The 72,089-nt window shown below is 42.8% G+C and overlaps 1 pseudogene across 1 annotated transcript; it reads right to left on the reverse strand.

Annotated features, from left to right (window-relative positions):
* Positions 1-334: 334 nt before the first annotated feature.
* Positions 335-39,125, reverse strand: LOC147894397 (uncharacterized; annotated as a pseudogene). The gene is made up of 5 exons (XR_015542144.1): positions 38,844-39,125; positions 36,712-36,859; positions 1,862-2,040; positions 1,656-1,820; positions 335-1,577 (listed from the first exon to the last, which is right to left on the reverse strand). The product of XR_015542144.1 is annotated as an uncharacterized LOC147894397 (transcript).
* Positions 39,126-72,089: the final 32,964 nt, after the last annotated feature.

Consider the following 72,089-nt stretch of genomic DNA (forward strand, 5'->3'; position numbering starts at 1 on the left):
CAAAACATAAAGCACATCATTCATCTTGAATTGATATACGTGCTTTTTTCAATCAATGGCTGGATTCTTCGTAGAATGCCACGCCATTCCCAGGGCTATATCTGCATGAGCAAGCTTGGTCATTTCAAAATCAAGCTTCTCAGCATAGTCCTGAATCCGAAGCTCCAACTGGGTAACCCGTTGGTCCCATACTTCAGTTGAACTTCCATCGGCCATCCTGACTGTATACGCATAACACAGTAACAAAAAATCTTGTACCCTCCAAGGAAAAAGTGATAATGAACTGAAACACAGAATTCAGTCTTCATGTAAAGTACCATTGCTGAACGTCCAAACTGGTCAAGGCTATTCAAAGAAGCCAAACCATTGATGACCTCCTTTGCCATCTCCAGGTCCTCTTGTAGGATAGAATCACACAACAGACACAGTAGCTTTTCTTGAGAGAGTCGTTTCAGATTGTGTTCATGGTGTGCATGTTCAAAGATGTAATTGAGAATACAAGATGACACATAGTATATACCAAACATTATGTTTTGTTTGTGTGTGTGTGTGAGAGAGAGAGAGAGAGAGAGAGAGAGATTGGTGACTTTACTCTGCAGTTGTAGGGAAGTGTTTTCCTACTGCTAGCTGGCCCCCAATTTGGGTGGCAGCCACTGTATCGTACATTGACTCAAATCAGTGGTTTCACTTTTAAAAAACAGAGAGAGAGAGAGAGAGAGAGAGAGAACCTGAAAATACATATTCGTTCCATATGATAGGTACACTCGGAACAAGGGTATCACATCGCCAAGGTCGATAAACCTTGGGCTAAAGCAGCGATCCACTGTTATGAGCGTGCCACTCCTACGAAATATAAGCACCTCACCATCGTCAGCTCGGTCACACAATGCCACCGCCACTAAAGCCTAGCCAGTCTTCTGCACTTGGACTCTGCACTTCCTTATCAGGGCATCTTTGTTGTCGGTGAATGATAAAGTCTCGAAGTTAATATAGACTTTGAGGTTTTTCGGTACGACCCTCTTGAGGGCATGCACCTCCAAAGTTTTTTGATGAAGCTCCTGTTCATCGACTATCAAGCCATCTCCACAAAGCCGTATGGGGGCTCCGTCACAGTCCATCCAGCCACTAGAGCCTGACATGATGAGGTTTGGCTGATTGGGAAACCTGTGTGCAATCCTAGACTTATAATTGTGGAGCTGCAGAATGACCAGCTGCCCAGCTAAGTCTGAAGCTATGCCACTAGGCATGGCTACATAGAGCTTGTCATCGGCAATGTCAAACTTCAAGCTCTGGTTGGACAAGGACGAATGAGGATCGGTGTACATGGACCTAAGCTTTTGCAAAAGACCTAATGGATCTCTACTACTCTCTCCTGTCAAGTGAAATTCCAGAAGATCTCCATAGCTAGTATCACAACTAGCAGCCAGCTGGACATCTGTGGGAACTGTGAACTTGTTTCCCCTAAAGTTGACCCTAAATCCATCTCGAGTAAGCCAGACATGTTGGCGAGGGGGTGCTCTCTCGCTCCCACTGCAGACTATCCTTTTCCATTCACCACGCTTCTGTGGAATGGGACCCTGCTCGTTGCACACCAATAGATACATCAGAGGATTCAATTGTTGTCACGCGAAGGTCGGGGTTTGCGAGGAACTTACCACATTCTCCCGTTTGCTGCAGTTGCCGTTTTTGACATAATTGTGTTCGCCCTTGCCATTGCTCCTGCTGTCCTGTGAAGCTTGGGGTTTGGGGCAGCTTACCGCATACTCCCTACCAATGGGGACGTGCTCGTTGTAAATAGATGTATCAGAGGTGCATTTCACCTGGCTGTCATGGAAAGTTTGGCATTTGGGGGGGGACTTACCCGCTCGCTGCCGTTTTCGTTTTCCACGTGCTTGTGATCGCGCTTGCAGTCGCCATTCTGTAATGCACCTCTACTGTCATGTGAAGTTTGGGGACTAAGCGCATGCTGCCGTTCGATGCCGTTGCCGTTTTCCGCATACGTATGTTTACCCGTATGCAGCGGAGAAACTCCATCATGATCTGCACAATTCCTCAACACATATGACCCATAAAATTCTAAACTCAAGATTGTTAAATAAAAGCGCACGTACATAAAACACACACAGAGCAAGGTGACATTGAGAAAGATTGCAAACGGTGCACGGATAGCATCACACCTTGCATCCTCAGCCCGCGTCTATCTAAGAGCATGTTCATAAGGGCATTTGTAATTGGAAGGATATATGGGAAGTCAGTACAAGTCAATGGGCTCATGTTTAGCGCATTGAATAGGAACTCTCCCTAAGCAATAGGGAAGTAGACTTACTAACCACACTTCTAAATAAGGTCTACGAGGGATGGCCCTCTTGCTACAAGATGATGTCCAGGGATGGATTCAATATTTGGGTCTCTGAGAAGGGCAAACAACTTCATAAACTTGCAATTAAGGACTTCCTACAGCACTCGACATTTGATATGGCTAAGATAAAGGTGCGTTGGGTTACTTTTGCACCTTTTGATGATATGTAATTATGGCTAAAAAGGCTTAGTAAAGTTTGGAAATCCACCCCCTCGCATAAGGTTAAGTTTCTCCTATGGAGGCTTGCTCTTGGATCCCTCTCGGTCAGATCTTGAATTGGCAAGTGGCTAAACACGTCCTTACATTGCACCTTATGCAGGATGCAAAAAGAAATAGTCTTCCATCTATTATGGGATTGTCACATGGCACAAAGAGTTTGGAAAACAATCTACGGTTGGCTTGAGGATGCCCAAATCATTGTTAGATACACATGGAAAAGTGCTCTACTTGGAGACAAAAGATGTCTATGAAGTGTGGCAAATCACCCACGGCATTGCCATTACTAACATCTAGAATACCAGAAACAAATTTCCTTTCGGCACCCACTCGCAAGACCGATTGAATGTAATGTGTTAAAAGATGATATATTGTCCTCCCTTTTTTGGTTTGGAAAGAAACCTATTGTATTGAAACAAGCAACTCTCTCATTGAGGCGCACTTAGCTCCCTAGATGGACAGATTTTGTGGCCTCTCATTCTAACAAGGTTTGTAATTATCCCCTTTGATTACCTTTCTAATATAATGCTGTTTCTGCAAAAAAATAAAAGCACTAATTCGTAGCTAAAACCATAATGATTGAAGTCGAACTTACATAGATGAGCCCTTTTCAAACCAATAAATGTACACTCATACACAATTGGAACTATAGTTTACGTACACAATAGAACTTCTTATTAAAAGCCACTCTCTTGTCTATGTTTCAAGAATCAACACATATCGTCACTTCACTTTTCCTCATCTTCTTCATCTAAACAAAAACCAAGGTACTATTTCTAGGCATTTGGCTCACTTTTTGTATTTTTTAGCATAAATAGGCTACCTCTAACCATTTTTCAAAATCTTGAACACTACATCCTATATCTCTATACAATCTCTATGAGATCCCCTCTTTCCTTGTCATGTCCTTCACTCAATATGTATGAGACCTTTTCTAGCTTGTTCTAATCACTTGGCACATTTGTGTATTCCTAACCCTAAAGCCAAATCCATGCTACCTTGAGCATTCTAATCTCTACAATTATAGTATGACGCTATGGTCTTGCCCAATAATAGGGTGGAAGCATGCATAGGTGGTACCACTTTTCTACTTTTTTGAAGGCCTACATGGGTGGGTTTTACAAGTGCTTTTTTGAAGAGTAGTGACAGTGATGGTAAATGAAAAAAACGGCTCTAATCATGGGAATTTTGTGAAATTTGATAACTATAGGTGCGTAAGTGCCACTTCACTCAAGCACCCCACTCCCCAAGCAAAATCATAGTCTCTCTCTCTCTCTCTCTCTCTCTCTCTCTCTCTCTCCACTCGTTCTCTTTGCCGCTTTCTCTCCCATTCCTTTCTTAGCAGCTCTCACTCTTCTGCAAACTACTTTCTCTCTCTATGAAGGTCAAATGATACTCCAAGAATGAGAGCCCGTCGTCCCAGAAAGTGCAGGGATGTGTGCGCAGAGGATCACAATACAACAGCTTCGTTATTGAAGGTTGTTCCAATAGCTACTTCATCATCGAAGGTTGTTCCAACAGTTGCTTCATCAAAGGTTGCTCCAGTAACTTCCTCATCAAAGGTTGTTCCATCATTGTTGTCATCAAAAGCTAATCCTGAAGGCAAGCTATTACTTTTAAGAAGCCAATGCCTTGTTCTTCAGGATTGTAATATCTAAGGAAGCGCTCATTCTTATTCATCTATTGTCCATTTCTCTATGCATGAAGTATTTTCTCACGAATGAAATGATTGTGAGCCTCTATGTATTCCGTCCTGGCATGAAACTTTAGATTACTAGCAAGCATGATGCTACTAATATTATCACAATAAAGAGGCACTGGATTCACAACATCATAGCCAATTTGCACAATCAAGTTGCATAACCATATAGCTTCACACATTGCAATTGCTACCCCTCTATATTTAGCTTCTATCGATGATAAAGCAAGTGTAAGCTACTTCTTAGACATCCAAGAAATTGTTGCTTCTGGTAGAAAAAATATGTAACAAAAAATTGACCTTCTATCATTTGCACTACCTGCCCAATCAGCATCTGTGTAGGCATGTAATTTAGGTTCTACATCTACCTTATAATGCAAACCATAACCCAATGTATGCTTAACATAGCGCATAATCTTTGAATTGCATCTAAGTGTGGTTTCTTGGGTGACTGCATAAATTGGCTTACAACTCCAACTGCATAACTCAAATCTGAGCGAGTGATGGTAAGATAGATCAAGCTCGCTACCATACGTTGATACATATTTGAATTCTCAATCTCATCACCCTCATGAGCTAAAGTTTTGCATTTGGATCCAATGGTGTACTCATAGGCTTGCATGCTATCATGCCATACTTTGCAAGCATATCGAATGCATAATGTCTCTCCAACATCCATGTATCATAACCTTCTTTGATCACTTCTATGCGAAGAAACTTTGATCACTTCTATGCGAAGAAAATATATGAGTATCCCAATATCCTTCATCTCAATTTTCCTTTGTAATTGTTCTTTTACTTGAGCAATCAATGTCTCATTGTTTTCGGTAATTATGAGATCATCAAGATAAAGAATAATCAGTACTTTATCACTCCCCCTAAGCAATGCAAAGAAGATGGACAAGCAATAAAACCCAATTGCTATTGCATTTAGAACTCCTCGGTCAAGTGTCCATTTGAAAATGCATTCTTTACATCCTTCTGGTGCATTTGCCACTTATTAGATGTAGCTGATGCAATCATTGTTCGAATAGTAACCATCCTTGCAACAAGACTGAATGTCTTCTCATAATGTATGCCATATTGTTGAGCATATCCCTTTTCTACCAATCTATACTTGTATCGGCTTATGCTTCCATTTGAATTATGTTTGATCTTATAAACCCATTTGCATCCAATTACATTCTTGCCCTCAGGCTTGTATACAAGGTGACCATGTCCTTTGCTGGTCCAATGCATCCATCTCCTCATTTATGGCTTGTGTCCATTGTGGGTTGTCAATTGCATCTTCAAACTTCTCAGGCGCTTTATCTTGTAAGACATTGCACATATATGCATGATGTATGGCTGCAAATTCATCATAAGTAAGTCTTTGTACTGGATATCAAACTCGGTTAGACCTCCAAGGTAAAGAACTGTGTTGTGCATCTTCTCCATAAGAGTTTACACCCATTTGCTGCTCAAAATCTGCAACTCCTGAAGTTACATTAGTGCTGCACCCTCCATTTGTAAGTGGCTATAAACTTGCAACTCCTTTGCTACGTAAATTTGGACTATTTGGGGCTGATTTGGATCCCGTAAAATCAAATGATGTGGATTGATTTATTGCTGTAATACCAGCCATAGAGTTGGCATTTCTAACCATCTTTGAGTCACCTACACGTGCTCTTAATCTTCCAGACCATGGATTGCTTGAATCAATAGTAGTAACACCACTACTTGAGCTTCCTACATCTTGACTTTGTGCTTCTGCTTGCACCTCATTTCCTGATACATCTGGAAATATGTCATGTGTTGTGGCAACATGGTAATACTAACTACTCAACTCATCAAACACAACATCCTGATAATGTTTAGCTTACAAGTCAGAGGAATATAGCATCTATAGCCTTTTTGGTCTTCTGCATAGCCTAATAAAATGCATTTCTCTGCCTTTGGGTCAAGCTTCTCCCTGTTCTCATCAGGAATGTGTACATAACATATGCATCCAAAAACTTTGAACTGAGATACATCTGTCTTGTAACCTGAGTACATTTCCTCTAGAGTCTTGTTATGAACTGTTGCAGTAGGCATTCTATTCATGATGTATACAACACATGATGTATGCAACACATTGTACTGCTTCATATAGAGAAACGATAGGGTTTGCAGTGGAGCGATCAAAAAGTAGACAATACTCAGACACAACTGAAGAATGGAACTCAGAAAACATAGTGTCTGTCGGTAATATGAAAAACTGAATACAAGAACCTCAAGCCGTCGTGTCTGAAGGACCGTGGCTGAGGTGAATCAGAAAGATGATTCCATATAGAGAGACAGTAGAAAAGATAGCAGCAGAGGGAGCGTAACGCAGTCCTCCGTGTAGCTCAATGAAGACTAGGATGATGAAGGGTTGGAGCTGCCCTAGGAAATGGCTGAAAACCAGTATGCTCTGAGGAAGGAACCTTCAGGCTATCTGGAATAGCAACATGATGAAGAAAAGGAGCTGATCTGGGGCAGAAGGAGCTGATCTGGAGCAGAGGAGCAGAAGGGGACAGATCCGGAGTAGGATGGGACAGATTTGGAGCAGAAGGAGCTGATCTGGAGCAGAGGAGTAGAAGGGGGCAGATCTTGGAGTAGGATGGGACAGATCTGGAGCAGAAGGGACAGAGCTGAAGTAGAGGAGCATATCTGAGCAGAGGAGCAGAAGTTGGGACAGATCTGGGGATGGAGCAGCCAGGAGGCAGGAAGTAGAGGCAGAAGAGGAGGCAGCAGAGGAGGCAGAAGTGGAGGCAGCAGTGAAGGCAGATCTGAAGAGGAGAGGTAGATGGAGCAGGCGGGCCTGCAGCAAAAGATGGAGGAGATGAGGAGCAGCTGCAGGTCTTGTCCTGTCAGAGAAAGTGTGGGGGCAGATGCCTTTTATAGGCCAGACCTAGCTGGTCGGCCAGCTGGTCGGTAGGTCTGCCAGCTGGTCGGCCAGCTGGTCGGCCAACTGGTCGGCCAGTTCTGGTTGGCTAGACCAGCTGGTCTTTCTGGCTACTTGGTTGGCTGAGATGGCTGGCCTTTTGGCTGGCCTGTGAGCTGTTAAATTGCCCCATAAATTGGGGATTATTTAGTTGCTGAATACCCCCTCTCAATTGCCAATTTTGAGGGGCAAACATTGTGTGCTTGGAGCTTCGTGTAGGAATGTCGATGGTGGTGCTGGCTATCCCTGTGAAATGCCCAAGAGAAGATCACAAGAGGAGTGCCCTTGCAAGGGAATTGTTCACTTCCTCAAGTGTCGCAGTTACACGTATGATACCATATAGAAATAAGAACACTGTGAAGCTTGAGAGAATAAGTCACCTCCTCTCACCGCCGAAAGGTGGAGGAAAGAGCAAAGGTAAAGAACAAATTTGTCGTAGCAGTACTGATAATCTAGAGAGGTCGGAGCTGAACAGTGAGCCAGTGTGTGTCCGATCTTGGACCTCGGGAGAGAGGAGTCTATTACCGCCTCCATGCAGGTAGAAGATTCGAAACAACAGTCATTTAGACACAATTGAACAGAAAGGGTCCCCCCTAGGGAGAACTTGTAGATCCTGGAAGTCGATGCCGATTGTGGTAGCGGTGAAGAATCATGACCCCCTCTTTCGAAGGATGGGGAGTGTCAAGCCGGAAACCGAACAGGGAGGTAGGGATGGGAGTAGAAGATGGAGTTCTAAAAGGGAGGGAGGGATGGGAGTAGAAGATGGAGTTCTCTCCCTTAGTGCGCAGTGGAATGAAGAGGAAACTGATATGTTCATAGCCTCTGCTGCTATCTTTTCTACTGTCTCTCTATATGGAATCATCTTTCTGATTCACCTCAGCCACGGTCCTTCAGACACGACGGCTTGAGGTTCTTGTATTCAGTTTTTCATATTACTGACAGGCACTATGTTTTCTGAGTTCCATTCTTCAGTTGTGTCTGAGTATTGTCTACTTTTTGATCGCTCCACTGCAAACCCTATCGTTTCTCTATATGGTATCAGAGCCATGGTGATCTAAAGACCCCAGATCTCTGATCTAAAGATCTTGCTTCTTCATGGAGGCCATAGGTACAGGGTAACGCAGTCCTCCGTGTAGCTCAATGAAGACGAGGATGATGAAGGGCTGGAGCTGCCCTAGGAAATGGCTGAAAACCAGCATGCTCTGAGGAAGGAACCTTCAGACTATCTGGAATAGCAACATGATGAAGAAAAGGAGCTGATCTGGGGCAGAAGGAGCTGATCTGGAGCAGAGGAGCAGAAGGGGACAGATCTGGAGTAGGATGGGACATATCTGGAGCAGAAGGAGCTGATCTGGAGCAGAGGAGCAAAAGGGGACAGATCTTGGAGTAGGATGGGACAGATCTGGAGCAGAAGGGACAGAGCTGAAGTAGAAGAGCATATTTGAGCAGAGGAGCAGAAGTTGGGACAGATTTGGAGGAGAGGATGGAGCAGCCAGGAGGCAGGAAGGAGAGGCAGAAGAGGAGGCAGCAGAGGAGGCAGAAGTGGAGGCAGCAGTGAAGGCATATCTGAAGAGGAGAGGTAGATGGAGCAGGCGGGCCTGCAGCAAAAGATGGAGGAGATGAGGAGCAGCTGCAGGTCCTGTCCTGTCAGAGGAAGTGTGGGGGCAGATGCCTTTTATAGGCCAGACCTAGCTGGTCGGCCAGCTGGTCGGTAGGTCTGCCAGCTGGTCGGCCAGCTGGTCGGTGGGCCTGCCAGCTGGTCGGCCAACTGGTCGGCCAGACCAGCTGGTCTTTCTGGCCACTTGGTTGGCTGAGATGGCTGGCCTTTTGGCTGGCCTGTGAGCTGTTAAATTGCGCCATAAATTGGGGATTGTTTAGTTGCTGAATACTTCAATCCAAAAATGTCTAGGCATGTGTTTCTCATTTAGAAGTGCTCTTCCAGCTTCTGCAATGCTGCGATTTTTTCTTTCTGCTACCCCTTTTTGCTGTGGTATATGTGGACAAGACTTTTGCCGTCTAATCCTATGCATTCTCAAATATTTGTTGAATTCATATGAGACATATTCTCCCCCTCCATCTGAACGGATGGTAATAATCTGGTTGCTAGTCTCTCTCTCTACCATGCTCTTGAACATCTTAAACTTGTTGAATGCTTCAGATTTTTCATGCATAAAATAGACCCATGTCTTTCTAGTATAATCATCCACAAAAGAGATGTAATATTTCAGCCCACTGAATGTAGGTGAAGTAGCCGTCCACACATCTGTATGCACCACTTCTAGCACTCTACATGCTCTCTTTCTTTCCTTTGGAAATGGCTTCCGAAATTGTTTGGCAAACTGACATGCTTTTCAAACACATGGTGGGGTTCTTGTCTTGAATCTTGGAATTCCTATGACTACTCCTAATTGAGGAAGATTCTTTACCCTTTGAAAATTCATATGACCAATGCATTTATGCCGCATTTCCAAATCTGAAATTTCAACAAACATGACTAAATTATTTTGTTGCTCTATAGGCATATTGACATTCAACTTAAACATCCTGCCAACCTTCTTCCCACTGGTAATAACACACATACTTTGCTGTGTATCCAACACCTTACAACCATACTTATTGAAATGCACTTCAATCCTCTCTCTGTCATCTGACCAACTGAAACAAGATTCTTAGTAATGCTAGGAACATACATCACATCTCCCAAGATTTGAGAATGACCATTCTTACTCTCAATAGGAATATTTTCTGTATGAGTAATTTGATGTTTGGTGTCATCTCCTGTATACACATAAGTTTTATGTGTTAATGGCTTCATTACATCAAACCATTCAGCATGAGAAGTCATGTGATTGGATGCTCCAGAATCTACATACTACTCCTCTTATGTATGGTGCATAGCTCCAGAAGCTATTGCCATAGCCAATAGATCTCCACCACTCGTGTGACCATTTGAGGCAAAATTGTTTTGTGAAATTTTTCCTGATTGAATATCTGCTTGCTTTCTTAGGCATTCATATGCATAATGTCCTACAATACCACAATAGTTGCAAGATCATGGTTTCCTATCTTGTACTTGGCCTCTATTACTCCCCTTACCTCTAGCATATCCTCCACAATAATGATTGTTTTGTTGCTGATTTTGTGGCTGATTTTGATTACCTTGGTATCCTCCTCGTCCTTGGTCTTGACCATGGCTACGTCCATATCCACCTCGGCCTCTACCGCGATTTCTTGCAACTAGTGCATGCTCTTCATTCCTATTTACTGCTAGAGTTACCACTTGTGCTACCAATCTTTCCTTCTTTTCTGAGCCTTTGCTCTTCATTGACAACCAAGTTTTCATGTACAAAAACACTTGTCACAAATGATTCATATTCGGGTCCTAGCCCATGCAAGCATGCCTGAACCAAATCATCATCTTCAACAACAACTCTAATACTTCCAAGTTTATTAGAAATATTTTTGATTTTCAATATATAATCTTGAACACTAGATGACTCCTTTTTCACATCATTTAAGCTTCTCTTCAATCATAGCTTGTGAGCTTTAGTATTGGTTTCATTCAGCTTTGCAATAGCATCCCAAATATCTTTCGCATTCTCCTTATTTTGCACATGTCCAAGGATAGTATCCTCAATGGTGACAAACATATAATGAATGGCTTGGTGATTCTTCTTCACCCATGTTTGAATAGTTGCATTATCACGCATGATAATTGTTATTGCCAAGCTTCTCACCTGTAATAGCATTCACATTTGCATTTTTTGATGCCATAATTTCTAAGCAAACAACCAGGTATGAATTTTTGAATTTGAGCAACCTTTGAACCTCTCACAACATGTGAGGAATAGGCATCAACACACAACTCATGTAGGCATCAACACTTTCAACTTTCTCTAATAAGATATTCCCAAAGCTGTAACTGTTGATTTGTACCTGCAAACAAACTCCTACTCCATGGCACACTTCAACCACCTCTAATGAATGTGGGCTATGCCTTTCAATAGCAAACATGAAGTAGAATGAAATGAGGAGTTGAGAGTGTGAATCTCTTACAAATATGATGTGCAAACACTGCTCAACTACAAGTGCAAGTTTCTATCCAACAACAGAACCGTGCCGTTTTGGTCTCTAGATGAGTCTATAAAACTTCGAAGATGATGACTATGATCCACTAGAGTTGTAGATCTCGTTTTCCTCTTCACTTTGATCACAAAATCTCTCAAATTGGATATCGTATGCAAAAGTTATGGCCAAAATGGTGAACTATTGTCCGAAAGTCCCGTGACGTCTCTCTGTAGCTCCAAGGGTGAGCAACCTCCGTTCTAGGGTTGTGGATACTCTATTACTTTCTCTTGAAGTGAGAAATGAAAGAAAAATGTAGAGCTGAATTTCCTTTCTAGGGTTGTTGCCTCCTTCTTCTTTGTGAAACTCCTATTTTGGATAATCTTGCTTCACACAAGCAATGAGCTCCTCTTGCTCCAACAACTGGATCTAGTCTCCAAGAAGCTGCTCAATGACTAAGCATAGATACAAGAATGTGTGCTACTTGATTGCACACTCCCACGAACCTCTAATCAGTGGAAGAATCTGCCAACAAGGCATGCTTATTTTATATTACACCACTAAACTTGGATCATTCAAGACTGATCTTTGAAAAAATTTCGATTGGACCTTACAACTTAAACGAGGTTTATGAAAATGTCACAGTGGAACTTGAAGATTTACAAGGCTAGGTGCTACCTAGAATCATAAATTGTATCTAAATTAGGTTTTATCATAGTTCAATCAACTGAGTGAAGGTAACTAAATTGGAGGAGGTACACGAGAGGCCCACACTCTAGTTTGCATGCAAAAACAATGGGTGTCATGTAAGCAAAGAATTTTTGCGCAAAAAAAAAAAATGTAGGCAAAGAATACTCATGGAAATTTGAGAATGTTCAAAAGGATGCATTATTTGTAGATGTGAGTGAGATAATTATTCCCTCTACGATGGCCAATGCATGTATGAGAGTTGTAACTGCACCTTTTCAACTCATCATACTGATTCTTATAATTGATACATACTTTATTCTTATGTATGCAACCACTATCAACACTTACACTCATTTCCATTTGTCTTCTATATTCTTTCATCTTCATCCACTTCAAGCCTTTCACGATTCAGCTTTGCTTCCTCTGTAGCCTCTATGGCCTCATTATCTCTGGATTGGGACTGAAGAGAGACCAGCTGTAGAGAGAAAGGAGGGCTCACTAAGGGGTAAGGGTGACGAGAGATGTGCGTTGTGGGGAGGGATAGGTAGGTGTGCGGTGTATCGGGCTGGGGGGCGTTCCAAAGAGGCTTCCGAAGCTCGTGTGTTGATGGTGGTTTCTGCAGTTTCAGGGGTTTCTCATCTTTCCCCTTGTTATCATTCCCCATCTTATATGCACCAGCTCTGTGGATGCCTGCCTTAATCAAGAGAGGAAAGGCACATTGCCTTCCTGATTCATAGCTGGAAAAAAATATGCCCCAAAGGAGCAGGTGTGAGGCAGCAAACAGGGCTGTACAAAACTGCACACGATGCACAAAGGTCCAGGCAAAACAGGGTGGGCATGGGTGAGCTGAAGGTGGGGTACAAGGGCAGCAACACGTCAAGCTGAAGGGCAGCACCAAGGATGACTGCTGCAAACAGAGGCAGCAAAGGGGCAGCAGCTGTAGGCAAACAGGGGTACATGGGAGAGCTGAATGCGGGGCACAAAGGCAGTAACATATCAAGCTGAAAGGCAGCAGCAAGGATGACGGCAGTATGAAAAAAATAGGTCTCGTAGATTGGTGTGGAGACAGGAGAAACCAGCCAGAGAAGGGCAGCGTGTGCACAGCAAGGGGGAAGGGCGTTTGACAGAGGGCTGGAAGAGGCAGCTAATAGGGGCCGTATATGAACTGGAAGATGGATGGCGAGCAACAATACGGCAAGGGGATGCCGAAGGAGGAGTGTGAAGAGAGAAGCAGAAAGGGATTAGAGGCACAGCATGGGAAGACCACACACACACACACACATAGAGAAAGAAAGAAAAAGATATATAAACCTCGTCAAAAACCCTCATGACGCCAGTATGAAAAACATAGGTCTCGTGGATTGGTGTGGAGACGGGAGAAACCAGCCAGAGAAGGGCAGCGTGGACACAGGAAGGGGGGGTGGCGTTTGACAGAGGCTGGAAGAGGCAGCGCAGCACAGCAAGGGGATGCGGAAGGAGGAGCATGAAGAGAGCAGCAGCAAGGGATAGGTGGCACAGCGTGGGAAGCACAGAGAGAGAGAAAGAAAGAAAGAAAGAAAGTATATTAGAGCCTTCGGGAGACCGTGAAGGTCTATGAGACTAAAGATGATTGGTACATGGGCATGATGGTGGTGGTCTCAAAACGGACCAGCCAAACCGTGTCTACCAAAAAAAAGGATGGTGTGTCTAGTCCTGATACAAAAAATATCTGTCTGTCTATCTATCTATCTATCTGTCTGTCTATCTCCAGATGGTACAAAGATACAAAATGGTACAACTGGCGACGCATAAGGAACTCTGATGGTACAAAAATAATAAGATGGCGATCGTCACAGGCCAATCACAGAGGGGCCATTGAGTGGGCCGGGAAAAATCCTGCAATGGATGATTGGTCTCTGATGTCGCGCTATTGGGTAGTGGCCGTATGTCGGGGGCAATGGGTGGCCCTGCGGCGGATGACGGCAACAGTGACCCCGATAGAATGAGCTGATAGCATCGATGAGAGATCGTGAACCCGGATGTGTGGGTCTATCCGTGGTCGTAGTTGTCGTGGCTCGAGCTCTTGGTCGCGTCTACATCGTCTACTAGACGGGGAGAGGCATCCTGTGATTGAAAGAAGCAAGTGATGATTCGTTGCAAGGTATTTGGTGGTGGGGGTTGGGGGTGCTGTCGTGCTCTAAGGGATGTGTCTCGGAGGTGGATCATCTCATAGATGAACGCTGCTAGGCACCGCTGGTCCGGGTACTCCAGAATATGTGGGAGGGGACTGAAGCCATCGTGGAAGAGGCAATGTTACCGGCCTCGTATGGTGTAATAGATAGGACATCTGAGGGCAAAGTGCTCCTCCAACTCTCTCTCTCTTGTAGGTCGCACAATGTGCAGATGCGGCCCTCCCGAGGGATGCCCTCTGCGCATCCGCTCTCAATCCGTAGTCTGTGTGAGGACACCTTGAACTGGCCCAGGGAGATCCGGAGCACGTGTGGTAGATGAACATGTGTGTAGCCCGGTGGAGTAATGAAGCCCTCCTGTGAGATATGGAGGCAGTGTCGGCGGTAGAAATCGAGCTTTACGGTGAGCTCGGGGGGGAGAAGCCAACTCTTGAAGGTATGGAGCTGGAGCAGGTCCTCCCGTATAATCTAGTTGATCTCCTGGTCAGTGGGAGAGGTATAGGATGAGGGGGCGTCCCATAGAGGAGGATAGGGCCAGTCAGGGTAGCCGAAGACGGTCGTCGTGTGAGGAATCAAAGTCCTTGACTCTGTGTAGATATGTGAGAACCTGAAAGGCCGTGTCCAACTGTAGGGGTGCGGCACCAAACTCTACCTGTATGATTTGATGAGGTACCGATGGTTTGCTGCGGATCATTCGAGCAAACATTAGTATCTGAAGGTGCTCGACCCGAGCCCACTCCGTATCTGAGAGCTCTGGCCCCCAACATGGGCTGCCGTACATGCGTGCTGTGCGGACCAAGGAATCAAAGAGAAGAGACTTGGTCAGTGGATCTTGGAAGTGGGAGTGGTAGCACTATCGCTCCAGCCTAGCAAGTGCAGCGTAGCCTCTGCTGATTCGAGCCTGCATGGCCGGGCACATTGTGAAGATCGGTCCAGAGAAAAGAACTCTGAGATAGGTATATGATCCAACTATCTCAATTGGGTCGCCGTGCTCGCGGTGCATGGCGGGTCGGGAGGTATTGAAGATCATAACCTTGGTTTTTCCAAGGTTGACCTTCAAATCGTGTGTACTTCAAAGTAACTACAGGTATGACTCATTTCAAAGGTTTCCCATCTCTCTGACATGCTAAACACTCCTTTGCATATTACTTGCATTATTTTTTTGCCTGTGACCTCTGAGAAATGTCCTCCAGCACTTCAAGCATGTGCCTCTGTCAATACTGTCTGCTGCTCATGAACTCGCACACATCTTCTAATTACTTGATCAATACCTCTTTTATAGAGCTCACCCGTAATAACCAAATAAGGCTTACTTTGTAACACCATTTTGTTTTTCTGATCTCTTATCAAAGAATTAGGCATCAGTCCATTAGTAAGAAAAAACAACCCCTGATCATACCAAGTTTTTCAATCATCAATTTAGATCAAGAACAAGTTTTCATTATCTGGTAGTTGATCTATAATCCCAATAGGATCTTCTCTTGTGACAAGTCTACTCAGGTAATAAGTAATTACATGCTGTCTTCTTGGTGTATGAATTATCTGATAATCAAATTCCTACAACAATAGCATCCATCTCGCAAGTCTTCCTGTTAGTTGTGGTTTAGTCACCAAATATATCAAAGCCTGGTGATCTACATGAATTACAACCTTATTACGAAGCAGGTAATGTCTGAACTTATGTAAAGCATATACAATTTTCAAAGCTTCTCTTTTAGTGAATGCATAATTCTTTTTAGCCTTTTTCAACACTCTGTTGGCATAATAAATAGGTTCGAATCATTTTTTATGCTTGTTTTGCATGAATATTGCCCCAACTGTCACATCAAAGGCATCTTCAAATACATGAAAGGGTAACTCCCAATCTGGAGGTTGTAGGATAGGAGCTACTACTAACATCTTTAAAGCATGATACATCTAATTCTTGCTACTACTCCAATCCCCATACATATTTTACTCCCTCTCTTGTCAATTTGGTGAGTGGCATACATACATGTGAGAGACCGTGAGAGATACCTCAAAAATTTGCTATGCCGTTTGATTTGGTCAATAAATCTAGACAATGCTTTGACATTCTTAGGAAACAAAGCTTTTTGTATGACAGATACCTTACTTAGATCAATAGCCATTCCATCCTCATATATAATGTGCCCTAATAACACACCTCTTTCCACAACAAAAGCACATCTACTTGGATTTAAGCTCAAACAAGCCATCTGACATTTTTTAAAACATAATCTGAAACGTTCCAAATGATTTGATCTTTTACCAAAAATTGTAAAATCATCTAGGAATACTCGCATGAAAGAAGTAAGCTAATCTACAAACCCCTCTTGAATCCACTTCTGAAAAGTTGGTGGAGCATTCTTCAAACAAAAGTCATTACATTGCTTGCAAACACTCCCCATTCCATGACAAATGCAATTTTGTCTTTATCCTCCTCAGCCATTCTTATTTGATTATAACCACTAAATCCATCCAAAAAGCTATAAAACTCATGGCCTGCCACATCATCTAACATGGTATCACAAAAAGATAAAGGGAATGGATCAGTAATAGTTGTTGCATTCAGCTTCCTATAATCCACATATTTTCTTAGCTTGCTAGTCTTTTTTGGAACTGTAACAATAGGTGTCAACCAAGTAACTCCATCCAAAGGATATATAAACCCAAATTTCTAAAGTTTATCCAACTCTTCTTTAACTTGCTTAGCATAATTAGGGTTCATTCTATATCTTTGCTGGATAATTGGGATTGCATCTTTTTTAAGGTTTATCTTATGCTGACAAAAAGAAGGATAAACTCCGTTCATATCTATATAATGCCATGCAAAGACGTTTTTGAACTCCAATAGAAGCTCCCTCAATTGCCCTTTGAAAGGTTCTTTCAATCCAGTGTTGACACACATCATCTTTGGGTCATCCTTGTCACCAAGATTCATATCTTCAAGGTCATGCTCTTTTACTCTAGCACCCTTGCTCATATGCTCTTCAAATGCATTCTCTGCCTGAATCACTGCTTGAATATGTGTTTTCAGGCCTACTTCCACTATTTCGTCATTAGCATTAGAGTCATTTGACTTCTTTTAGTCAACATCCGCCTTCTGTTCGACGCTGCCTGACTTGCTGCTCTGCACAGTCGGATCTGCATCTGAGTTAGTCTTCTTAAGATTTGTATACTTCTCTGTAATGCCTACCACATCCACTTCAAACAATGGTACTAATGAAGGGTTTTTCCTTAGAAAATAGTTCTCTTCATCCTCTTCTAATTCTGCTACCATATCAACTCCTTCCGCCTCAATGGGTTGCATGTGTCTAGGAAGAGTTCTCTTTGGAGTCAGACTTATTTTATACTTTTTCTTCCCTTCTTGACAATAATCCTTTTAACTCCTCAATCCTTCTTAGCTCTTGCAGCATGGAGCCACGGCCTACCCAATAGCATAGAGTATGAACTTTCTTTTTCCTCCATTCTTAGTACCACAAAGCTTATTGTAAATGTCAGTCCCCATATAGTGATTTGTTGACCTCTCACTATACCCAATGGTTGGATTCTCCTCTGATCAACCATCCTCACCTGAAAAGGTACTAGGACCGATTCATTGTCACAAAAGCATTTATACAACTCTTCTGACAGTATATTAACACCAGATCCCCATCAATGAGTACTTCTATAATTATTTGTCTTTTTTATTCCACATCTACTGTAGGTACTTTATAATCAACATCTTCCACCATGGATGTATATGTTTCCACATCTTCATATTCCATTCTTACTCCCACTTCAGCTATAGAACTTGTTCCTTATGGAAATTTTGGCACAACCATTCTTTAAAAGTAGGTACCAGGTTGAGCAATTGGTCAAGTGCTATGTGAATCTTTGAGTGTAGCAATTCTTTGAGAAATTCCTCTTGACATTCATAATTTTTTGGCTTTACTTTAGATTCTTGTACTTCCTCCATACTCAAAAAATTTTGCTCCCTTTTAGATGCTTCCTTTTCTTCTTTCTTACCTTGAGTTTTCTCCTTACTGCTTTTGACTGTGTTCCGATCACAGTTCGAACCAGCCATGCTAGGTGTTAAATTTTCCTTCTTTGTTGTGTCACTCTAGGCAGCCTCTTCTTGGAAGTGAACTTATTTTTCTTTATTTGCTTGGTTTTTGCCATTCTAGTGTTACCCTTACCAGTGTCATTATCTTCCTTATCCAATCTACATCTGACTGTTGTTGGACTGTGTTTTGATTGTTCTCCCGTGAGATTGTTGGAACTGTGTCAGATCCTTGTTTCCTTTGTTGGACTCGTATCCTCTTTCTTTATTTGCTTCATTTGCTTTGTATATAGTCCTTAAGGTTGCATCCTTGACTTATTGCTGTCCCCCCCAATCCACCAATTGTTTCGGATCAAATGCCAGTGGATGTTTTGCTTGAACTTGAGCCTTAGCCCCCGCTCTTGTAATTACTAACGCCTCAGCATTCGGTTGAACCACGGACACCTCAACTTCCTTCCAACATTTTGAGCAATCACACTCACATTCAGGATACTGAATATTATGATGACCATGAATCTTTGTGACTATTCTTATAGTATCCTCCTGGAAAATCTCTTTGGACTCCTCCACAGTTGTCTCCAAAATAACCACATTTACCCTCGTTGGTGGTTGTGGTGGTGGGTTTGCATTTAGTCTAGGGGTGAAATTCACAATGGGGATGCCTCTTTCATTTCTATGTTTACACCACAATTCACACTGAGGACCTTAACGATGCCCATCCTCAAGCCTACAATACGTGCATGCTTGACTGTTTTGTCTTTGTTGCGTATTCCAATTCTCGTTCTGTGGTCTTCTAGGTGCTGCATTGTTATATATTGGGTAGCTTGTGCTCCCACTTGATTAACTCCTACTAATTGGATAGCTTGTGCTACTGGCTGCAAATGAGAAGGTAACCTCCCCCTAGAAATTGGATTATACCAACACTTTTATTTTATCATGATTATCTTTCCCACAGTAATCACATGGTACCTTTTCTTTCTTTGATTCTACTCCCATATTTTTAAGCGGTTCCTTAATTATCTTCTCTAGTTTAGAGTATCCTTTAGGACTTTCCTTTATTTTGGGCTTCTTATCTTTTCCTTTTTTCTTCCTATTCTTTCCTTCTCCTTCCTCATCCGAATATTCATCGGAACTATCATCTTCTGAGCTATCACTCTCCTCACTATCGAAGTTAGAGTCATCCTCTTCCTCTGATTCAGAATCAGTGTCATTATGCTTTTTCTTCTTTAGCTTCTTTTCTTTGTTCTTTGATGCTCCAGATCTTCTTTCTTCCCTTTGAGCAACTTCCACTAAGTTATTGAAATAATTTGCTGCATCAAGTTGGTCATGTCTTGCTCCTTCAGTTCGTAACTCCGTGTTGAGTCCTTTACAGAAATAGTATCCCAACTATTCTTCAGAAGGCCTCTATGGTGCTGTCAGCTTTCGATACAAAATTTTGAACTTCTATACGTAGTCTTCCACTAGCAAATCTCTCTGTTTCATGTTGCGAAGTCTTTTAAGCATTGCCTCCGGTGTTTTTTCCTTGTGAAATATTCCTAAGAAAGATAGTTTCAGTTCCTCATTTGTAATAAACTGTGGTAGCCCATATTGCATGAACCAACTCATTGCTTTCCCCTCCATTGGGGCTGCAAACCACTCCTTCTTTACTGCATTTGCTAATCCCTAGACGCCACTTGCAATCCATTTGGTTTTGAACTGCCCTACATGACTGTTAGGTCGTCCTTTTTTCCCTTTGAACTTTGCAACTTTTACTAGTGGATTTGGATTCACCATGATGACAGCTGGTTGAACAGTTTGTCTCCTTTGTTGAGGTGGCAATGGATTGAACAAATTTCTTCGGGCTGCAACACAAACTCATGCTGCTATGTACGATCCATAGGTCGCTCTGATGAAGACTTCTGCTAGTGACTTTGGGGTAGGCTTGGATTTTCTTCCTCTACTTGTAAATACTCTGAGCTCCGAGTCTAATCTATAGAGAATCCTTCCCTACTCAAAACATAGTCGACATCCTTACTGCTTTCACCATCTTGTTGTTGTTGTTGGGTATCATTTTGACTCAAGGCTTTGAAACTGACCCTCACGCTGGTAAAATGTGACCTCTTCTGATAGGAGTCTCCTGTTCTCTTGTGTTCGACATTCTCAACCCGATCCTCCATGAAGGTAATGATCACCCTCGATCGGACTTCAGTCGAAACTTTGTTCTTCTTTACGTGCTATCTTTCTCATCGCTTGCTTGTAGATTGTTCCATGCTTTATGACCATAGGCTTCTTGCTTTCAATCATCTTCTTCCAAAATAGGAAAAACTTCTTCCTTCTTCAATTGCGCCTAGCCATCTTTCTTGCATCATCATTCTCCTTTGACAATTGAATCAAGATCTTCACCAACACTTGATTTGCACTTTCCGCTTGCCCATTCCCTTGTGGGATTTAAGCCTTCATTTGATTTGTCTTAGTCTCTTGCTTCATCCAAATTGCTGTTGCTTTCCTCCATGTCACTCGCACCTTATAACAGGGTGTTAAACTTCCTTGATTCCTTCCATCATCTGATAAGCTCTTCCAAATTCGAATCAAGTGTAGGATCACCAAATGTGTTCAGGGTGGTTTTACTTAGAGCACTTCTACCTTAGACCTTAAGTAAACACTTCCATGAAGAACTCTAACACAGAGTTGGAATACAATATGATAAAGTCAGAACTAATTGCAACTCAAGAATACATTGTAAACAGTAGATACAAAGTAGAAAATGATCCCCATTCACTTGTCATTGTCGGATTACAGCAAAAGGTTATAGTAGAACTGATAGACAAAACATCATTGCAATCCAATTCATCTTCGAGTTCTGTTCCATTCACAAGAATCTCTAGCACGAGTCTAGTAGTTACATGCATATATCCAAATAACTACTTTAGAGTGCTGATCATGACAATCAACTCCTCTAGTTATCATTTAGTACTAGAGCTAACTATAGGTGCCTAGCTAACCCCTAATAGTCAAATCCACCAAAGTAATGCGCTACAAAAGGGTAGAATTGCCGAAATACTAAACGACTAAAAATGTCAATTTTTACTATTGGTCCTCCTCATCATCCCTGCCCTCATTTCCCTTCTCATCCTCCTCACCCTCCTTACCCTCGGTCTCTCTGCATGCACCTGAACGCTCGCCCTCCTCTTCTGTGCGAGCCCAACCACTTCTTTAAACCTAGTCTCTTCGTCCGAATCTCTGGATGGGTCGAACGTGCCTCCCTAATAATGAAATAAGTTGGAAAATCTAAGAGCGTCGAATGTAAGACTACGATGATAGTCAAATGATAACAAGCAAGGGTTGGAGTGAGTGATATTAACTAGAAAAGAAATCAAGGCATGAGGCTAAATGCTAGGCATGGCGACGCTCGAGGGCCATAGAGGGAAAGGGAACGTGAGGGAAGAAGCGTTAACATGGTCATATATTTATGCCTTTTACCTTGGTCAAATTTATCCATAACAGTTCCCCCTCGAAATGCACAGCATTTCCATGCCTGGGACCGTCATGAACAAAGAAGGGCTTGAGATAACGCTTGTTGATCACCTTCTTGCCATATGGCTCATGTAGCTCCTGAAGTTGCGTTCCTTGATGACTTTGTATGGACCGGTCCATAGTGGAAGGAACTTTTTATCCATTTGGTGGTCCAATCTATTATTAAAGCATAGCATAACATCCCCCTCATCAAAGTGTCTTTCCCATCCCTTGCGAATCTTAGCATCCAAGCGGGCCTTTTGTCGATTCTTTTGGATCTTTGTTTGATGTAGTGCAAGGCGTCGGGTTTCATCTAACTTCTCAAGTTGTACCAACCTAGCCTCTACATGTTCATCTTCTATCATCCTCTGTTCTTGTGCCAATCTCAAGGCCGGAATCTCTATCTCTAGTGGTAAAACTGCCTCAGTATTGTACACCAATTCAAAAGGAGTGTGACCTATAGATGTTTTATGGGTGATGTGGTAAGCCCACACGGCTTCAATGACCTTCTAATCCCACTGGCTCCTATACCTTGTGGCCTTTTTTTCCATGGATTTACAAAGGAGGCCATTGGTCCGCTTTGTTTGTCCCATGGATGTTGGATAATAGATGCTAGAAGTGCGATGATCAATATCCATGAGCAACTCCACTGCTTCATTTAAGAATGGACTCCCATGGTTAGATACTACTTTCATGGGTGTCGCAAACCTTGTGCAGATACGTTCAAATATGAAATTCGAAACTGCCTTATCATTTGCAGTGGGGAGGGCGATAGCTTCAGCCCACTTAGTGAAATACTGAGTGGCTACCAAAAGATACTTTTTTTTGTGAGCAGTCATGGGCAGAGGCTCGACAAAATCTATTCCCCACTTCTGAAACGGATGGATGGACATCACTGGATAATGTTGTCCAGGATGCAAATCCTTCCTACCAAAGAATTGGCATGGTTCATAAGTTTTGCAATACATAGTGACATCCTTGAACAAGGCATGGGTCGCATCAAAGCAGCATATTGATTAATGAAGCGACGATAGTATCGTGCTAGATTGACAAATGCGCATATCTGATGTTTGGTTATTGGCGGGGAGAGCTTGAGGATGGCTTCTACCTTCTCGGGGTTAGGCTTGATGCCCTCGGATGAGACAATATGTCCCAGTAACCTCCCTTGAGTGGCTCCAATGGTGCATGTATTAGGGTTGAGGCTGCCATTCGCATAATTGATCTTTGGAAGGCCAACCTAACCTTCATGACGTGCTCCTTACGTGTCGAGAATATACAAAAATCATCTAAAAACACCTCCAAGAAAATCCCCGAATAAGGAGCAAACACCATCTGCATAAATCTTTGAAAGGTAGCAAGAGCATTGGTGAGGCCAAATGGCATTACTTTGAATGTAAACATCTCCTAGGGTGTGGCAAATATGGTTTTAAGCACATCCTCCTCAGCAATTCTGATTTGATAAAACCTGGAGTAACCATCGCAGTAAGTATACATCTCATGACCACTTACCTTCTCAAGAATGAGGTCTTGAAAGAGTAGAGGATGATGGTCCCTCTTGGTGGCCGCATTGAGTTTCTTATAATCGATGCAGACTTGCCACTTGTTGTTTTTCTTTGGGATGACTACCACTGGTGAAGCCCATTCAGTATTGTGAATCGGAACAATAAACCTAGCTTCTACAAGCTTCTGTAACTCTGAGCGCAAAGCGTCGATATAAATTTTTATTGGTGGATTCGGCCTGTCCTTTCCCTTGGGGGTAGTAGGGTGTGCTTTTTCTATGGATTACCATGAAGTCCGACAAGAGTCCTCCAGGAGTTCCAATACCACAACTTCAAGTTGAGGTGGATTTGCAATTCGAGTATGAAGTTGAGTATTTAGTGTACTATGTGGAAGGAGAAGAAGATTTAATTACAAGTCTATGCAAATCAAGTTTGGCCCAATACATATCGAGTGCCAATCAAGTGCTACGGTTGCAGAGAGAATCACCGATTGCAAAGTGCCCTCATCATGGTAGCCCGGCTACTTTCCAACCACTTTGCAGAGATTGTGGCATTGGCCATGCTTGTATGGATTGTCCCATGAAAAATAAGGTCCCACAACAAAATGAGGCTAAGTCTGACGTCTCGATTGGCATTATTGGGGTGGACCATCAAAGTCTAGGGTCGGGAAGCATAATATCTCCACCTATGATTGTAGTTACATGCCATCAAAAAGAGGCCACCAAGGGACCTGATATTCCAATTCAATCAAGAAGACATCTTCAAAAGAAAGCACAAGTGCCTATACCTCCACCAAGCAATGAGAAGCCAAGCTCATCCACATTAGCTCTCAAGCCTCAAATTAAAGAAGCTCCATACCCTAATGCAGAAGTGGAGAAGGATCGATTTAAAGCACTTTAACAATGGGTGTAAAAATAACAAGATCAAGAAAGAATAAAATCTTGCTAAGTCCTTACGGAAAATTCATCAAACTCTCTGATTGCATTTCTTTCTAGAGCTTTTGACGGAGAAAGCATGTCTAGAGGCAAGGTTTGATGTGAAACTCTATAAGGTCCTTGACCTAGATATCTGAGTTTGCCCTTGTGGACTTTGGCATTGTATAGCAAAACTAGGTCACCTTCCTTGATGTCTTTGGCTTTAAGGTTTTTGTCAAACCATGCCTTTCTTCTACATATTCCTCTTGTCATGGCATGGTAGGTGACTAATATGGTCTCTGTATGCTTCTCCAATTGATAGAGTCTTTCTTTCAAGGATGCATGATCTCCCATGCATTCCTGTACTACTATGCATAGGCTTGGTATTACAAATTCTAGTGGGACCACATCTTCAGGGCCGTACACCAATTGAAAAGGTGTACTCCCTGTACTGACCTTGAGTTTGGTTTGGTATGCCCATAAGAATGCATTTAGTTTCTCTTCCCTATTAGAATGCTTTGGTTCTACTACCCTTGTGAGAATAATGCATAATATTTTATTGGTGGATTCGGCCTGTCCTTTCCCTTAGGGGTAGTACGGTGTGCTTTTTCTATGGATTACCATGAAGTCAGACAAGAGTCCTCTAGGAGTTCCAATATTGAGGAGGTGGAATTGCAATTCGAGTATAAAGCTGAGTACCCAGTGTACTATGTGGAAGGAGAAGAAGGTTTAATACTGGTCTATGCAAATCAAGTTTGGTCCAATACATATCGAGTACCAATCAAGTGCTACGGTTGTGGATAGAATCACCAATTGCAGAGTGCCCTCATCATGGTAACCCGGCTACTTTCCAACCACTTTGCAGAGATTGTGGCATTGGCCATGCTTGTATGAATTGTCCCATGAAAAATAAGGTCCCACAACAAAATGAGGCTAAGTCTGACATCTCGATCGGCATTATTGGGGTGGACCATCAAAGTCTAGGGCTGGGAAGCATAATATCTCCACCTATGATTGTAGTTACATGCCAGCAAAAAGAGGCCACCAAGGGACCTGATATTCCAATTCAATCAAGAAGACATCTTCAAAAGAAAGCACAAGTGCCTATACCTCCACCAAGCAATGAGAAGCCAAGCTCATCTACATTAGCTCTCAAGCCTCAAATTAAATAAGCTCCATACCCTAATGTAGAAGTGGAGAAGGCTCGATTTCAAGCACTTTAACAATGGGTGCAAAAATAATAAGATCAATTCGAGGTTGAGAAAGAATAAAATCTTGCTAAGCCCTTAGGGAAAATTCATTAAACTCTCTGATTGCATTGCACCTACACCTCAACAAATATTCTCAACCAATTAGTCATGTACTAAGTCGATATCCTCTTTCATCTAGCAATAGATCTTGGTAGCTACTCGAGTGACTTTCTAGAGCTCTTGATAGAGAAAGCATGTCTAAAGGCAAGGTTTGATGTGAAACTCTATAAGGTCCTTGACCTAGATATCTGAGTTTGCCCTTGTGGACTTTGGCATTGTATAGCAAATCCAAGTCACCTTCCTTGATGTCTTTGGCTTTAAGGTTTCTGTCAAACCATGCCTTTCTTCTACGTTTTCCTCTTATCATGGCATGGTAGGTGACTAATATGGTCTCTGTATGCTTCTCCAATTGATAGAGTCTTTTTTTCAAGGATGCATGAGCTCCCATGCATTCCTGTACTACTATGCATAGGCTTGGTATTACGAATTCTAGTGGGACCACATCTTCAAGGCCATACACCAATTGAAAAGGTGTATTCCCTGTACTGACCTTGAGTGTGGTTTGGTATGCCCATAAGGATGCATTTAGTTTCTCTTCCCAACTAGAATGCTTTGGTTCTACTACCCTCGTGAGGATAATGCATAATATTTTATTGGTGGATTTGGTCGTTCCTTTCCCTTGAGGGTAGTAGGGTGTGCTTTTTCTATGGATTACCATAAAGTCAGACAAGAGTCCTCCAAGAATTCCAATACAACAACTTCAAGTTGAGGAGGTGGATTTGCAATTCGAGTATGAAGTTGAGTATCCAGTGTACTATGTGGAAGGAGAAGAAGGTTTAATACCAGTCTATGCAAATGAAATTTGGCACAATACATATCGAGCGCCAATCAAGTGCTACAGTTGTGGAGAGAATCACTGATTGCAGAGTGCCCTCATCATGGTAGCCCCTCTACTTTCCAACCACTCTGTAGAGATTGTGGCATTGGCCATGCTTGTATGGATTGTCCCATGAAAAATAAGGCCCCACGACAAAATGAGGCTAAGTCTAACTTCTCGATCGGCATTAGTGGGGTGGAGAAGGCTCAATTTCAAGCACTTTAACTATGGGTGCAAAAATAATAAGATCAATTCGAGGCTGAGAAATAATAAAATCTTCCCAAGCCCTTAGGGAAAATTCATCAAACTCTCTGATTGCAATTTGCATCTACACCTCAACAAATATTCTCAACCAATCAGTCGTGGACTAAGTCGATATCCTCTTTTATCTAGCAATAGATCTTGGTAGCTACTCGAGTGATTTTCTAGAGCTCCTAATGGAGAAAGCATGTCTAGGGGCAAGGTTTGGTGTGAAACTATCTATTACAATCCAAACACTTCATCCAATCTCCTTTGATTTTTGTGTTATTGGTAATGAAGCAGATATGCTTGGTACATTAGATGAGGAGTGTGAGCGGGATGCCGAGGGGATTGGTTGAATGGTTGCTAGTTTTTATTAACTTTATTTATTTTATTATATTGGATGTGTTTGTATTTGTTGTTATTGAAAACCCACCAAAAATAGGTGTGAAATTATGAAAAACCCCTAAACATTAGTGTAGGATAACACTATTTTCAAGGGTAGTGTTTGGTGCCATGTATAGGTACTTCTTGGGTATGGTTACCACTTGGAATGGATGAGCAAAAATGATGATATCTTGCCAAGCTCTATCAAGTGTACTCTTCCTTTGTCTTATTTTTGTTTTTATATTTGTTCTTCCTCATAAAGGAAAAAGAAAAAGAAAATGTAAGCCAGAGTGGGTTGACAATGTTTAAGTTCGAGTGAAAGATTGAAATGAGTGAATGTATGAATGATTGAGATGTGAGTGAAAGAATGGATATGTGGCTTGAAAAACTTTGTTAGTATGAGTGTAAAATTGAATGAGATTTTGTGTGTGAGAGAGAGAGAATGAGAGAGATAAAAAGTGTGAATTTGTGAGAATAAAAAATGTGTGAATGTGAAGAAAATGAGACTGTGTTTGTACTGAAAAGATGAATGAGTAAATGTGATTATGTGAATGATTGTGGATGTGTGTGTGTGTGTGCTAGACTGAATAAAGATGTGATGAGTTAGTGAAAGTGTGGATGTTTGTTGTGATGAGCATAACCAAATTACATTCAATGTTGGTTACTAGATAGAGGATTGCTAAAGCTTTTCCATTTTGGAAGCTAGGTAGTTTTTGCCATGTTTAAACTCTATTTGAGATATGTCGAGGGAGCATACCGAGTACTTTGGCCATGTTTCCTTGGGGTGGGACCTTGTGTCAAATAAAAAGAAAGAAAGTGCAGATGATGAAGAAATAGCGCGCAAGAGTGAGAAATTAAAAAAGGGATGGAAATTTTAAAAATATGAGGGATTCCTAATGATTTGTGATCTTTCTCTGAGGATGGAATATGTAGTTTTGGGATGGTTTTCATGACTAGATGTGTGCTAGAGACCGAGGTCATAACCGGAGACATGTTTATAGTTTGGTCTATGACATGGAAGAGAGGCTAGATATTACTGCAATACAAGTTCTCGATGCATATAAACACGCTGCACCAAAATCTCTTTTACACATCTTGTGCCTTCTTTGACTCTAAAATCTTTTACTTTGCCTTTCCAAGATTCTAGGAAAGTGCTCGCTGATTGTTACTTTTTGAGAGAGATTCATTGGGACATGTACTAGAGAGAGGTGGGATAAGTATTCACACAAAAAAAGAGATAGAGGTAGAGAGAGAGAGAGAGAGAGAGAGAGAGAGAGAGAGAGAGAGAGAGAGAGAGACAGAAGGGGGGGGGGACAATAAGGGTACTAAGTGGACTAGAAATTAGGTGGTTGCAAAAAAAAACTCTCCTAAAAACTCGCTCCTCGCAGACACTCCAAAATAATTCCAACATGTTTCTAGCAATTTGATGAAGGTCGAATACTTTTCAAAGGTTGGCAAAAGTTCGACATATGGATTTCCAATTTGATTTCAATAAAGCGAAGTTCCAAAAGTATCAAGGTATTTGTTGTGGTATTTAATTCACTATGTGGTGATCAAGCAATTGACATCATATGGTTAATATAAAATCCTGCCGAAAGTTTATCAGAGAGTTTTTTTAGTTTCACAATATTTTTAGAACATAGTACACTTTTGTATGTTTTCTTGTGAATTTTAAAGTAAAATATGTAAATCCTAGCGAAACTTTAAAATTTTTCATATAAAAGTTTTAAATCCTGGCGAATGTTTCAAAGATTCATTTTTATTAGGGCATACAAACTTTCATTAACAATATAAAAGTTTCTCTTATTAACGAATCTAACATGAAAAATCATCCTTGCTCCTTAGCCATATTTGGTTCCTTTTTTTTTCAAACAAATTCTGAATGGAACCACGTCCTCACCTACAGCTGTCCTCACTCCCATGACTCCTTTCCTTCCTGAGGACTTGTAGTATGAAGTCACTAGGGATGGAGTCTAGATAATAAAAAATAAAAAGGGCTCAAAAGTGCTGGCCACCATGAGGCGATTGATAAGCCAACACTTCAAGAGTGGCATAGCTACTGAATGGCGGTACCAAGGTGATGCAAAGAAGAAGGTAGTGATCTAGGGATTGAAAAGACAATACCCTAACCACCCAAATTGGGAGTTCAATGAGGATTAGATGCAAGAGCGCATGTGTGCTGTCTTGAAGCATCGTAGGTTAACCTTGCGGACTTCCATCACAAAGGGAAATGGCTAAACCTAGTTGGGTAGACGAAGCTGACTGGAAGTTTCTAAAGGAGGAGTATAAGTACTAACCCCAAAAGTTTAGTGTGCTTCGCACTTTGGTGCAAGTGGATGGTTGGAATTCGAGGCATGGGTGGTAAGTCTACTTCTTCTCATTAAAATTATTATTCTATGTGTTTTATTACATATTGCATGCACTTTATCTAACTATCATAAATTGGGCCAATAACAAGCTATGATGGGTTGCCTTCCCATAGACAAAGAGACGACATACACATTCCACATAGGAGCAAAGCTGTGGTTTATTGAGATGGAGGCACTGGGAGCGACACAGTCAATTGGGCTAAAGTGGCTTCTTGCATGGTATAAGTATACTCCTACTTGTAATCTCACTTTTTAAATTGTTTTATTCTTTAAGTTCCAATCTAATTTCCAATTAATATGGCTTCACTCTTAGGGTGCAAGCCCGAATGTCCCATCAGGGGAGGTATGTAAGAAAACAATACAACGTCTGTGCTCAACAGATAACAGGATCTCGTATGCAGGAGAGAAAAGCAGATAGTATGGAGAATCAAAATTTTGATTACTATAAAATTGATATAATAGATGGCACTGCCTCCCAGTCGTGCACTCCTATGTGAGAAGCTTCAATGGCATGCTGGAAATAGTAGAGGACGGACGCTGGATGCTAAGGAATCAGGGTTGCTGTAGCCAATGATGATAATGGGCTTCACGGGCTTGCTCTTATATAGCCACCAGTCAGTCAGTTAGACCCAATTGGGTGACCAACCCAGTCTGTCCAAAATGGCTAACTCAAGGTCGGTCCCGAAATATGCCATCGACCACACGATAGAACCGTGGCACGGAATAGAGCCATTCGGGATTATCTGGGGCTCCAAATGGGCCCCACAACTCGAGAGTGGGCTGCCCTGGAAAATGCTCCGTCTACCCTCAGTGCGGTCAGTCATGGGATGCCTTCCTTCACTTGCATGTAGCCTAGTTGGTAGTGTGCCAACTCTATCTGAAGTTGTTTAGCCATAAGGCCACACATGGTCCCCATTTGGTGTCCAAACAAGGACCTACCAGATAACCGAGCTACTCAAATTCCTTCTCCTCATATGGGGGGCTTATAAGTAGAATTAGCTGGTTCCCGCATAGTTATACAAGAGTGGAGCATTGATATCTAACAATGTGAGCGGTGATGACGAGGAGGCAACTCTTGAGGGATTTGGCTTACACAGCTTCGATCGAGAGCCAAGGATTAGACATAGCTCATGAGAGCCAGGGATCAGGCCAGTGCGATGATGACGATGACGATGATGACAATTTAGATGAGTAGTAGTAGTAGTAGTTTGTATATACTTTGGCATGAATATGCTTGTGTATGTCGGCTTGTTTGAGCGATTTTGTATCACCCTTTTCGAAAGGGAAATTTTGTAACAAAAAAGGTTGTATATACTTCGACATGTATATGCTTCTGTCTCTCGGCTCATTTGAGTGATTTTGTATCACCTCTTTTACAAGGGAAATTTTGTAACAAATAAGGTTTGAGAGTTTTATCTCGCCTCTGTGCTGTAAACATTCTTTTGTAATGCAACAAAAAAAACATTAATGGGGCAAAACAAGGCCTGTTGTGGCCCTGTTTAGCCCCACTAATGTTTTTTTAAAGTTCTGTTAAGGGTCTCTATATAGCGATTCTTTACTAGTGTCGCTATATTGCGACGTTTACTAGAGTTGCTATATAGCGATGCTTATATAGCGACATTTCTTTTTCGATGTTAATAGCGACATAAATAGCGACCTTTGTGCCCATCAAAAAAAACTTTTTAGTGTAAAAAAGGTCAGCATTTTTGTCGAAAAATGGCATGTGCCTTGTAGTGGGTGCATTTGGTACTGTATGTGCTTCTAGGAAGGCACTTTGTCCACATCCACATGCAGATCATACGTATGTGAAGGAAAAATACACATCAGAGAAGGTCATCCATATGCCCACCATTGGATTGACACTAAAATTTGCACAAGTCTCAAACTCAATGTTCCTTATGTCCTTGTAAACTCTTAAGTTCATCGGATTTTGGATATGCAATCGGGGAACAAGAATGCCCATATTCACATGTGGATGCTACGTGAGATATGAAGGAAAAATGTGCAACGGATGCTGACATCCGTATATCACATGTTGGTTCAGCACCAAACTTTGAAAGGGTATTAAAACAAGTTTTTTAAATGTCCTTGCAAAGTGTAAGGTGCATCAAATGCCAGATGTGACACCGGGGAACAAGAATGCTCATATTCGCATGTGAATGCTATGTATATGAAGAAAAAATGGACAACAGACACTGACACCCGTATACCCCACCTTCAAATCGGCACCAAAGTCTACACAGGTCTTGAAAAAATTGGTTTTAATGTCCTTGCAAAGGTTCATGTGCATCTAGTACTATTTGTGCTCCACGGAAGGTAGTTTTCCCCATTCCACATGTGGATAATACACATGTCAAGGAAAAATACAAATCAAACAAGGACATCCATATGTCCCACCATAGGATTGGCCCTATACTCCACACGTCTTAAACTAATTGTTTTTAATGTCTTTGCAAAGTATCAGATGCATCGAATGTCGAATGTGCCATTGGGGAACACATGTGTCAATAAAAAATATACATCAGAGAAGGACATCCATATGTCCAACCATTGAGTCAGCACTAAAATTTACACGTCTCAAACTAGATGTTCTTTATGTTGTTGCAAACTCTCAAGTTCATTAGATGCTCGATATGCCACCGGGGAGCAAAAATGCCCATATTAACAAGTGGATGCTATGTGATATGAAGGAAAAATGTGCAACGGACACTGACATCCTTATATCCCCCCATCAGATTAGCACCAAACTCAATATAGTGATTTTTTTCTAAAGTTGAAATAAAAAACCCCTCTTATTATTATAAACCTATTAAGCTTTTCCAAAAAGTTGAATTAAAATATCCCTCCTTTTGAATGCACACTAAAATTTTGTAAGGTGAACCCCCCGAGGAATAAGGTAACACACTCTTCTAATTTCCTAGGTGACCACCCCTTTTCCTAGATAGAGGTATATATTTTAACTAGAGACTCATATCTCCTAATGCTATGTCACACACGTCTTATTTCTTAGTTAAAAACTTCTTTTTCCAAGATAGAGGTATCGATTTCCTATATAAAAATTTAACACACTCATCTAATTTCCTAGATGACAACCTCTTTTCCTAGATAGAAGTATGCATTTTATCTTTTTCGTAGATAGAGGTATCAATTTCCTATATAGAAATGTAACACACTCAACTGATTTCCTAGAAGAAAACCTCTTTTCCTAGATAGAGGTATGGATTTGTAGTGGGTCTCAGCAATGACTCACATGTCGTGGGGATGTTGAAGATATGATGATGAAGCCTCTACTCCTAGCTACTCCTTGTGGGAGAAATTCATAGCATGATTCGTCTGCAAGTGTCACTTGAGCGGCCTCCGGATTATTGCAATGTGTCTCTCTCCAAGCAAGAAAGAGGGAAGGGGAAGAGGGGAGGGGAGAGGGAAGAAGGGAAGGAGAGGGAGAAGGGATGAGCAATAAGAAGAGAAGAGGAGAGTGAAGGGGGATGGATGTTGAGTTATCGAGCTCCACTCGTGATATGCCAGGGTAACCGTTGTGCATTTATGTCACCGACTTGTTAGCTGCAGATGTGGTTGGTACACCGCCCATGAATAATAGCTGGATGACAACTATCTTTATGTACTCTAGTTAGTGGCTCAGTTAGTTTGCCACCTAGGTTAGTTGAGTTTGGTTTGAGACCCACATATAGGGCTCACCTATTCCTTTTGTACTGAGAGAGATTCTTTTGGCTTTTACAACTAAGAAGAGGAAAACTGTTTTTAGCCTATGAGGTTTACACGAGACGAGAAGGACAGGAATGTGGGTGAGTCGGTGTGAGGTGGCAAAAAGGGAAGTGTGGGAAGACGGAGATATGTGGATACGAGACTAGGAGTAAACATATGATGGGAATTCAAGAATCCAAATGTGTCCGTTGTAAAGTCATAACACTGAATAAATGCAGTACACATTTAGACGTCCACCTGGGGAAGTGTGACAGCATCAAACTCCATGAGATACATGCGGGCTATCTCATTAGGTGACAGATGCTAGATAGCTTGAGTGTGGGATCAAGGAAAGGTTTGAAAACCACCCAAATGATCGAGGAAGATGAAGTAGGGGATGGAAGATCACAAGGTGTACTTTGTGGGGCCAAATCACTGCCACCGGTACTGTGACCAGTGTGCCCACTAGATGCCTTGGATGGTGTTTTGATTGTACCTGTGGGGGGCAGATAGTCAGAGCCTCCATGATCTGAATCAGAGGAACTCAAAAAAGGGGATAGCTCCTCATTTGATATAATAGTGATCCTATTGGAGGGAGGTGAATCTACAGCTGCTCGAGGTCATTTGGAAGTGAGGCTAGCGTGATGGCCACCTAGGGGTACTACCCCAAAACAAAAGAAAACAAAAACTAGTACAAGCCTCTCACGGCTGAATCAAAGGAGTGTACATAAACATCCACATGGGTGGCATAAAGTGCCACTGAGGCCCTCTTGGAGCATTCGTGAAGAAGAGATCCTGATGATCCTAGTCTCGAAGAAAGCAGCAGGTCTTCTCTCTGCCTGATTTGGAGTCCCCTTGGATATGGTCCCACTGACCCTTGAGTGAATGGACAATCTCACTCCATATGTCAGCTAGGATCTTAGCAACTGAAGGGGTCTTGCCTTCGAGGACTTGCGAGTAGCGGGCTTTCCAAATGTGCCAGCCCACTATAGTCCCAATGATCTCCCAAATGGGGTGATGACGTGCATGCCTGCATCTGAAACTGCTAGGTGAAGAGGGACATCTGCCACCTGCCCCCATGTGGGTAATGAGATAGCTGGGGTCATGGGGCTCATACTCATAGATCATGTGTTGGCCGTCTAAAGTGCTGCACCAACAGAAAGCTCCCTAGGGATCATCTCTAACTCTGATATGACTCGTGTCAGGATGTTGAAGGCATCGCACCAAATCTCCTAAGCTCTGGAACACCCCTAGAGGCAATGCTTGGGGGTCTCAATGGTGTGTCTCTAATAGATCTAGCAGTTCGTGTCATGGCCCATCTGGGTAAGCCAGCTACCCACTGGTAACCCGCCATGCACTAAAAGCCACGTGAAAAAAGAAATGTGATGGGGACTTCAATTGGCCCAAAGGGCTCACCACCAAAAGGAACAGATGAAGATTCCCTACGCATACCAACTCTGAGTCTGCATGGGAGCTCTCTCATATAGCCTCCCTAGTGCCCTCCTGCCAATCCTGGCACTATAGGTGAAGAAGGAAACCAGGCTCTGTGAGTCCTCTGTTGGAGGCCACCTCCACTCTCCTGGGTCCCAATCCAGCTCTGCAAGGGTCCTGCCATCCCACAACCTCTGTTGCCGAGACTACACCTACTTTGCCTGGATCAATGGATCCACATGCCACTCCTTCCCTCGGAGACCCAACACTTCAATCCTCTGCCAGGTGAGAGGAGACTCAGTAGCTATGTCATCTCGAAGAAGGCAACTGTCCTCTCAGAACATGAATAGAGTAACTGAGGAGTTCACAAGCTGACTTGTTATCACCAAGGAGACTCCCACTAGTGTGAATTGACCAAGCCATTGCTCATCGCCTAAAGAAAAAGTGATTTGTAGTGTGGTAAGCAGCCATGCTGGAGGAATGGCCTCCTCTATCTCTACTCTCCTGGTTTAGTACTCATGGGTCCACCTACCATTGCTACCAAAGTCACCGTATCCATGTGCCAAAAAATTTCCTGCCCAAGCGCAAGGATCAGGCTGGTCCAACTACCCAGGTCACCCACAGGATACAAGATTTGTCCCCTAGTTGTCGGCCCCCTCCATCTACAACACCGTGTTCCAGATGAAAGCTTGTCTATCAATCTCGTCCTGGCTGCAGTGAGGAATTTGCAAAAGGCTGTGGCAAACTAGACTGAGAGAAGGCCCTGCATTAAAGAAGGGGGGTTGTCGTAATCCAATGGAGGGAAGGTAAACAATCGCCCTCTCACCTGGGCATGCAAGTGCATCCAACAGCTCTTCAACTGTGGCCATTCTTCATTCCCCCTACTGAAGAGTGCAAAGGAAGTGTTCGGCCCATGTGGGTGGGGCCAAGGGCATGATGCGGTGATCTTCTCCTTTATGGAGGATGAAGATGGCAATGTCCAAGCATGTAGGAAGGGTGCCTTGCCTGCTTTATCTAGATAGTACCATGGATCGGCATGAAAGAACTCGAGAGGTAGAGGTTGGAGGAGGAGCTTGTCTTCCACGTAGGAATGCAAGATGTCCAACCTCTTTGCCTATTGCGTGGTATTGCGAGGGGGGTAACCGGCTCCTGGGAATGAGGGGAGGGGGGGGGCCGAGGAGGGAGGTTAGTAGAGTAGGAGGGGATGGGGGGGGAAACATGGGGGGAGGGTGTGTCACGAGGGCAAAGTTCTCACCTCGAAAATTTTCACTTTTTCTTTGCTCCCCAGGTGGTCCCCTACGGGGATCCAAAGAATCAGCTTGACTGAGTTTTGAGATGAGCTGCTGAGTGGAACTCCACCTTACTGATTTCCCTTCACCTTCACAAAGGTTAACTGACCCTTCAGATGCTCAGAGGAATGGACTGGATCTCCTTGTGCGAGCTACTTGTTATGTGGAAGCTCTCATTCACATAAAGCTTGCCGGAGTGCCATGTACTAAAAGGAATGCCTACCTTCCTTCTCGAGAGACTCAAGACATGCGGGGAAAAATGACCGTGAAGTCGCGGGGAAAAATGACCGTGAAGTCAGATCTCAAATCCCCCAACTCCGGCTAGTTATGACTAAAATTGGCTAGCTAGGGCTAGACTAGTAGAACTGCCAAAAATAACTGGCAGTGCCTCCAAAGATAGCAGACTGTTGGTTTCCAAAAGAGAATGTGCCCAACCGCGCCAAGACTCGAACTCACTAAGTACAAGGGCACCCGTCTTGGTTAGTGTAACCAAGCCGAGCCCCTTGCTTATCTTGTATTCCTTTCGGTCGTGGGGCTAACCACCGGGGCCATGGCCTTGCTTGAGACTATACTCTCTTCATAGCCTTATATGCTAACTTTGGGTGCCAGGACTACGATGGCCTTCCTCCCTCCACGCACACATCGAGCTACCGGAACTATGGTATCGCACGGCTTCTGGGGATTGAGGAGAACTTGTAGGGAAGCAATCGCTGACAACGAACAGCTGAATCGATCGAATGATCCACAGACAGCTCTACTGTGGATTTTTGTCCACTTTCGTCGCCACATTCTATCAACCCAGATCATGGGCCCAGTCCCATGATCGGAAGGGTCGGGCGACCTCTTGCTCCAAAGGGCTTGTAGGATAGAGCTTGAGAGCTCCCCTACGAAGCCTTACCAGTCAATACGTGATGGACTGCAGGATTCTCAAGAACTCCCGCCGACGGCGTGGTCTCAGATGGTTTGTTTTCCGTGATCTGATCTACGCGGACTCTGGGCCTTTGCACGGTAGTTACTAAGCAGGGTCTCTAGACCTCCACAAACTCCTGGGACGAATGGTTCAGAGTTTAGAGCACACAGCTCTCTGCATCAACGAGAAGACCTCCTGAGCCTGCACATTGAGGATCACTATGCCTCCCACAAGGAACCAAACAGGCCGCGGTTTGAGGAGCCCTTTCCTCAGTCCCAGAGGAAGCCTTGGCTCCAAGGGGAGCTCCCAGAAGTACCTGCATAGACATAACTTAACGAAGGGGAGGGGAGTGCTGATAAAGCCTCTCTTACGTTAACTCTCAGAAGTCCACTCGCAGAAAGAAGAGACCATGACTGAGCCGCTTGTACTTATTTCAAAAGGAAGAAGCATGTGGGCAAAATGCCACAGGGTGAAGATTACAAGAGAGCATCTCTCAGATGCAGTAAAATCTCGCACTCTCTCTCAGGGTCTCTTCCTGGAGCTCACAGCTCTCAGTCTCTCTTCCCCAGCTACTCTTCCTTGTCAGGTCTGAGTGGAGTCGAATCCCTTTTTGATTGAGTGAGAAAATGGAGGGAACTAGCCCTCTAGACTTCAAATGATCAGCCACCTCTCTTCAAGCAGCCTTTCCTCCTTTGGTTCTTTTCCCCAACAGCCACTTGTAAGGGCCAATCAATTCAAACTTGCCCGTTTGAATTTGATCCCTTCTCAAGGACCATGGGTTGGGGATCCATTCATACCATGGGCTGCTCCCCTTGGTTGGGTCCTATGGTTATGTCAAAAGGGCTGCCCCCCCTTGACCCAAATGGAGGGCAAGGATTTCTCCTTGCGGTCGGTGTCGAAGCCGGTCCTCATAGAGCTACTCCCCTAGAGGTCTAAGAGCCTCAGCCCTTAGTCGATGCCGAGGATGGTGAATGAGGGGTGGACTGAGACTTGTCAACGAGCCTCCCGTTATATTCCCTCCCTTTTACTCTTACTCCCCGGCTTCTTTGGATAGAAGTGTGAATCATTATAGCCACGCACGATGTCCACGAACCGCCATAGAGAAGGTTCCATCCTACATGAGTCTTCACTTGAAGGCTACTCCCTCCAGTGACAATCGTACAGCTTGTTAGGCCTGAATTGATTCGGTCTATCACGGTGTGCCATGATAAACTCAAGGTCTTCACCCTCTCCACGATCCATTATGAGAGTTGGACCTCTATTCCATTGCTCATGGGCTGAATCATCGTCTTCATGAGCACCCTTCAACATTGAAACATGAAAGGTGCAATGAATATGTAGATGGGGAGGAAGTTGCAGACGATAGGCCAGCTTGCCTACCCTCTCAAGGATCTCATAAGGCCCGTTGTACCTACGTGCAAGACGCTCCGTGAGCTCCTTGGGCATGCTGAACTGCTCAGGGTTGAGTTTGAGATAGACCTTCTCGCCAACCTCATACTCCACATGCCTCCTCTTCCTATTTGTAAATTTCTTCATCCTATCCTGAGCTCAAGTGTGCTTCTGTGCAAATATAGCATCCACTTCCTTTTGGGGCTAATGGGCTTGACGAAGCCTTCACCGATCCCACACTGCTCTTGGGCTGAGTAGTGTTCACTTTGCCTTTACCTTTCTGAGCTGTAATAAACTTTGGCTTGGATGTTGAATTGAAACGTCCCCCACCAATCGGTATTTCTTCTTGTTCTTTGAGCCAAACCTCTTGAATTTCTTCTTCTGAATGGAGGGATCCCTTGTCCACTTGGCTTGGTCTTGGCTTGAGCTTGTCTCTCACCACCGTGATTCTTCTCTTACCAATTGGTAAGGTGGTCAGCCACCTCATAAGTTTTAGCCACCGTCTTGACATGCTCCCTCATGAGCTCGTCATGCACCCAAGGCCTCAGCCTTTTGATGAAGTAGTACAACCTGTCAGCCTCACTCATCTCCTTGATCTATAGCATAAGGGAGGAGTGAGACTTGATGAACTCCCTCGGGGCTTCAGTGTGTTTGAGACTGTTCAAGGCATCCCGAGCCTTCCATTCAATGTCAAAGGAAAGAAATTGTAGCCTCAACCTTTGTGAGAGCTCCTCCCATGTCGAAATGGTATAGGTGTTGTGGTTGGTCCTCTCATCCTCTTTGTAATTCCTCCACCATAGCTTTGCATCATCCACCAAGTAGGTTGAGGCATGAAGTACTTGCTCTTGGGGATCAACTATCATGGCAAGGACAAGGTATTGTTACATGTGGTAGATGAAGTTCTCCAATACCTTTACCTCTCGTGCGCCCTTGTAGGGTTCGGGTTCCTTAAGCTTTACTCGATGCCTTCTAGATGGTCCGGTCCCATCATCCTTGATTAGCTTGCTCATCACATGAGCAAGCTCGACCTTTGCTTCTGAAAGTTGCTGCTGTAATAGCCCCTGGCTGGTCTGCAACTCACTGAGAGCAAGCTCTATGGCCTCAAGCCTTGCATCATGTTCTCGGAACTTGATCTTGGTCCAACTCCTGGTATTGCTTGGTTCAGCACCATTGACCTCATTTGAGTCACCCATGACTGAGAAAATGGTCTTAAACTGGCTGGACTGTCTGTCTGAGAAAACACAAACTGTGGAAACAAACTGTCAATTCACTTGACTCCCCAAACTGATCAAGCTGAAACTTTGGGTGAACTGACTCTACTCAGTTCTTTAAGCTTTGATACCACTGTCACGAGGGCAAAGTTCTCACCTCAAAATTTTTCACTTTTTCTTTGCTCCCCGGGTTGGTCCCCTATCGGGATCCAAAGAATCGGCTTGACTGAGTTTTGGGATGAGCTGCTAAGTGGAACTCCACCTTACTGATTGCCCTTCACCTTCACAAAGGTTAACTAACCCTTCAGATGCTCAGAGGAATGGACTGGATCTCCTTCCACGAGCTACTTGTTATGTGGAAGCTCTCGTTCACATAAAGCTTGTCGAAGTGCCGTGTACCAAAAGGAATGCCTGCCTTCCTTCTCGAGAGACTCAAGACATGCGGGAAAACATGCCCGTGAAGTCAGATCTCAAAACCCCCAACTCCGACTAATTATGACTAAACTTGGCTAGCTAGGACTAGACTAGCAGAACTCTAAAAAATAACTGGTAGTGCCTCCAAAGATAGCGGACTATTGGTTTCCAAAAGAGAATGTGGGCAACCGCACCGAGACTCGAACTTAGGACCTCTTGCTAAGCACACATAGAGCTGAACGCTAGGCTAGCCAAGGGCTCCAGTCTTGGTTAGTGTAACCAAGACGAGCCCCTTGCTTATCTTGTGTTCCTTTCAGTCGCGGGCACTCCCAAAAAAATAACTATGTGCACAGCTGCACGGGAACTCGAACCCCCAACCTCCTGTGTCACAGACGAAGCACCAACCGCCAGGATAGCTCTTGGTTAGTGTAACCAAGAGGTACCACTGAATTATGATGTGTTCTCATTGGATTATGAAAAAGGGGGTTGGTCCCCTCGTCGACTCGCGCCCTGGCTCTGCCCCGGAGAATCGAACCCCTGACCTCTATGCCAATAGACGAAATACCTCACAGCCCGACTAACCACCGACGCTGGTGCTTGGGGTTGTTCTCCGTGATGATCCGATCGAGGCGGACTCTGGGCCTTTGCGCAGTAGTTACTAAGTAGGGTCTCTAGACCTCCACGAACTCCTGGGACGAATGGTTCAGAGTTTAGAGCACATAGCTCTTTGCATTGACAAGAAGATTGTGAGGGTTAAAGCTCACTGTGCCTTTTTCCCAGTTATGTACAATACTCAAACATATATATAAATGAATGAAAAAGAAGATTAGGGTGGTTTTGCATCCACAAAAACTTGTGTGGCTCTCTGTTTCTCTCTCTCCCTCTTCCATTCTTACTTCCATTGAGAGCAGTCTCAACTGGTATCAGAGCCCGGGTAATCTAGCTGAGTGTGCGTGAATGCCTGGAAGCTCAGCAGCTCTATGGGAGGAAGGAGAACCTCTGTGGGAAGCTTTGTGGGTGACTTTACTTGCATCCGAGTGTGCAGAGATCTTGGAGGAACCTTTGAAAAAGTCACTTTGGTTTTGCAAAGTGGTTTTGAGAGCCTGTTAAGTGTTTTCAAAGAAAAAGTCATTTTTTGAGCTTTTTCCTATTCCGTTCGATGATAGAGACTCCGTTCGACTCCGTATTGACTTGTAGAGGCAACTATTGCTTGCTTTTGGTGTCCACTTCACTTCAAGAGCTTGGAAATACCTTCATTCTTGAATCTGGGATCATTTCATTGGATGTCTGACTCACTGTCAGTTTCTGTGTTTTTCTGCCCGGGTGTTGGAACTCAAGTTTAGAGCAACCATTTGCAGATCTATCAGTTCCGGTGGACTCAAGAGATCCTAAGACTTCTATGTTGCTCATCATTCACACTCCGGTGGAGTTTACAAACAGCTCTATTTCCAAAAACGTTTTTCAGTCCATGTGTTGGATCTAGTGATTGAGACCATGGTTTCCAAAACCGTCTGTCCCAAACCATCTGTCCCATTGCATTCGGCACATGAGCCAGAATGGAATGAAACTCTACCATTCAAGAAAGGTTGCAATGCATGCTTTCCAATGCAAGTCTTTCTGGTGGTTTTTGGGCTGAGGCAATGAAGACTGCAGTGCATGTGATCAATAGATCACCTAGTAAGAGTTTGGATGGTGGTATTCCTGAAGAGGCATAGAGTGGCAAGAAGCCCTCTTACTCTCATTTGCGTATATTTGGGTATGCACATGTGCCGAAAGAGTTTTGAAAGAAGTTAGATCCTAAGTCTAGGAAATGCATCTTTCTGGGTTATGGTGAAAGTGGAGAGATGGGCTATCGTCTCTGGGATCCAAAAGCCAAGAAGATCATACGCAGCCATGACGTAGTCTTCAATGAGAAGAAGATGCATAAGGCACCCATGAGAGATGTGGAAATGAGGAGAATCACTTTCCAGGATGTGAATCCACCTACGTATGTTGATAGACAGCAAGCTGTCCATGCACCAACTGTGCAAGAAATGGTACCACCAAATACTCCCACAGGTATACAATCAAGGGTAGATGATGGATCATCTATTGGTGGAAATGATGAGCCAAATGTGGCTGATATGCAGGTGGGACAGCAAGCTGAAATGCCCTTGAGAAGATCATCTAGAGTATCTAGGTTGCCTGATAGGTTTGTTCCAGGAGTAGACTATGTGATGCCTACTGATTGCGAGGAGCCTTCTTGCTACAGAGAGGCTATGATGCGCGAGGATCAACACAAGTGGGAGTATGCTATGCAATCAGAGATGAGTTCACTTATGAAGAATAAGACTTGGGACTTGGTTTCTTTGCCTTATGGAAAGAAAGCATTGCCATGTAAATGGGTCTACAAGATGAAGGTCACAAGTGATGATGTGCCTAGCCACAAGGCCCGTTTGGTCGCTAAAGGGTTCAAGAAAGAGAAGGGTGTGAACTTTGATGAGATATTCTCTCCGGTTGTGAAGATGACCACACTTAGATGCATGCTTGGATTAGTGGCAACAGAGGATATGGAGCTTATGCAGATGGATGTCAAGACAGCTTTCTTGCATGGGGATTTGCATGAGGAAATTTATATGGTGCAGCCGGAAGGATTTGAAGAAAAGGGCAAAGAACATTTAGTTTGCAAGCTGAAGAAGAGTCTCTATGGTCTTAAGAAAGCGCCTAGAGAATGATATCAGAAGTTTGATGCTTTCATTTGGTCCTAGGGTTTTAGAAGGAGTGAAATTGATCAGTGCCTCTACACTAAAAGGGCTAAGGATAATAGCTGGATAATCCTGGCACTATATGTGGATGATATGCTATTGGCTAGCAAGAATACTTATGAGCTAGATGCATTAAAGGCCAAGTTGCATGAGGCCTTTGATATGAAGGATTTGCGTGATCGGAGTAGGAAACTCCTTTGGCTTTCACAGAAGGAGTATGTTACAAAAGTGTTGCTGTGTTTCAATATGGAGGGGGGGAAGGCAGTGAGTACTCCATTGCCTCCATATGTGAAACTGAGTCATATAGATAGTCCCAAATCAGATGAGGAGAGGGCCATGATGGCCAAGGTTCCTTATGCATTAGTGGTTGGGAGTCTTATGTATGCTATGATAGCTACTAGACCAGGCATTGCATTTGCAGTGGGAGTTGTTAGCCGGTATATGGCTAATCCAAGAAAGAGGCATTGGGAGGCATTTAATTGCATCATGAAGTACATGAAGGGTACCAAGGAGATGTGCATCTGCTTTGGTAGAGGAGACATGCGTGTACTTGGGTACACAGATTCAGACTATGCAGGGCATGTGGATAGTAGGAGATCCACTTCTGGTTATGTGTTCACCTTTGCAGGTGGTGCAGTGTCGTGGATGTCTCGCGTACAGAAGTGTGTTGCTTTGTCTACCACAGAGGCTGAGTATGTTGCAGCCACAGAGGGTTGCAAGGAGGCTATATGGCTTGATCGGCTAGTGGGAGATTTGGGGATTCATACAGGTGTACCGACATTGCATAGTGATTCCATGAGTGCTATTCAACTAGCACAGAATCCGGTCTTTCATGGAAAGACCAAACACATTGAGGTCACGTACCATTTCATCAGGGAGGTACTTGAGAAAAAGAGCATAGAGCTTGTCAAGGTTCATACAGATGATAACCCTGCAGATATGCTGACGAAGAGTCTACCTAGTTAGCGGTTTGAGTATTATCGTGTATTGATGCGCATTGGATAGTATGCTCATTGGTTGTTCTTCCTTAAAGACACCTTGTCCTTTAAGTGGGAGGTTGTGGGGGTTAAAGGTCATTGTGCCTTTACCCCAATTATGTATAATACTCAAATGCATATATAAATGAATGAAAAAGAAGATTAGGGTGTTCTACACCCACCAAAGCTTGTGTGGCTCTCTGTTTCTCTCTCTCCCTCTTCCGTTCTTGCTTCCGTTGAGAGCACTCTCAGTGATCATTGATAGTAATCGTCATTTCGGGCCTGAAGGAGAGAAGATGAAGGTAGGGAATTTTTTAGTGCATCATTTGAAGCTGGAATTGCAGATGTACGAGCAGCAACTAGTGTGTGAGGACTGCATGCAAGCAGGAAGAAGTTGGCTTTCCATGATGGAAGGTTGAAGCTTCATAGGAGGTGTTGATACGGGAGAGTTTTGAAGATGGGAAGGATATTTCCTATGACAGTTCTAATTTTCAGTTCATGTACCTGTGTGATTGTTTCGTGTTGTTTTGGGGTGAGTCATGTATGGATTTGGTGAGTTCATCTTCAGACAGTACACGTGGGTGATGAGTCTTGTCAAGTATTGGATACCATGCTTTGAGTACTGAAGCAAAACTATGTCTTTTTCAAAGGGAATCCACTTGCCTTTGACCCAAGTTAACCCTGGAAGTAAAAAGTTATAATGTACTTGTCTCTGGAGCTTGATGCATCTATGATAGATGATGTGGTTTTCTAAGATGATTTCCACATTAAGGTAGTCTTTTCTGTGAAACATGGTGGCTATTGATCATTGCTTTATTGTTGTGTGGTTGACAAAGAGTGGGCACATGTGACACTGCCCAGTGAGGGTGACTTGTCAGATTGCATTTTACACTTTCCGTTCTATGAAGAGAAAGACCTTATTTGAGTGTGGTTGGTCTTGTGGTTGTGACTAGGTTGAATAGTGAGCATTCTCTTTTTGCTTCATTTGGTGCCTGTGTGTGTCCCCTCTTTTCTTTCATCACCATCTCCTCCTCCTGGTGACATAGTTGAGAAATACGCTCCTTTCATTCTGCCCCCTGGGCCCTAATATCTACTCGTCTCCACCCTTAGCTAGTGTGATGAGGTCTATTAGCATATGTAAAAGCTTAGAAGGCTGATGAGACCAAATAAGTGTGTACAAATGTGTCAAAGGAAATGAGTTACATCATCAAAGGATATCCAGACACAATTTATTTTTTAGGAATTTAGCATTGCAAATTTTCATCATGCTAAATCTCTCACCTTAAAAGCTGATATGGCCAATATTCCGGAGCCTATCCCATAGTCTAGGATGCATTCCCCACCCTTGACAATGTGATTCAGCCACTACAGACATAGTCAAGTTGTTGGATGATCACCAGTACCAAAAGCAAGTCCTGGATCCAATATTACATTTGTTGTTGATTCATCCTATAAGACAAAAAAAACAATTTATGAGCCTGGGGCAGTATCAACTCTCTCTCACACATAGACACACACATGCGTGCATGTCTGCATACGTCCCTATATCTATGCTTCTCTCTATACATTTCATACATAGAGTCCATCTCTATGCTAGATCATAGGTTTCCTTGGTGGTACCATTTCTTGCACATTTGGTGCATGGATAGCTTTCTATCTATCAACATATGCAGGTGGATTCACATCCTGGAAAGTGATTCTTCTCATTTCCACATCCCTCATGGGTGCCTTATGCATCTTCTTCTCATTGAAAACTACATCATGGGTGTGTATGACCTTCTTTGCTTCTGGATCCCAAAGACAATAGCCCATCTCTCCACTTTCACCATGACCTAGAAAGATGCATTTCCTAGACTTAGGATCTAGCTTCTTTTGAAGCTCTTTTGGCACATGTGCATATGCCTCACACCCAAATATAAGCAAATGAGAGTAAGAGGGCTTCTTGCCATTCCATGCCTCTTCAGGAATACCACCATCCAAACTCTTACTAGGTGATCTATTGATCACATACACTGCAGTCTTCATTGCCTCAACCCAAAAACCACCAGAAAGACTTGCATTGGAAAGCATGCATTGCAATCTTTCTTGAATGGTATGGTTCATCTTTTTTGCAACTAGATTTTGCTCTGGAGTACAAGGGGATGTGAGCTCCCTCTTAATCCCACATGTATCACAGAAATGCTAAAAGTTATGAGAGAGATACTCTCTACCATTGTCAGTCTATAGGCATTTAAGTGTTCTACCTGACTGATTCTTAACCAAGGCCAGCCATTTCTGAAATACCTGAAACACATCACTCTTCTGAGCTATAGCATAAGCCCATACTTTCCTAGTTGCATCATCAATGAATGTCACATAGTATTCAGCCCTACCTAATGACCGTATAGGCATGGGACCACATATGTCTGAATGCACCAAATCAAGCTTTTCAAACTCTTTCTTTCGCCTTATTTTATGGGCTGATTTATTCTGCTTCCCATAGAGACAGTGCTCACAAAATTCAAAATCAGAGAAACTCAAATGCGGTACATAACCCAAATGGCATAAGAGTTTCATTCTATTTTGGCTCATGTGCCCCAACCTGCAATGCCACAAAGAAGTGCTTGGCTGCTCGGTTATTGCAACAACATGATTAAATACCCCTGATACATGTAAGGGATACAAAGTCCCACACTTGGCACCCCTGGCTAAAAGCATAGAGCCCTTCTGAATTTTCCAACTCTGAAAGCCAAAAGTGGTGTGAAAACCAGCATCATCTAGTTGACCTACCGAAATAAGACTCTTGGTCAACTTAGGCACATGTCTCACATGTTTTAAAATAAACGCAGACCCATTTGCAAAAGAAAACTTTATGTCATCTACTCCCACTCATGCATAGTCATTTTCAAGATACACATAGCCTGTCTTTCCACTATCATAAGTGGAGAACCATTCCTTATGGGGAGTAACATGGAATGAAGCACCAGAATCCAAAATTCAATCCTGGGAATATGCATCATCTGAAGTGGTAAGCAACTCTGCAAATAAACTAGACATGAAGAGAACGCCATTGTCACTATCATGTGTGACTGCATTGATCTCCTCGACCTTCACTTTTCCTTTGTCCTCCCTTGGACTCTCTTCCTTTTGATTTGCACCCTAATTTGCATTCTTTTTCTTATCCTTTTGCTCTCTTTTCAGCTTGTAGCAATCCTTTGTCATATGGCCCTTCTTGCCACAGTGGTAACACTCAATGTTCCGTGCCCTAGATTTGCTACGAGACTTCCCTCTTTCTGGGGACTTCCTCGTGAACTGTGATCTGCCCCTTTGCACATTTAAGGCTGCACCCTGCTTGTTGCCATCCATAGACTTCCATCTAATCTCCTCGGCCAACAAGCTACCCACAACATCATCAAATTTCAGTACTCCACTAGGTGCAGAGTTACTCTGACAGCTGTACAGAAGGTATCCCATGAGGATGGCAATGAACAAAAGAGAAATATTGCCTTAGTCTTCGCATCAAAATTCATCTTCTGAGCCTGAAGCTAGCTGAAAATAATATTGAATTCATTCAAGTGAGAAGCAATGGAGACCCCATCCTTCATTTGCAACTCAAACAACCTCTTCATGAGGTAAACTTTATTAGAGGCAGTTTTCTTCTCATAAGTGGCACACAGTTTCTTCCACAAATCTTCCGTAGTCTGCTCATTTACTACTGTGAAATAAACTGACTCTGCAAGATGACATCTAATAGTAGACTTTACTAATGCATCCAACTCATTCCAATCATCCTCAGACATATTTGCAAGCTTAGCTTCAATCCCTGCCAAGGGTTTAATCTGCTTCTTTTGAATAAGCACATCCCTTATCTATTCTTTCCACAAAGAAAAGTTTGTCCCATCAAACTTTTTAATGCTGAAAAACTCCTTTTCAGACATGGAAGAGGATGCCATGATGCAAATGAAGAAAAATCCCAAATGCTACTGCCTGCAAGAAAGAATCACACCAAATACCAGGTGCACCCCAATGTGTATGCCACAATAGATTGAAATATCAACAAAACTCAAAGCTCAAAGCATCAAAAGATGCAGCTAACTCGTGTGCATGTACTATGCATCCATATGAGCAAATTTGGCCTAAAAGAAAATGCCAACTGCAATGGCAATCCAAAATGGCAATAAGTGCCAAATGGCTCAAGCATAAACACCGTCCATGGGCATATGCATCAATAATATCTCATCCAAGAGAGCATAACACTATCAGTGCATCACCTGCAATGTCTCAAAGCTGTCCCTCAGCATAAAATAGCATCCATGTGCAAAGCGTCCATAAAAATAGCATCCCACAAGGCAATCTGGTCCTATCAGCACATCCAATAAGGATCGCAATGCATCCAAATGGCCTATAAATCATCCACTGCAACCCAATGCACACCATGAATGAGCACATATGGCTCAAACTGCAATCAAAGTGATCTGCATATGGTATGCTCAAGAAATCATGGTCCCACGGAAAAGACTGCTACTAAAAATAGAACCTGAGATGCCTCAAAACATGGGTGCCATTGCAAAATCGGACTCAGCAAGAAAATCTACAAATATCTCACTTCTGCCGAAACTCCAAAATCCCAACCGATGAGTGAGAAATGGGAGTCAACACTTATCCACTACCATGTGGCATAAATCTAAGGTTTCAAAACCTTAGAATGAAAAATGCATAATAGAGAGACGAAATCGAATACACAGAGATCTATAACTTTAAAAATACTCCACCGAATCACGCAAGAACTAACAAGTAGGGGTTTTTGGGCGTCGGAAATGCAATGGGACAGACGGTTTTAGAAACCGTGGTCTCAATCACTGGGTCCAAGGCACAGACTGAAAAACATTTTTGGAGAGGAGAGCACACACAAAGGGATTAGGAGACACCAAAAGCAAGCAATAGTTGCCTCTATAAGTCAATACGGAGTCTTTGTCATCTAACGGAATAGGGAAAAGCTCAAAAAATGACTTTTTCTTTGAAAACACTTAACAGGCTCCCAAAACCACTTTGCAAAACCAAAGTGACTTTTCCAAAAGTTTCTCCAAGGTCTCTACACACTTGGATGCAAGTAAAGTCACCCAGAAATCTTCCCACAGAGCTTCTCCTTCCTCCCACAGAGCTGCTGAGCTTCCAGGCATTCACGCACGCTCAGCTAGATCACCTGGGCTCTGATACCAGTTGGGAGTGCTCTCAATGGAAGCAAGAACAAAAGAGGGAGAGAGAGAAACAGAGAGCCACACAAGTTTTAGTGGGTGCAGAACACCCTAATCTTCTTTTTCATTCATTTATATATGCATTTGAGTATTGTACATAACTGGGGTAAAGGCACAATGACCTTTAACCCCCACAATCATAGCAGCAATACCATCGTGGGAATCTGTGCAACTCTTCACAATCAACAATTCTAGGCTTCTCTCAATCAACTTGAATGTCAATACCTCCCCACATGCTCAACAGCACAATTCATGTAATCACCCATTGAAGGGTTTTGCAAAGGGTTTTGCATAATATTGTATATATACTCTCCCAATGCATGGATCAATTGGAACAACAATGACAGCTATTTAGAACAAAACTAGATTACAAGGTAGCAAGGAAAAAGAATGTCTTTGTCATCATAGAATTCTAAGCAAAAGAAACAGAAAATCACCTCAAGAACTATGGAAAAAAAAGAATACCATGCATATATTTGACAAGAAAGAACAATCCATTAATTTGGAAGCTCTCCAAACTCATTAATTTCAATACTATTGACTCTTAAAGTATTTGATATATGTGTTCAAGTGCTCTTTTTTACAGAAATGCAGCTATAATACAATGAATAGATAAAAACAATTATGACAGCTTCATTTTGGAGTATGATAGCAAAAAGATATAATGTATTCCATTTTTAAAAAAAGTTACATAAGAGGTGGGAGAGTGAGAACTCTGCCCTTAGACTCATCAATATGAAAAAATAGCCATGGGGGTGGTTTATAAGGCCATATCATCTCAAGTGGAGTAATATTAAAAATTATGAACAATCCCATGTCCTCATGAATGCACTTAGCCTCTGCTGCATTTATCCCATTGACTCTAACTAGTAATAATCAGATCAGACCTAATGGAAGCCAATATATCAGTAGCAGTATATCTTTGTCCACCAATGACGTGAGCACATCTCAAGCACCAAATCTACCATAGAGTCATGCTAGACATCACCACCCAAAGGGAGCCCGCTATGAAGAAGGAAGTGGTCCTAAACTAAAATCTTGAGCAAGAGAAGATCCTGGGGGCTCCATGATGCTAAGATCACTAGGGCTTCATGTGTGATGGCACTACATGAAGAGGGCATGATCACCAAACTTAGACTCATAGAAAGCAAAGGAACCCTGCCCCCTACCCCATAGAGCTGCACCCCATGTCAGAATGAAGGACTCAAAAATAGTGTATGAAAACAACTGAAGAATCCTACTCAAACCACCCTACAATATGAAAAGTCCACAAGCAAAGCTTGCTAGATTCCTCTAAAAAATGGCATCTCCTACATAAAGAGGGTCTACCCATCTACTCAAGCCAAGATCTCATGGGAATACCTCTATTGATGCTAAGCCATAGAAAGTATGAAACTTTATTGGCTCTAATGATCCCCCCAAAAATGGGACCAAATCCTCAACAAGTTGTGCTCAAGAATCCCATGTGCTTAATGCTAAAGGTAAATAATAAGCAACACTTTGCTGAATCTGGTACTCAATCCTTGTGGTGTACTTAACAAAAGGAAAATGAGGATCTTACGTGATCGAAGCAATCCAAGACCACTCACTTGGGTCTCAATCCAACTCTACAAGAGGTATGGAAAATGTCCATAGCCTCCACCTTGGCTCAGCTACTATTGCAAAAGGGATTAGATCAAGTAACCACACTTTGCTCAAGCATCCCAATACTCTAATCCTATGCTAATATATGTCATCTTGCTCCATTAATTGAGTAAGTATGAGTTTGTGAGAAGTATTTAAGATAAGGTAAAAGAAAGGTGCCGATCCACCTCTTACTCTTAGACATATACCTTGCTCACTAAAATACCCTGACCATCTGTACTCGAATTCTGGATAGTGGGGATCCATGAGTGTTTCTCTACAAGCTGCAGGATGGCTCTCAAAATCTATAGTCTTTTTTTTTCCATTGAATAGACTTCTATTAAGTATGAAAGAACCCAAAAGGAAAAAGCTCCAATCGGAAATACAATGAAGACCCAAATGGTCTTAAAAACTCCTCAAAGAGTAGGAGTAAAAATCCAGGGTTGTGGTTGAAAGTGCCAAGACATCCCTGTGGCAGAGTTAGAGAAGAAGGGGGATCCCCTCCATTCCTCAAGAAAATAGGCACGCTTGAAGTGGCAGCTTGAGAGACCCCCTGCATGCTTGCCCAAGTGGCCATCAGAGTATGTATACAATCAGTCCAAATACTGGTGAACTGCCTCCGTGCATATCTCCTCAATTGCTACGAACAGCTCTACTAGTACTGCCTACGTGCTATTGTTGGACTCTTTCTTTACTCCGTTCTTCTCATCTGTAATCTTCTTTCGGCACTCATTTTGTTTGTGCCTTGCCTTGTTGCAATAGAAGCACTTAATCTTCTTGTTTCTCTTTTTATCATCAAAAGAAGATGGATTACTAGAGTCCTTACCCTTACCTAGCCGAGAAAGCCGAATCTTCTCTAGTCCTCGTCTTTTGACGCATCTCCACCTCTAGAAGCATCACGTTGAAATCCTCAAAGTTGAGGGGTGGATTTTTGTTCTGCGTATTCAGTGCCGTAACAAGATCATCGTACTTTGGTGGGAGAATCTGTATGCACCTTCATGCTAGATTCTCGCTGGTGATGGTGATGCCAATCGCAGTCATCCGATCGCGCAGATTCTTCACCCTGGTGATGAACTTCTTTGCTGTTTCAAACTTAGACAGTTTCTCATTCACGAGTTGAGACTCTAGATTTTGAACCCGCGTCTGATTCGTGGTCTCGTACTGATTTTTCAAGACTGTCCATGCCTTCTCCATTGTGGTGACATGTTGAATTAATGCATGACAGAATCACTTATACTGCAGACAATAGAACACAGCGCATCTGCATTTCTTCTTGTCCACATGAGAATCTCATCTGCAGTTGGTACTATCTATTGTCTTGCATTGGCTAGATTTGGTCTCAGAATCGGCTTCACGTCCACCCCAGTAGCAGTATCCCAAAGCTCGTATGCACTTAGGATGGTCTTCATCTTGAACTTCCAGAGTGGATAGTTAGTGCTGTCCAACTTTTCGCTTTCGCCAAACGGTGGGATTCGCAATCTTGCAAGCTGGGCCATCTCTCACAATTTGCTCGCAAATAGAAACACACTGCCAAATCTTCTTGCTAGAGCCCAAGCTCTGATACCATGTAAGAAAATAATACAACGTCTGTGCTCAACAGATAACAAGATCTCGTGTGCAAGAGAGAAAAGCAGATAGTATGGAGAATCAAAAATTTGATTACTGTAAAACTAATACAATAGATGGTGCTGCCTCCCAGCCGTGTGCTCCTATGTGAGAAGCTTCGATGGCATGCTGGAAATAGTAGAGGACAGAGGCTAGATGCTAAGGAATCAGGGTTGTTGTAGCCAGTGATGATAATGGGCTTCACGGGCTTGCTCTTATATAGCCACTAGTCGTAGTCGGTTAGACCCAATTAGGTGACCGACCTAGTCCACCCAAACCGACCGACTGGAGGTTGGTCCCGAAATAGGCCACCGACCACATGATAGAATCGTGGCACAGAATAGAGCAACTAACCTATGTTCTTCATTCAGCCCACAGCCATCTGAGATCATTTGGAGCTCCAAATGAGCCCTGCAGCCCGAGAATGGGCTGCCTCAAGAAATGCTCTATCTACCCTCAGTGCGATCAGTCATGGGATGCCTTCTCAAACTTGCATGTAGTAGCCTAGTTGGCAGTGTGCCAACTCTATCTGAAGCCGTCCAGCCATCAAGCCACACATGGCCCCCATCTGGTGTCCAAACCAAGACCTACCCGATAACTGAGCTACTCAAATGCCTTCTCCTCATATGGGAGGCGTACAAGTAGAGTTAGCTGGTTCCCACGTAGTTACACGAGAGTGGAGCATTGATATCTAACAATTATGGGATTTTTTTGAAAATAGGAAGAGTGAGTCATATAAAGAGGTGGGCTCATGTCCATGTGTTCCAATAATATAAGAGAGGCCACATGCCAAGCGTGTGGAAGGCATGTGGAGGAGTGTGGAGTCAAGAGGAATCCTTCTAGAATTTCTATGTGAAATAAGGAGGATGTGGACATATGAAAAAAAGAGGCTCCTCCATGTGGTGAGACTCTTGACTTTCTCAATATTTTAAGAGTTTTGAGCATCTTTTGATGAAACACATGGAAAGAGTAGCCAAAAAGGACATGGATGGTGACATATGGGCTTATGTGATTGATGGAGAAATGAATCTATAGGCAGCAATTGTAAATGGGTGAAGGAGGGTGACAAAATCTCTATAAAAGGAGCCCTCCTCTCCCTTGTTCATCATCTCTCCCACCATTAGGCCTCATGTTGTTGTAGCTCTAGTCTCCTCAAGCCTCTTCCATGAGCCTTCTCTCCCTCTTGTAGATATTCTCTTATGTAGACTCTTGAGTCGATATCTCTCTAGTTTATTCTCTCTCTATGAGTAGTCTTGGAGCTTCTGCTCTCTCTTGTATGTATGAAACCTTTCCTCCTCGCTTGTCTTTCTAGTATATTGAGTGTATTTGAGTGGAGTCTTACTCTCATGGCAATGAAAGTCACTTCTTATCATTTTCCTTGAGTCTCCATTCCTATGTTCTTCTCTCTCTTTATTCAAGTCTCTAAAGTAGTTCTTGTTCCGCCGCTCACTGTGCACACATGGTCCATCCGTTTCCTGAGCCACCATGCAAGCTTCTTCCTCTCTTTTAGGTGAATTCTAGGGGTTTTGGATTGTTGATAATTGTGGAGCCTTGAGGGAGTTGTTTGCTTAGGCAAAATCTACGTGGACAGATGGCAGTTAATATACTAGTTAGACCCCCTGTCAGTATTTGGCCTATAACTTTCTCCTCGGTGGTCCGATTTCAATGAAACTTATATCAGTGTCAAGCTCTCTTTAAGGGTCTCCCTCCTCTATAATTATTTTTTGCATTGGTTCAAGGACAAGAAGTTATGAGTCTCTGTGTATGATTGTTTATTTCTATGGTAGTTTTTACCCCCTTTCAGTAAACTATCCATATCTCTTCAACCAGTTATCTGTTTTCAATGAAACTTATATCAGTACAAAGCTCATTCAAGGCACATCCTTGTATGTACTTTAATTCTTGATATTAGTTTTTTGGTGGAAGTTATAGACCTCTATGTTTTCTAGCAGTTTGTAGAATGATTTGAGCCATTTCTAGAGGCTTCTGTGAAGAAGGTGCCATGTTTCCCTTGGAATTTACCCATCCAGCCAAATCAGCCCCTTCAAGCCCCTAGATATATATCAATTCATGTCATGTTGAGCCAAAAGATCTTCTTCTAACAATGCATCGCTCTCTTTTTGGTGCCGACCGGCTTGGTGAGATTATGGCCTCTGTGGATCCTTTTCTTCTCCCAATGCTGGACTACAACATCCTTGGGATGTTACCATATTCATTCTCCTCTAAGGGAAGCAAGGAGAAAGACATGTTGTGGTTTTTATTGCATGAAAATATTTTATTCCTCTCTCTTTGCAAGTGATAAGGGTCCCTCTTATTAAGATTGGGAAGAGCAGGAAGCTAAGACGTACGTGAAGTTTCATTATCCCCAACTTCATGTCACACTTGCCAAGCAACAAAATCGAGATCATGCCAGCTTGGTTAGGGCTGCAACTAGTGAAGATGATGAAGAAGAAGAATTAAACTCAACATCGACTCATGCTCTCACTGTTGACATCAGAGATCTCTCTCTCCTTTCAGAGGTCTATGTACCTGATGATTGTGACTTTTGTTTTTTATGTGTGCTTGGGTACTCTGCCCTGGCAAGTCACCCAAAAATGCTTGTAACAATGAGTCTTATGTCCTTCAGTTCAATAACGGTTCACAACCTTGGATTGTCCTCCTAAAATGTTGGATTCTTTTTTATTTTGTCGTGTCCAACTCCTCACCATTCTATTATGGAGTCAAGAGGGGAATGTGTGGGATCTACATGGCTTTGATGTGTCTTTATCTGGCCTGGCCGAGTTTTAGGATGTTGGTGTAGTCCATAGACCTACGACTAGGTCATATAGCTATGCTTTGATATGAGCCTCTGAGTTACATGGGGTGCACAGATTAGCAGTCCATCATTTTCATGTTCTATTGGCTTCATTCCAGTAGTCCCTCACCTTTTCTTCAATGGGGTGTTTTAGAACATGAAGGCAAGTTTAGCTAGTTTGATAGTTCTAGTCTAGTGTGTGCTATGGATGCAAGGTGTCACATTGGGATTTATCCCATAAGCATAGTGGTACTAGTATGTGTGTGTGTGCTCTATGTGAGAGCTGTACTTTCACTTGTCACATCATGGAGTCTACATCAAGCGTTCTATCATGTGAGTACTTTGGTTATCATTACTTTGCATAAATTGTATCTTCATTTTAGTCTTTCCATTTTCTTTCCATTTTGTGCCATGTGCCTTCATAAACACCTTTGAGTTCATTATTTTGTTTCCAAACAAGTGTTCTAGCTTGTCCCACATTTCGTGTGTAGTGTCATCAAAATCCAAATGATGAATAACTTGATCACCCAAACCCAAACCAATAATAGCAAGAGCTTTGTCATTGAGAGACTCCCATTGAAGAATAAGCTTGTGATCGGATGCAAGTTTCTTGTCTTTGTGACTAACAACTTTCCACACTCCTCCTTTCATAAGTAGAAGACGCAACTTGGTCTGCCATATAGGAAAATTCTTACAAGAGAACCTTTTTTTTTGTAAAAAGTAGTGTTGTTTATATTACTTCGAGAATAAGAATACAAGGTACTAGCCTTGTGGCCGACAAATTGTGATCACAAAATGGACATAGCCCTCAAAAAGCTCAAAAATAGATATACAAGCCTTACAGGGCATAATCAACCGGGTGTGGACAACTGTTGTTCCCACCATCTGACGCTTCTCTGAAGCAAAAAGTTAGAGTGGCATGTAGGAAGATCCAAATAGTCGATGGTAACTAGACCTAATAGCCATAGTGTAGGCGAGTAATGCCACTAAAGTCCCTATGAGACATGCTAGAAGAAGAGGTCCCGATGGTCCCAGTTGCATAGGAAATGGTGTCTCTTCTCCTTGCCTCCCCAGAAGTCCCTTGTATTTGGTCCCACTAACCCTTGAGCATAAGAACTGTGGGGGTTAAAGGTCACTGTGCCTTTACCCCAGTTATGTACAATACTCAAACACATATATAAATGAATGAAAAAGAAGATTAGGGTGGTTCTGCACCCACCAAAACTTGTGTGGCTCTCTGTTTCTCTCCCTCCCTCTTCCGTTCTTGCTTCTGTTGAGGGTTAAAGGTCACTGTGCCTTTACCCCGGTTATGTACAATACTCAAACACATATATAAATGAATGAAAAAGAAGATTAGGGTGGTTCTGCACCCACCAAAACTTGTGTGGCTCTCTGTTTCTCTCCCTCCCTCTTCCGTTCTTGCTTTCGTTGAGAGCACTCTCAAGAACGATCGTGCTCCATGTGTTAGCCAAGGTCTGCATCACAAATGGTGCTTGTTCTCCTAGGATTTGCTGCATGTAGCTGAGGTCCAGACGTGCCAGCCCACAATGCTCCCGATGAGCTCCCAGACTGGATGTCGAGCCATTGTGCCTACGTCTGTCTCTATCAGCTATGAGGGGAAGCTCTCCATATGTGCCCAAGTACCTTGCATGATGAGAAAAACAAGGTCCTGTGGTGCATGCTCGTAAGCTAGATGATGCCCCATTGTCGTACTGCACCAACAGAAGGCCCCCCAAGTGATTGAACCTAGCTCAGGTGCAGCCTGAGCTAGGATCCCCATGGCTCCCTTCCACACTGCTTGGGCACGTGTGTGACCCCAAAGGCAGTGATTCAAGGTCTCCTTGTCCTCTTGACAAATCTAGCACCACCCCTCTTGTCCCATTTACTGCAGCCAGTAGCCCCTTATGGGCACCATCCACAGAAAATAGGAAATCTTCCGTTGGTGCTAGCTTGCCCAAAGGGTCTTCCAAAACTAATGAAGGAAAACTAGGGAGATCCCTTGTGCACCTGAGTGGGTGGTATGTGCTGTAACGCCCCAAGCTTCTGCTTGCCAATGCATGCACTGTAGGAGAAAAAGGAAACTGAGCTCTCCGAAGAATCGAGTTGTGGCCATCGCCACTCCCTGGGATCCCAATCCACCTCTGCCAATGTGCATCCCCCCCCAGATCCAAAGTCTCCATTCCTGGGCCTACTCCACCAAGGGATCTATATGCCACTCTTTCATGTGCTGGCCTATCACCCGAATACATTGCCATGAAAGAAAGGGATCAATCAGAACTCCATCCTGCTGGGAGACGGCTACTAGTTGTAGAAGAAAAGCACTGAGGAGTCGGCAATCCAGTAAGCAAGGGCTACAATACCCCTCATCCACACCTCTGGGAAACCTAACCGCAGCAACGTGCCCTCCAAGAATGACTAGTCCACCCTGTCGTAAGCCTTCTCAAAGTCAAGGAATATGGCCAGGTGCTCTCCATTGTGTTGCACCCACTTGGTCGCCTCTAAGAAGGTGAAGAGGTTGTCTAGAATGCTGCTGTCCTGTGCATGTCATGGATCAGGTCTGGTAGGAGGAGCCAGATGCGAGTGCTGATCATTTTGGCAAGGATTTTGTAGACCGTGTGGAGGAGGGTGATGGGACGCTACTGTCGGATCTCCTGTCGATCTCCCCCTTTGGGGAGGAGATAGATCAGTCTGGATGCATGACTCTTTGGCATCTATCTGCTAAAGAAGATCTGCTGAAAAGCTGCGAGGAGGGGTTGGTGGATTTGTTCCCAAAAGGTGGTGAAGAAGGCTTTGGAGAGCCCATCCTCCCCTGGGCACTTCTGCCCATCTATATTCCAAACTGCCTCCTACATCTCTATCACAGTAAATAGGGTGAGTAGGACCTCCCCCATGCTAGGTTGTATGAGAGTCGGTGTGTGGCTCCATACCTCCTCCTGCAATGGTGAGCTCGAGGGTCAGTGAACTCCTGCTGGAACAAGGTCTTGTAGTAGTCTATCACCAACTCCTTGACCTCCTCTGCTGTGCTGATACTGCCATCTTGTGCCCTGAGAAAATGAATCTGCTCATATGTCGACCTCTAACCATGAGTCTTGAAGAACTCCCTGCACATCCGATTGCCTTTCCTCGCCCAGGAGGACATGGAGGCATGGAAAGAGAACTTAGATCGTCTCTATGTGATCTCCTCCAACATGGATCATGCCCTAATCTCCTAAAGCCTAATGAGCTTGGTGACACCTGTTGCACGCACTAAATAGAGGCAAGATCTCTTCAAAGACCCCTCTCCTTTGCCCACCACTCCTACCTAACCTGAATTGCCTCCTCCTAATAGATGCTACTAGACTTGGCCAGAGCCTTGACACCTGCAATGCTAGATCCCCACCCGAGTCCCACTCCTTGTCCCAGAGGTTCATTATCTTATTGTGAACCTCCTCCCTAGTATAGATGGAATCTGGAATCCTACAAGAACGAGGGGCCAGGGAGTGAGTAGCCATGTCTAGAGACAAGATAACTGGAGCGTGATCGGAGAGTGCCATCCCTGGTACCACCCCTAATGCTCCTCCTCTACCTACCACCCAATCATTGACATAGAATCAATCCAACCGCTCCAAGAGTCTGGCCCCCTCCCTCCTATATCCCTAGGAGAAAAATAGGCTCCCCGGCCACCTGCTAGACAAAGGCTCCCTCCAACTGTCCCTCCCTCTTGTCGCAAAGAGGAAGGACTCCAATGCAATTTGCTCCACTCGTGCAATGCCGACAAACTCAGGGCTCTGGCCCTGTTGATCCTCTAGTGCCTCTAGGTTGTTGAAGTCCCCTCCAATGATCCCAAAGTCCACCTCCGAGAGTGAGTTTGCCAGTGCTCTCCAAAAAGTAGCCCTCCATCGCATGTCGATAGGGGCATAGATGTTGAGGACTCCAATCCTAGAGCCCTCTATATCCAAGCCCACCCAAAGTGCTCAACTAGGAAACAAGGTACCATGTTCAAAAACGTGCTGCAAGAGTGAAACATCAATGGAGGTGCATACACCGCTGCTCTGCCCTTGTTTGCTATAAGTGTGAGAGCATCCTGGAAGGACCTTCCCACACCTGCTAGTCTGTGCTGCCGAGAGTTTGTGCTCCTACAATAGCAGAAGCACATCCATCCAACCCACTAGTGCTGGCCAAAGCTCCTACCTTAGGATCATCTTCTTGGGACCACGGGTTCCAGAGGAATGGAACCCATTGATGTTTCAAGAAATGATGTGTATACTCATGAAGAGAAGTGGTGGGCCGCGAACAATTGTCTGCTTGTAGTCGAAGTTGAAGTCATCGGTGGAAGTCCTGTATGCAAACGAAGTCGCTTCTACGAAGGTTTAGAGGGGGAGGTTTGATCATCCATCCCATCTCCTAAAACCTTCAATAGTGGTGTGAGCCCCTTCATACTGTGATGGTATGCCCTCTCAAGCAAGCTCAATACCTAAGCCAATGACGTACTGTAGAAGCTAGCTAGCTCTAAGGCCCTCCAGGGTCAGACCTCGGTAGCATAGATCCACTGGAGTGGGGGATGAACAATGCAGCACCACCTCAAGTGGACATACCTTTCTTGCCATTGTTGCTGAAGTAGATCCCCAGCCCTGCTACCAATCTAGCCCTATACCTGCTCCTGTGTCTGGGAATGGATGGTCTCCCAAACACTCTCATTTGTCCACTCCTCAATCCCAATGTTGTGAAGCATGAAGGAGTAGCTTGGACCATCTGGGGGGGAGAGAGCTGTTCCCCTTCGCCCCCCTGTGGAGGAAGAAGATACTGATATCCAAACAAGCGGGAAATGAATCGATGCCACTAGGTAGCCCCAAGGGCCTGCATGTCTGCTCTACTCTTGCAATGCTGGCAAAATCAGGGCTCCAACCCTGCTGATCCTCTAGTGCCTCTAGGTTGAAGTCCCCTCCAACTATCCATGAGTCCACCTCTAGTACTGATCCTGCCAATGCACTCCAAAAAGTGGCCCTCCATCTCAAGTCAGTCAGGGCATAGATGTTGAGGATTCCAATCCTAGATCCCTCTATATCCAAACCCACCCAAAGAGCTCGTCGTGCCATGCCCAAAAATGTGCTATAGGAGTGGAGCATTGATGGAGGTGCAAACACCTCCACTCCTACCTTGCTCTCCAATTGAGGGCTCCCAATAAGTGTGCAAGCATCCTAGGAGGACCTTCCCGCACCTATTGGTCTGTGATGTCAAGAGTGTGTTCCTGTAATAGAAGCACATCCATCTACTCAACTAGCACCGGCTGAAGCTCCTACTCTAGTTCATCTTTTTGGGACCACGGGTTCCAGAGGAATGAAACCCGTTGATATTCCAAGAAATGATGTGTATACTCATAAGGAGGAGTGGTGGGCCACAAATAGCTACCTGCTTGCTGTTGAAGTTGATGTCATTGATGGGAGTCTTGTATGCAAACAAAGGTGCTTCTATGAAGGTTTAGAGGGGGAGGCCAAATTGTCCATCCCATCCCCTAAAACATTCAATAGTGATGTGAGCCTGGGGCGATGGCAGGGGAGAGAAGGTGCACCAGGGGCAGGCTGTGCAGGGCAATGGCAAGGGGAGAGGGTGCGCAAGGTGGATGGGAGGTAGACGGGCAAGGAGGAGTGAAAGCGCGAGTTTTAGAAGCACGTCCTTACATGAGAACTTCTCGATAATGACACTTGATTTTGAAGACTCCATGGATGGAAATTGCAAGAATCAAAGAACTGAGTTGGATAAGATTCTTGGACCTTTAAGAGGAGAATGCAGGCACCTTTTATGAGCAAGTCTACATCAATAGATGGTGGGTAGAACTAGGTGTGCAGGAGTGGGCAGATTATGTTGGAGCAGGGTACTTTTAATAGTAGGGTACATCATAGACCAAATTGTAAACATGCCAAGAGAGACTTTTGTTCACTCAAGACCTATAGTTACACAAGTCTCACAAGTTTTTAGTGTATCCTATAAGTGGATCAAAATCCTTAGTTCCAATGTATCTAGCTCCACCAAACCCACTAGCAATGCCAACACAAAGAATGGCCTTACATGCCACCACCACCAACCAATTAAACAGTCCTCAAAGGAGATGCCATGCAAGTTTTATTGTAGGCTCTAAGAAGGGGGCTGCAAACCCACCACATCCTCTTGCTGATAGAGATACAAATCCTTCAAAGATTATACATATTAATATAGCTAAATTGCCCACCAAGCTCCTTGGTGAAGGAGACCCAATCTCACATGTGGAAAGGTTTGGACAAATTTGTGAAACATTTGGTGAAGTAGGAGACCTAGACAAGGTGAATTCCTTTGGGTTGAGCCTTGAAGCTAATGGTTTAGGGCCTTGAAACCAAAAGAGAAGGTAAGTTGTACAAGGTTAAGAAAAGCGTTTATCATTGGATTCTCACCCATGCGCCGAGATGGAGTCCAATTAATCAGCTTTGTGAGCCTCATCAAAGGCCTCAATGATGAGCAACTATTGCCTAGGCTCTTGCTTGGATTAAAAAGCAAGAGGTTGCGTGGCCTATTGTTTGCAATGAAACCAAGATCATTTGAATGATGTAGCAAGAATGCAATCAAGCTAAGTAATAACATGATGGAAAAGGACATCAAAACACCTACATATCCATCAATCAATTAGTGGATTGCAAGTCTCCAAAGCTTTCATGTCTAAGTACTTGAAGGAAGCACCTCATCTTCCAAGGATCTAAATGTTGATGAATTGGCCAAACATATTTTGGAATGAACAAATCCACAAGGCCAAGGGGTGCTACTAAGAGAAGCACCAATCAACCTGAATCTCTATCCATGAAGAGACAATGTATGGTGTAGTGTTTGTACCAATAACCACCCAATGAATGAATTCCCCCAATTGAGAGCATGTCCATTGCAATATTGTGGACATTAGGTAAGGTGGGGACACCACGACACCTCACAATGCCGCTAACCTAGGGCATTTTCCAGCCTCATGCATATCCACCAAGATTGCAACTCACATTACTCGCATTGCCATGACATTTCAATCAACCAGTGGGAATACCAAGATCAACACCTATGGTTCCATGACAGTATAGACCTCAAACATTTCCATAATCACCACTAATTTTGGGACCTCAACCACTACCACCATGTATTATGTTGATGAATCAAGTCATGGTGAAGGAAGTACCTAGTGACTAGGTGGAGGTAGAATGAAGAATTGAAGGAATGCAATCCCTTCATTGTTTTGATTGACAAAAGAAGAATAGAAGTTTAAAAGCTACATTAGTCATTATCTTCTTCATGGCAATCAACATATTCCTATGTATCAGACCATGCCCATTAATTCTAAGGCTAGGGACATGAATGTAGTAACATCAGAATCTCATATTCAATGCTATCAATGTCATGGTCCACACAAGGCTAATGAGTGCCCATATAGGACTCAACCATGTCAACTAATGGTTTGTTCTGGATTCCAAGGTCTGCATTATTACAATGACTACCCTCATCAACACGCCACAGTAGTGCAACCCCAAGTACCACCACCTTCCAATATGTCATTATGCAGTGGTTATGGTATTGAGCATTTATACAAAGACTATCCCATGAGATGACGTGCTACACCAATTGTTGACTACAAGTCTTAATCTTCTAGGGATAGAATGGGGACGTGTAGCACATCAACCACAAATATCATGAAAACATGCAATCAAAATTGGCAAGGGATATGATGGGCCTAAGGAAGAGATATCACATTCACAAAAACTGAAACAATAGATACTGGCACATTTGATAGACACCCACCTCAAAACCAGCAATCACAAGGGAACCAGGCCAATGGTAGTCTGAAACCAAGTACAAAGGGACTCAACCAATAGCCAAATCCTACGGTGGAAATGGAATGGTTAGCATAGGCTAAGGACCTAATTGAGGAATATCAATGGAAGGAGGAAGCTAAAAAAAGAGAACAACTCAAGAGAGATACATCATTCCCAAGACACTATCCAAAATCTTTGCTTAGAGCACCCTCTATGGTAATAGAAGAAAGACATATTAATTCTCTGGATGTTAGCTCATTTTTTTGTAAAAAATGTTCAAAGAATGTACGAGGATGAAAACATTGCAAGAGGAAGTTCTCAAGTTCTTATTCGACTTTGATGAGTGAAGTTCAAATGCGGTTACAAAACCAAATAGACCAAGAGATGTTGAAGAACTTGTAGCTTTCTTGTTCATGGAGGTTAAGATGTTGGTTTCCACATTACTAAGTGGAAACCCGAGATTGTGGTATAATCTTTGTGATTGTATGAATGGGCACTTGGACTTAATGTCTAGAGTACCAATGGACCCTCATACCCTCAAGAACCTTCAATGCAAGGATCTCAAGAAATTCCCATGGTTCCAATCCACAAATTGGGCCAATACTTCAAGAGCGACGATATCAATGCTATGATTCTAATCTCCTATCTGAACCAAAATGTCATAACCATACTTGATGGTGGAGTAGTAGTCATCATCATGACCAACCAATGTTTGGAAAAAATAGGGAAGGTTGCCCATGACTTTGGTAACCAGCTCGATTCTTATGACATCATCTTGGCAAGACCATATATGAGGACAATTGGTCTTATTCATGATTGAGGTACTAATAACATTTATCTCCAAAAATAAGGATAAATGATCAGAGTTGAACTAGATACATGGAAGGCTCACTTGATGAGCAAAAACTTATTTGTAGCAAAATCTGACACCACAGTCACAATCAATCTTATGAATGCCTTTCAAAGCAAAGAATGAAAAGATAGAAGGGATAGACCAAGATTCCAAGTGCTCGCACAATTGAATGCACTCGCTTGCAACCATGGACATACTAAAATGGCAAGGCACACAATTGGTGCAAGGCAAACAAGAACCCTCCTGAAGGAATACTGGTTTCCCTCAAAATGATTAATCTCCTTAAACATTCCAAAAAGAATATAGGCATTGTGCATGTTCAATCTTACCTTCATTCCAAAAATAATGTAGGCATCATGTGTGTTTAGTTTGACCTTCATTGGTTAAGACATGTGTGCAACAATAGCCGACCATGAGTTCATGCTTGAGTGTGGTAAATCTATAATTGTGGATGGATGTATGGTTGTAATGAGTATGAATCAATGTAATGGAAGAGATGATTGTGGGCTCCCTACCTATGTCTATCTTGTGAAATCTTCTATTGCTCATTCTTACACCATGAATGTGGTATTAGACCTAAAGAAGAAGTTGAAGTCCTAGAGAAGAGAAGCAAAGCAAGGAGCTGAAGCAAGAGCACCAGGGAGGGCCAAGGTCCAGTGAGAGTAAGAAGGAGAGCCTAGGTAGAAGGAGCTAGAGCAAACTTGGAAGCTTGGAGAACAACCGTGAAGCAATCTTAAGCAAATCCTGATTGGATAGTCACATGATCCATCAAGCTAAGCTTGGAGAAAAACGTTGAAGAAATCCTAAGCAAAGCTTGATCAGATAGTCACACGATCCATCAAGCTATTGAACTCAAATCATCATTGATGTAGAGGCTTGCTGGGTACAACTTTAATTCCTTGAGGTGCTTGCCTTATAGTAGCTAGCTACAACTATCTTGAAGATTACACTCAAGTTGAGAAAAACCAGTAGTCAGATCAATGGTTTCTGAAATCACAATAGATGTAGAGGGGATTGTCATCATCACTTTGTTGAAAGTATAAGTAGAATTGGATATAAACTAGATAGAGCCCAAGAAGCTGAAGCAAATCAACAGTGAAGAATAGTACCTTTCTACCATTTGGAGCATCCAAACTTGCACCGTATTTTGGAACCTTGACAATGGTTTATTTTCACGACAATCGACATTATCGCCATGCTTTAAAGAGTTCCATAATTATTGTTACAATGGTTGAAAGGTGCTAGCTTGAGCTGAAGCTGGTCAAATAGTTGTAGCACCACCTTTTTCATTAGACAAGACAACATTACAGGAACCCAAGATTGTAGACGAGGTGATATGAGATGGGAGCTTTGAGTTTATTGGCTATCAACAGATTTTGAGCATATTGTTTTGGGTCGTAGATGGGAAAACATGGCTTGTTATATGTCTATTATTGGGAGCATATTTCCATCTATTTATTGTCATGAAGCTGCTTATGAGTTGGAGGAGCTTATTTTATGATTTGAGAGCTATGAGAAACAAGTTAAGGTACATTTAAACTTGTTGGTTCCCCATATGAAAAGCCAACAAAGGTTACCATTACTCTATTACTATTGTTTTAAGGCTGATCACAGTCAGTGTTGCTAGTGAACATACATCAAATGAGTTTTATTCTTTCTTGGAGAGCCGTGGCATCAGGAGAAAAATTATATGCAGGTACACACCACATGAAAATGGTGTGGCTGAAAATTATAATAAGTTAATTGCAAAGGTTGCAAGAGCAATTATGAATAAGATGTATGTTCCTCTTTACTATTAGGCAGAGGCAGTATAAATAGTTGTGCATGCTATGAATAGGAAACCTACATATCTAATTCATGATGTGACACCATTTGAAGGGCTTTGGGATAGAAAACCCATGGTTGCTTATTTTAGAGTGTTTGGTTGTATATGATATGTTCATGTACCAAAGCAAGTCGGTAAGAAGATGGACCCAAGATCTAGAACAATGCGTCTTTTTTGGCTATGCTAAAGATAGGAAGGGTTAGATGTGTTTAAAGCCTCACACTAGAGAGGTAATCATTACTTTGGATGTGGTGTTGATGAAGATCAAGCTTGGTATGCACCTATTGTAGTTGTTATTGATGGCAGTGATGATGCTATAGAGTTGTGAATTAGGTGAGTCAAGAATTGTTTGGACTTTCAAAAAAGAATGAGATTACAAGTGTTAACCTCTGGTCTGAAAGATTGAGCTACAGTTCAAAAGAGAAAGGCAAAGCCAAGATGTATGGGGATGCACCAGTTGATCATTCTCGATGAGAGTGTGGATGGCAAGCAATGATTGCCTACTATAGTATCCACTCGTGGAGTTAAAAAGAATGCTAAAAGTATTTACCAGTGCATGCAAGGAAAAAGGAAAGTGGTTATAGTAGCCGCTAAGGAGATCACAGAGGGTGAAATATCCCATTGATAGGCTCACATACAATGAATATATGATATGCATATATGGTGTCTAGAATTCATCAGGTGGAGCTTGCAAGTTTTGAGGAGGTAGCTCATGATAAAGAATGGATCAAAGCAATGTATGATGAAATGAATGCTTTGAGAAAGAATGATACATGGGAATTGTTAAAGTTACCACCTAGCAAGAAGGCCATTTGTTCAAAATGCGTTCACAACGTTAAGTGCAAAGTTGATGGAAGTCTTGTAAGATACAAAGCAACACTTGTTGCTAAGGATTATGCTCAAACCCAAGGATGAGATTATGATGAGCTGCTCAGCCCAGTTGCTAAAATGACAACCATGTGTGCATGTTGAAACAAGCACTCTACGAATTGAAACAGGGACCAAGGGCATGGTGTAAGAGGATGAGCAAATTTCTTTTGATTATGGGATACATCCAATCTAAATTTGATTATTCTGTTGATCTAAATCATACAGATCATGGAATAGCTATGATTGTTAATTTTATTATCACAAGATATGATCATGGATAAATTATAGCCATCAAGAAGAAATTGGCAGAAGAATTTGACATGAAAGATTTGAGACAACTCAAATATTTATTGGGTATTGAGGTGATTGATACACCCAATCATGGATGATTTTTTCAAGTTAGTTTCATTAAGAAGCTAAACTTTTATGTTGGCATCGAAAGTTCATATGCCCTAATAAAAATAAATGTTTGAAACATTCACCAAGATTTGAAACTTTTATGCAAGAAAATTTAAAGTTTCGCCGGGATTTACATTTTTTCCTTCAAAATTCAAAAGAAAAAATATAAAAAAGTACTACATTCTATCAATATTGTGAAACTAAAAAAATGAGCTTGAAAACTTTCGCGAAGATTTTATATTAACATATAAGCATAGCTTCGATAAAAACATCCTTGCACCCAATAATGCAATATGCACTTGATAGCTTGGAGGAATATGGTATGGTGGCTTGTAAGCCTATAGATACTCCATTTGATCAGAACATCAAGCTGGAAGATCATGGAAAGTATATTGAAGATACTACTATGTATAGTAAGATGGTAGGTAGTTTGATATATCTAACTATTACTCATTTGGACTTGAGTTATGCAATGGATGTAGTGAGCCTACTTATGCAGAGAGACCATAGAAAAGTCATTTGGATGTCATCAAGAGGATCTTTATATCCGTGAAAGCTACCTTCTGATATGGTATGAGATATGCAAAGGATGGAGATGTCTATTTGCATGGGTTTATAGATGCTGATTGGGTAGGCAGCATAGTGGACAAGAGATCCACTAGTGGTTGTGCATTTTCATTTGTCCATGGTGTGATCAATTGGTGTGGTTCAAAATATCCAACTTTAGCTCTGTCTCTAGTATAGAGGGATTGCCATAGTTGCATATGAGGAGAGTTGGTTGAGGATGCTACTTTATGACTTGGGTATTTTTGTGGATGGAGCCATCATCTTGTATCATCACAATATAACCAGTATCATGCTTGCTAGAGACCTAATTTACCATGCCAAAATGAAACATATTGAGGTACACTACCACTACATTGCCGAGAAAGTGGTAAATGGTGAAATTTACATGGTCTATGTCAGCACAAATGATCAGGTAGCAAATAATTCACTAAAGCATTATCAAAGGCAAATATCCATCACTTTAAAGATGTGCTAGGAGTATGTTATGTGTGCAAGCTAGGGATTTCATTAATGTATTCACGTTTTTGTGAATATGTATTCACACCACATGAATTTTACTCCCCAGTGGCATGAATATGGAGTTGTTCACGTCGGTAACTTGCTAAACGTACAAAAAAACTTGTATTTTTCATTGGTTCTTTGGAAAGTACTAGCAATTTTTGCATTAATACCGTCGGTATAAACAATCTTACCGACAGTAGTAACATAGGTACCGATGGTATATTTCTTTGCACAAATTTCACACCTTTCTACCATTCTACAACTATATTATATCTACGCGATGGTTTTTGGTGCTTGTGCAACAAGGTTGTGGTTCAATATCCCGCTCTTGATCAATGTAACGATACCTCTGGACGAGCTATGGGCATGGATACATCTGGTAATGTCCAGGTGACTATTGATTTGGTCAATGACGATGCCATGCATGATGAGGTTCAAGTCCCACAACAGAGTGTAGTCCCACAATGGAACACTCAACCGACACTCCATGATGTTATTGGCGAGTGTTCGAGAAGAGTAGAAGGTGTTGAACATAGCATGACACAACAAAAATGCAAGGCTTTTGGCCCAAAATGGGACTATGCATATAACGAAGATAGCTTTAGATTGTGGAAATGTAAATATTGTAATAAGGCGGTTGCAAGAGGAGCAACTTGCATCAGAGAGCACTTCTTTGGTGACCCAAACAAAAAAAACATTTTTCCCACCTTACGCAATGTCCACAATATTACAATGGCCATGCTCTCAATCGAGGACACTGATTCATTGGGTGATTTATATATAGCACACTCCATACCATACATTTTCTCTTTGTGGATTTTGGGATGGGTTAGCAGGTGCCTCTCAACCACATCTCCTTTGCCATGTGGATTTAACCATTCTAAGAGCTTCTTCGCCCGTTCATCAACATCTAGGTCCTTGGAAGCTTGTGATGCTTCCTTGGTGTCCTTGGACATGAACGCTCTCACATTTTGCGATCCACGAACCAATGATGTGGATGATGTTGGTCCTTCCGAATCCTTGTCCATCATATTATCACCTAGCTTGATTGCAGTCTTGCTACATAATTCAAACAATATGGGGTTCATTGCAATTGAGAAATCATGCAGCTTTTTGCTCTTTAATCCTAGTAAGAATCTAGGCAACAATTGCTCCTCACTAAGCCCCTCATATGCGATGTAATCCCAAAGTGATAAGTGTTCATGTTGCACCTAATACAGTCGATTGATTAGACTACATTTTGGCCCATTGGGTGTGAAGCCAACAATGGCATCCTTCCTCAGGTGGGTCCAATTTACCTTTTCTTCATGTTCTAGGGCTTTATACCACTGGCCTGCTTTACTTTCAAGGCTTAGTCTAAAAGCATTCTCCTTGTTTAGGTCACCAAATTCTCCAAAATTTTCACAAATCTACTCGAATCATTCCACATCCAAGACTGGGTGAATCATTCCACATCCAAGACTGGGTCCCCTTCACCAAGGATCTTGTTGAGCATTCTTGCAATGGAAATGGGTCGATTTCTGGTAGGGAATGGGTCTCCACTAGCATGAGGATGAGGTGGGTTTGTAACCCCCTTCCTAAAGATTATACTAACACTCTCATGGCATCATCCACAAGCAACGTTTGATTGATTGGCGCATGAGAAATATATGCGGTTCCCAGCCCAACAATTGGCAAGATTGGTGGATTTGGTGGAGTCGAATAGGATCCATAAATTGGCATTGAATTTTTTGATCCACTTGCAAGGCATTCTAGGGGCGACAGTTGGTCTAGATGGAGCAAAAGTCTCTAGTGGTCTAGGTATGCTCATGTTTGGACGTGAACAAAACGTTGTAGCTAGTGGCGTAAAGGTTTGTTATGTCATCCAGGTGGTGATAGTTGGCATTTTGAAGTGTTCCCAAAATTTTGTAATTGGTTTGGTAGTGGTAGTAGTGAATGGCATGCTATGGAATATAGGAAAAGTGCCTGTGTCTTAATACGTCCCTGCATGTCCCCTAGATTATGATCATATGAAGATATTCCTTCATATTCATCAAACTGTGTTGGTGTTCTTCTCAAGGTTGGTTTCTTTATATTGGGATTCATAGAAGCTCTTATTGATATCGATTCCGTCCAACTAGGGATTCCTGATGTGATTATTGGCACAATATCCCTCGTCATCAGTTATGTGAATAAAGGTCTTGTTTGCGATGTGTGGTTCTGTCCTAGGTGATGTGGTCCTCTGAGGAAAAAAATCCCAAATGTCTTACGGATCTTGGAGTCCAAACCTTCCCATCATATTGGAGAATTCTTAATACAACCTAGTGTCTATTGACGAGGTAGGTGATTACCCTTTCATTGATGTTGAAATTAAGGCAATTGCAATTCGTACTTCATTGGGATTGTCCATGGTTCCTTCAAGACTTGACGACCCAATGGTACTTGATTCTTTTGCTTGCCTTGGTCCTTGGACTGATGAGAAACTGTAGTTCAAATCTCCTGACCCCAAGGAAGCAAAACTTGGCAAGAACCTTGACAACTTGTACTTGATATTAGAGGCACTATTGTCGGGATCAAGATTGGTTCCTAAGGTTCAATCAAACCTAAGGTGCATGTACCTTGTCTAGCAAGTTGTTTATGGCTCTTGGATCTTTTCTAAGATTTTCACGATGTTTCGCCACTTGGAACTAGGCTTTCTAGTGAGCAGTGACCCTAGGTGCTGACTCGAAGCTTTTCCCAAAAATGGTTTCTGGTGACCACACATGGCCATAGAGCGTGGTAGCCCTGAGTTAGCTTTGGAGGATCCTTAGGCAAAGTTTGAACTAGTTGTTGGTTTCCTTGGCAAGTGTACTTAGAGCTCAAAATATTTATACCTCAAATATGACTTCTCAAAAATTTTAGAAATTTCCCTTCAAGGACAATTTGTGTCAGCTTCTGGAGTTCTTTTGGTGACATAAGAGTTTCTAAGTGATCAACAGGGGTTTCCAAAGGCCCACATGAGGAGACCCCTCTGGTGGCCATGTGTGGCCAACCCGAGTAGCTGTCCTTAGAGTGGTCCCTTGTATGCTTGGCAGCGAAACCTTGAGAGTGAGAGGAAGGAAAGAAATGCGAGTTTGGAATGAGAAAATGACAATCGTGTTTAGGTTTGATGTAGATGGGTGCATGTAGGAGCATGTGTAAAAGAGCTTGTAACTTTACAATTGCTATGGATATACACCCGTTTTGACACAGTGTACATGCAAAATGTACATGCAAAATATACAACATTTTAACACAAAATATATGTGCTTATACATGCGACACACAGACATTTTCTACCAAATTTACAAAAAGTTTATGGATGGATGTCTGCTAATGAAACAACAAATCATAGAGACATGTACTAATAAAAACTATTGATGAATGTGTTTGCTTTTGTGTGAACATGATGTCATCAACCTCCTTGAGCAGTTTTGGTGAAGATGAGTCAACGGATCACCACAATCGCGGTGTGGTTGGGACAAAAGATAAGTGTATGTGTAATCGATGTCAAGGATGCATTGTCCGCGCACATCAAATTACGTTGAATCACATCACCATGTGTGGGGAATGGAATCACACAAGTTTAGAAATGAGTAAAAGTGAACTGATAGTGTCCAAATTACTAATGCTGTGATATATACTCTAATTGGAGTAGGATGCAGCACCACATACTAACATGGTGCCCTGTCGACGAGATGATGTGGGAGCATCGATATCTACCATCAGAGATGAGTGGGAAGGGGATGACAATAGCCCTCCATCCCATAAAGTTGTGGAAGAGGAAGTGTTTGATGATATGGTGTGGCGTATTTTTAGGGATGATCCCAAAAAGATGAATGATGATGATATGGAACAAGAGCATCCTTACATGGCTTCATTGACACCGGTATTTGAAGTGTGCACATTCTCTATTCTACGTGCTTCACTTGAAGTACTCAATCTACAATTTATGGATGGAGCAATGTAAGTCTTAACGCATTACTAAAGTAAGCATTATAACCTAAAAGTCAGAATTAGTAGTTACTTAGCTCGTAATGAATAAAGCTCAATATGTTTTAATCACTTTTTATATTGGATGCAAGCTATTATCACACATGCTTCCAAAGGGGAATAAACTACCAACCTCAAGAGATATAGCGAGACACTATGTGACATCTCTTGGAGGATTGGATTATGATCGCATACATGCATGTGTCAATGATTGCATTCTCTTTCATGGGACGCATAAGGAGGCTCGACATTGTCCCACTTGTGGCGAGGCAAGGTATAGAGCCAATTTCAAGAGTTTTGATGTACCTCATAAAGTCTTGTGACACTTTCCTATAATTCGTATAGAACAAATGTTAAGAGTTTTGATGTACCTCATAAAGTCTTGCGACACTTTCTTATAATTCCTTGCATTAAACACATGTTCAAGTACAAATCTATAACAGAGCTCATGTCATGGCATTTCTTGCATCGATGAGATGATGGCATGTGGAGAATTCCTGCAGACACTCCTGCTTGGAAGCATATTGAAGATGAGTGGCCCAGCTTTAAAACAGAGCCTAGGAACTTGAGACTTGGACTAGGTATGGATGGTGTGAATCCATTTGGTTTCAAAAGCACCGCATATAGTGTGTGGCCGGTTGTGCTAGTGAATTACAATCTTCCACCATCAATGGCAATCAAGAAGGGACATCTTATGTTATCCCTTCTAATTCAAGGGAAACATAAAGTAAAGCACATGGATGTTTATCTCGAA

This window comes from Dipteris shenzhenensis, chromosome 14 (assembly GCF_047967505.1).
Source record: "Dipteris shenzhenensis isolate YYH24624 ecotype China chromosome 14, Dip_SZ_1.0, whole genome shotgun sequence".
Taxonomy (NCBI): domain Eukaryota; kingdom Viridiplantae; phylum Streptophyta; class Polypodiopsida; order Gleicheniales; family Dipteridaceae; genus Dipteris; species Dipteris shenzhenensis.